Raw genomic sequence first — 71,019 nt, 5'->3', positions numbered from 1 at the left:
ATGTTATATCCGTTGGTATGAGTCTATACCTACAAAGCTTTCTTAGAGCGGTAAAATAAGTATTGGAATAGCTATTTTTACTGTCGGTATAAGGTTTTGGGACCTTTACCAACGGATTTTTGACTTTTACCAACGGAGTTTACACCGTCACTATATGGCAATTTATTTGTAGTGCGATCACTTTCTTCATCTACAGCTTTTCACTTTCCTTAACAACTTCTTCTCTTTGGTCGGGTGAAGCCAGTCAACAACGGGAGGAACCGAAGCTATACATAGCAAGCATAGCTTGAATTAGACGTCATATTCCTAGATCAGGTAGGCTCTTGCACCCGTATGACTATGTATTTCCCGTATATAAGCATTTATTTTAAATATTGGGAAATTTACTTATTCATGTATTTCTATTTTTATTCTGTTGGCATTTCTATGTTTAATCTGTGAATACCATTTATTTATATTAATTATTTATGTTGAAAAATTGATTTTTCTATATTTCATTGTCTATACTTCGTATTTTCTACAGTTTTTAGTGTTAGGTGGAAAAGATTAACCAATTTTCATTACAAAAACCTACAATTGTACAAGGTATATATAGATACACAGCTATATAAATATGGTAGCTATACAAATATAGATATCTGATTGTATACGACTATATTCCCTAACACCCCAAACTCACGGGGATCAAACATCGAAAGTTTGGACAAGAAAATCATGTTGTGCCATATGTGGGATTTAGTAGCAGTCCGCAGAGTTAACGCTACGAGAAGGAACAAAGCGGGGAGCAAAGCCTCTCTTTGTCTTGATCACGCAAAGAAAAGCATCAACACCAATATACTTGGAGAGGAATGTTTGACAGGATTCAAAGTGATCTGAATGGCACCAGTGTTGTCACAATGTAGAGGGAAAATCATGCAAAAGCCAACGCAACCAAACAATCTCCGTGACGGTGGTAGCATAGCCGCGAAGCTACCGCGATGCTAGGCCGAGAAAACGCCGATTTGCTTCTTGGACTTCAAGCAATGAGAAGAGCCCAAACAGCGGAAGCCCGATAGGAATGGCGGTCGGACGGATCACTAGCCCAAACATCCCGAATAAGAATGAAGCTCTGCTGTCTTTGAGAGAAGAGCCTCAGACGGGTCACAGAAGATAAGTAAAAGCCTCAAAAGATGGGCATAGTGAGCAGTAGGTGCACCAACTAACGTGACTCAAAACATGCACAACATAAGCAATGGGACGAAGGTGAGGGTAAGATAGACCGGACTCCCAACCAAGTGGCGATGCATGTCGGACCAGGATAAAGGAGTCCACCGTGACATGGCAGAGAGATGTAGCTCCATAGGGTGGTCGCGATTACAAAGAGTGGGAGAGGCGTGAGTGGGGATATCAAATGTGTATTTCTTGGGACAAGCTGAAACCAGTAGAAGTAAGTGACCTGATCAATGCCTAAAAAATAGCTGTCGACCAAGATGGGTCATTAGAAATGTTCTAGAAGGTGATGTGACAAAATCCCATAAGTAGGATCATCACCAGATTGATGTCTCATCCCATAAAGCAAAAGTCCGAACAACGAGGAGGAAAGTGCACAAACAGCCGGGATCATGGGGCTGGGGTGAAAACACGGCAACAACCACAGCAGGAACTAAAGCGCTCAACAAGGCAGGAGCATGTTTGAGACCATAGAAAACCAGCGGCGGACCAACCCGGAAGGAGAAAGAAAACAAGGGAGGAAGCATGCAAAGCCTCATCTACGAGGATCCCACGAGTGAGAAAGAAAACATTCTTCATATCAAAGTCGAAAGATGGACCGTCGATCGAGCAGCCCGGTACTGTAGCAATGAGAGCTTGAGATGTTGCTCAAATGAGCTACGTGAGCACGAAAAGTCTCATCATAATCTAAGTCCTCGCTCCTGCTTTGGCACCACGAGCTACAAGGGCGGGCCTTGCACCACTCTCTGGAGAATCGTCGGGAGGCGGAGTCTTGACTTTGACTATAGACCCACTTGCGGAGTAATGGAAAACGCACACTGCAGGAGGAAGGGAACAAGTCCCATGTAAGAGGTGCGATCGGTGCCTCGAGCTCACGGAGCATAGCGGCTTTGCCACTCGGGTATTTTGATAGTCTCGGTCATTGAAGATGGCTACTGGAGGGTTAGTGAAGAGAAATAGGTGAGGTCGAGGCGACCGAGATTAAAGGCGATCGGAGGGGATGACGATCACGAAAGGATAGTGACATGCGGAGGGATCATCACTTAAGGAACACGATTAGAAGTGCGTGGCGGCCAGTGGCCCTTAGGAAAGAGGACGGGCGCACTAGAAACTTGGGCGGGAGGTCGGTGAGACGGTGAAACAGATGGAGAGGAGAGGATGGGCGGAGATCACCGTGCCGAGAGAGACGAGCCGGAGGTGGGTGGGGACACAATGAGAAGCAGACGCCGAGCGATGTGATGCAAGTGGGAGTGAGAAGAAGAGGAAGGAAGGGACAAAGAAAGGGCGATCCTCAACAAAGGAGACATCCACCTTGAGATCACGGAGGCAACATGTAGCAAGGATCCTGCAAACAACGATAGCCTTTAGTAGCCCAAGACTATAACCAAGGAAGACACACGAGCAGTGACAGCCAGAAAGTTTAGTCGCATCTCGAGGCGTAAGGAGAGACGTAACACAAACAACCAAACACACAAAGAGTAAGGAATAGCAGAGTGAAATTTGGAGAGCATTCCACTGGACTACAACCACAGAAGAAAGGAAGAGGGTTGAGGGCCAGTGAATGGCAGGTAAAGAAACGTGATGAGAGGCAAACCCATTAAAGGTGAAGAGGAACATGGGAGGCGATAAGAAGAATGCAAGCGGTTTCAAGGAGCTATGACGATGTTTCCTTTCAGTGGAATCATAATTCCCCGAGCGCATAGCACACTTGAGACGAGAGGCGAGGAAGAGTCTTGGTGGGAGGCGAGACCTCCGCAGAAACTCATGAGAAGATACTCACACACACATCCGAGGCGGAAAGCCACGAATGGTGGGCGAAGGTGGGTGCACACCATATTAGAAATCAATATAAACCTTTAAAAATCGGAGCGAGCGCATAAAATAAATCCAGAGTGTATGCAGAGAAATCATCGACAAAAATAACATAATAACTTGATGTCCACCTTTGGAAACAAGCGCGGGACCCCAAACATCGAATGAACTAATTGAAGCGGAGACCCAGACCTAGACCCAGACTACGAGAAGGATACGGGGGTTGTACATTTCGCCAAGCTTACAACTCGAACAAGAATGAAATTATCGAAGCTGAAACACGACCTAAAACACCACAGATGAATAAGAAAAAGAGCGAGCCGAGAACCACTAGGATGACCAAAGTGATGATGCCGCATGGAAATGAATAGTAGAAAAACAATAAATAGGGGCCGCTAGTGGCGTAGAGAGACGGGCAGACACAAAGATGATGCGATCCTACACCCCACTATGGCGATGGCAAGCTCGATGAGGGTCCACAGCCAAAGGCGATCCACACTTGCGTGACCAAACTCATCAAAAATAATCAAAGATAGCCAAAGAAGCGAGCTGGCTAAGCGGAAATAAGGTTTATGGGAGGCTGTGAGTGCAAAGGAACGGCGTCGGGAATATGAAAGAGTGAGGTGAGTGTGCAAGAGGAGGCCATGACTAGGGACAGAGTGATCGTGCAGTAGCGATAATGACAGCAGATCGGGAAGAAAAGAGAGTGAAGAAGAGTGAAGGTGGGTGGCGTCGCAGGTCGTATGAAAAGGCTCGAGGTCAAGTAACGAGAGGATGAAGGAAATACACCAATGAGGCGGGAGGTGGTGATGGGTGAGTGGGGCGTCGGAGCATCCTAGAGTGAGCTTGCCGAAGAAGGAGATGTCGACTTTTGGAGCCTCTTTAGAATAAGTTCTTGAAGCCCTTTCGGCCCGGAGACCAGCGGACCACCACGAGGTAGCTAAAGGGTGGGAATGGGGGATGTCTTAGTTTGTTGTCTTTGCATCATGTCTGAGCCTTGGGTTGTAGCTTGCGATACTACGGTCTGAATATGGCGGGAGCATGGCGGTGATGACACCGAGCCCGACCATGCGAGGAGTGCGCTCGAGGCACGTGTCGCGAGGCGGGCAGAGAGGATGCCGCAGCTAAGACCGAGAGGCGACTCCAGAAGAAGCAATGGTCAGCCACTTGGGTTTTCTTCGAGGCGGCAAGAGCAGATGTGAGGAAGCGGCGGGTGGTGGAACCGCATCTAAGGACCGAGGCCAGGTCTCCTCAGTAGCCACGCATATGCCAGTATCACTAAGCGGCCGGAGGGTGTAACACTGGTGCGATGGTGCGAGCCGAGCGGCCTCGGGCTTCGGGGCAAAGATGCGCCAAGGAAACTCGCCGACACGAAGATAATCACGATCCTAAGCATGGCACAAACGGCGTAGGTTGGAGAAAGAGGAGAGAGGTCGTCTCATCGCTGCTTGGCCGCCATAAATCACTTTGAACCACGACAAAATGCGGGCAGGATGTCCTCCATGCGATGAGATGTGAGAGTGCGTGAGAAAGGGAGTGGTGCAGCGCTGACTAAGAAGAAAAATGGAGTGGCGGCGAGATGATCCCAAATCGCGCCTTGGGTACGTAGAAGATCACGCTTGACCCGAGCAGATAGGAAGCTCACAGAGTTGACCAGGATGATAGCAGTGATGCTGAGGCGTCGTCAGCAAGTAAACCAAGAGCAAGTCGACGAGACATGGAAGGGCCACATGTTGGTAGTTGTGAGACGAAAGGAGCTAGAAAGGCGGCGCTAGAAGAAAGCGGGAGGCGGACCCGGGTGCCATCGACGCGCAGTCCCAAGATTAAGTTCGCGAAGGGAGCTACCGCGTCAAAGTGGGCTGACCATGCTTTCATAATTCTCTTGCCATTGAGGCATGGCGTCCGACGCTGAGAGAGATAGAAAACACTGAGCCGAGGCCATGAAAAGGAAACAACGCAGCTGCTAAGGATCTGCGTGGGGGCGAAACAAAGGGCAACAGCGTCGTGTGGTAGGGCGCCGGCAGCCTTGCGGCGTCTTTGGAGTGACGAAGGCGGCAGCCTTGGGGGCCGAGCGCAGGCTACATGAGCGCGCACACCGGGTGCATGGGCAGGCGCAAAAGCGTGCGACGGAGAAGCGTCTGACGTGGGTCACAGCAACGAGCGTGAGCGCGGCCCAGGCGTGCGTTGGGCAGCATCTGCAGTGCCGAGGCGGCGTAAAGGCGGCAGATCTTTGGCGAGGAGCTGCCGAAGGTGGCGCCTGCACGCCGGATCGAGAAGCGCGGCGAGGGATTAGGTTTAAGAAAAACCTCTACGATACCATGTTAGGTGGAAAAGATTAACCAGATTTTCATTACAAAAACCTACAATTGTACAAGGTATATATAGATACTGCGAGTTATATAAATATGGTAGCTATACAAATATAGAATATATAATTTGTATACACGGTATGTATTCTAACATTTAGAACATCTCCATTTTGGGTAATTCGCCAAGCTAGGATGAGTAAGTTCTAGTGCACACATGTCATCTATAATAGCGCTACCGAGCATGCATGTCTAAGTTTGTATGTGATCAGATCTAACCCAATGCTAATATTATGTTGTTCAGACTTCCGGTTAAAGATCGAGCCTTCGAGCTGTGATTATGTTTATTAGTCAGGGAGATGTACACTTCTGATTTTTGTGTGTTATCAGTATTCCGATTTTATTTTATCTGTTTATTTATTTTCTATATTTTTTCTTTTATTATACCTTATAGGCATATTATTTGTCTTATTTTTTTACTATATTATCTGCAAGTTCTAGCTATTTATATTTTCTTTTACTTTTGCAATCCTACTAAGCCCTTGTGGCTCATTTTACTCTGTGATTTTCTTTTTTCAGATGAAGAGTAAGCTTATGACTTGGGGGTTGTTCACGGGTCTTGTTTCTGTAGTTGTCATTTCTATTTTAAATAATTGAACTTTGAGGTTGTAGACCTTGTAGTGTGTTTTTCTATGTGAGCGAGATTTGTATTCTATTTGTATTCTTGTTTCAAACTGTTAAGTGTGGCATATTGTGTATTTGTAGGGTTGCTAAAGCCCATACTCAAATTATTTCTGTTTACTATTATTTGTCTGTATTTCTGTATTATTGCCTCCTTTCTTATCTTTTGCTTATAACTCTGACTAGATCTGAAATCTGAGGCCTTGCACTCGATGTGGCTCAGCCCTGTTGGATACGGCCAGTCTGTCAGCGAGCCCGGCTTTAGGGATGGTGCATAACAGTTTGACTCAATCTTAACTAGGAAGGTTGATGATATTGTGAAGTCATGTTGCAACCTAAATTGTGCCTTAACCATATGTAGCAAGTGTTTTTTGGGCAAAGGCATAACTCATGTTGTAGTATCGTTATGACACAAGATTTCGAGTTTATGATGAATAAAGACCGAAAGGGAAAATTCAAGAGAGGGATTGATGGGACAGACAATTATACAAGTCTCATCTCAAGAGTTTTGTTGGCTAGAAGCCAATGGGATCATGTAAGAATATTGATTGATCTCAAGAGAGACCTTATTGTCCACGGATATTGTGTTGAGATCAGGAAGAAAGGGTGTTGTGTCAATAATGGTCGAGTCCAACAAGAGGTTAATTAAGGTGAAGCTTATGGGATAAGATTTTATGTGTTAATCGTTGCAAATTTAAGAGGGATATTGTGATCTTCCTAATTTGTAAAACCACTATATTCACTCAAGACTCGGTCACATAAACATAGGTATGCGATGCCAAATTGCTTTACTAGATATATATATATATATATATATATATATAGAGAGAGAAAGAGAGAGATTTCTATTCCTTGTTTTAAGTATTCAATCCAATGCTTGAGGGAGAGATTTCTAGTCAATGTTATAAGATTTTCTTAAATTCTCTGTTCTACACCATCCTTGTGTTAAGTTTTCAACCCAATGCCTGTTTATGAAACCCAAATTTGATCTAACAACCAAAGATAAGTATTTTTGAAAATATTACTAAATATCTTTCTCTTAGTCTAAGTTGTTAATTAATGCCCAAATAGTCACACAACCTTCACTATATTATAGGTTGGCATATGAAATGTTACTTTACTATTCAAACATTGTTTAGAAATTTTAAATCTTTACAAATTTGTTTGTTGAATTTATTTTATTTTAACTTTTTATTTTTTTTATTTTTTGAAAAAACTGAACAAATCACTCAATTCAACCAATGTTGTGAAAGAGAATTGTCCATTTAACCTTTCCCTTCATAAAAAAAAAATTACTATATATCCTTTCTAATGCAAAGGTTGTTGAATTTATTTTTTAAATTTGATCTAATTGTAGCTAGTAACATAATTTATTTTATAAAATAAAGCAATTGTAGTAGACTCAATAATACTGAGTTTTTTTTTTTCTTTTTGTATTTTTTTAACAAATCTCATTCTTGAATATTTTGAATATCATGGTATCTCAATATGAACCTTTTTTTTTATTAATTAGAGTTTGATATTTGATTTATGAGAAAGATTCAAGCATTGTAAATAATTAAAATTGAACCTATTCTTTCAAACAATTATTGACAAATATATATAATATAATTTATCCTCATCACGTGATATCAACATCAAGCATTTGCTTCTATGTTTTTTGTCTTTTCCTCATAATGTCCCTTGAAATTTTTTTAAAACAACAGTAAACAACTGTTTTATTTTTCTTATCCTGCTTGAATGTATTGAGAATATGAAAAGTCTTTGAGGACAAAGAGGAGTTTTCTCAAAACTTTCTCAATCATCAGGTCCCAGCAAAACTTGAATTTTCTTCCCATCCTTCTTTTGATGGGTACAAAATATCTGCATCAAAGCACTAAAGACACAAACTTTTCTCTTTTTTTCTTTTTTTGTGACAAAGAACATTAAGTCCTTCTTGTCTTGTTATCTTAAGTTTTTCCCCATAAAAAAGTGAATAATTTCTTTTCATGTTGATTTTTCATTTTCGAGTTTTTCAGGTTTATATTTATGTATTTAAAAAGGGGTGGAGGATCTAAATACAAACACACATTAGGGAGTGCCATTAAATATCTATTTTAATATTACTTTTATTATTGTAAATATAAAAAAAATTAATAAGTGATGTTTAGTACACCGTTTATACTATAATATACATATCTAAATTTTCGACATTTCATAGCTAACTATAGAGATTACATATTTTTTTTAATATTTTAAGAATAATTATTTATATAATTAATGTATTTATTTATAGAGAGAATAAAAATTTTAAAGTATTTAAAAGAAGGGTTAAATGGTATTTTTGATAAAATGTTGATGATTTAATGGCTAGGAGTGCTACTTTGATTCTCTATCCCCTTGTATGGTTCAGAGGGGGAGAGGGGAAGGGGGAGTGAGGGGGAGTAAAGAAGGGAGGAGAATAGAGAGTTTGAAAAATTTTTATGTTTGGTTCAATGGAAGAGTGTGGAGAGGTATTTTAGTTGGAAGGAGGAGTGGGGATAGATGTAATGTGTATTTTACTAATTTGTCCTTTTATATAATACTGATAATAATAATTTTTTATACGTATCTAAGATTATTTTTTACAAACTTTGTTAATATTAATATTAATATTACTAATAATATTATTTATAAAAATAATATTATTTTTAAACTAATACTATAATTATTTAATTTTTTTTATATTTGTTTATTTTTTATATTATTATTATTATTCAAAAAAATATTATTATTAATCTTCAATTGACACATTAAAATATTAAGAAAAATAATAAAATAAAAAATTAAATTAAATTTTAAATAGATATTATGGTAATTTTCAAATTGATAAAGGGTAATTTGGTCTTTTCATAAAAGTTTAATAAGTGAAACATAGAGTTTTAAATAAATAAAAGATATAATGGGAATTTTGAAATAAGTGAAGGGCAATATTAGTATTTTATATCATTTAAAAAACAAAAAAATACAAATGCCCACTCCCCCAAAAGACCCCAATCTGAGTGAGTGGGTTACGAGGGGTGAGGAGGTGTAAGGCACCCCTCCTCACCCCCTCTCACCCCTTTCACTCCTCCAACCAAACACCCACTACACTCCCAAACACCCCTCACCCATCCTCACTCCCCCAAACCAAATATAGCCTATAAGTTGGAAAGAGCAAATTTTTATTTTTTTTCCCCATAGATTTTCTTCACGTAATTGTATTTATATTATTAAAAATATCAACCTTTGATTTTTTTTATATATTTTATTATTTATTTTTTCCCACCAATGCTAAAAATATTTTATCAAATGCTAAAGAATTAAATAGCATTTTAGTGGATTTTATATATAGCTAATTTTGATATGCAAATATTAGATGTGGTTGGTGGTATGCTTAGTCCAAAAAAATAGTATTAATTTTTTAATTAATAGTGTAATATATTGCAATTAAATACATGAAAAATGATTGTCAATATTGTTAACTCCTAACCATGGCCACATCCACACAACAATATCATGAACCATCAATCAATGAATATTATTAATAACAGGAAAGTACTACAAAAATCCATGTAAAGTTTGCACTTCACAATAAATCCTTCAAAGTTTGCATTTTCTTTAAAAGTCCCTTCTTTATTGGGCTATTCTCTTTTAATCCATATTTCTCAAACGGTGTTAAACATGGGGTTAAATAAGGCCAGAAATTATTTGATTACCCCTGAGTGAAGAAACACAAACCCAGGTGCATGAAATGATGCTATTGCCCTCCGAACAACAAAATACCTTTTTTTTCCAAAAAAACACCCTTAATTATTACTTTATTAATTTTCTTCATGTGTAGAATCCTTGCTTCTTGTGTAGAATTCTGGCTTCTTGTGTATAAAACGTAATTAATGTGTAGGGATTCATTTTTATGTGTATATAACTGTGTATGATATACTGACGATATTGTTTTTGTTGTGCATTTGCTTTGCAATTCTTTGAACTTGTGCCAGCTAGTGATAAATAGAATTGTTAACAAATCCGTTGGTTTTCAAGAAGCGTGTTGTTGTCAAGCTGCTTTTGGCGCTGCTATGTAAAAACTGCAATTCACTGCTGAGCAAGCATTATACATGATGGAGGATGTCATATACGGGATTGTCCCCAGTAAGATTCCAGAAGGGTTGACTGTCCGGTATTTTGCATGCGCTATGTAGAGTAACTTCTAAATGGTGAGGCATTGGGCATACCTTGGACTTCTCATTCCTACGGCCTCGTTACGTTACATGAATATTCATTGACGGTATGCGGAGAAAAATTATTCCCATTGCAGATGAGAATGACGTTGCCGAGGATGAGAATGCTGCAGTAAAGGAGGTCACTCCACCTGTACAAATGGCTCCTCAAGAAGAAGGCTCTACTGGGCGAGTGGGTGTTGACAATGAGGAGAGCAATGCTACAAAGGAAGATTACATCGTTGTCGAGGCGGGGGTCTGTGACGGATGACAAAATGGACTTAAACACCGCACCTACGTCTGACACCTAATGTATGGTCGTAGACAATAATATAAATGCTTTTATTTTTTTCCTGTTTATAAATGACAAGATTTGTATATGAATCCGAATGTTACACAAGAAAGTCATATAATGCACACTAACATGAAACACTAAATAATAAAAGGAAAATAATATGTAGGAAACGTAGATAATACACATAAAACATAGGTAATACACATGAAATATAGATACTACACATAAAACGTATATAATATACATGAATTGTAGATAATGCACAAGAAACGTAGATATTACACAGGAAACATATGTAATAAATATAAAATGTAAGTAATACACAACAACAATAACAAAACATACACAATTCAAGATAATATTACATAGAAATCTTTCGTTGTAAGACAAAAGTATAAAATAAACCCCACTTGCATTATGCATAGCTCACTCAGTCAGCTATGACTGCGTTACATGATTGATAATTATGTCTAGACTGATGGCACCGACTAGAATGTAAATCGTGGACATCAATACTGAGCGCCCCAAATACTGAGCGCCCCAGTAGGAGAATGTTGGGAGAGAAAAGTCTCGACATTAGCATTCATGCTGTCTAACAAAGACTCCCTGTGGGGCAATACATATCACAAAATACACAGGAACCATTAAACAATACACAGGAAAAACTAATAATACACATGAAGTGTTAATAATACACAGAAAAGATTAAAAATATGAAAAGAAAAAGAAAAGTCTCTGATAGAGAAAAAGAAAAAGTCTGACAATATTTAATGTGACATGATTTGCCGGGAAAAAACTCCACTAACTTTTTCACTCAAAAGTAATGGGCATTTCAGATTTTTGCATGTCATTAAACTAACGGACTTAAAAACAAGGACAATAAAGAATTTGGATGAAAAAAGAGGGATGTAATGGAATTTTGAAAAGTCAGAGGGATTGCAGTGAAAGTTTGAAACTTCCTAGAGACTTATATCATTTATCTACAAATAATTGACTTTTATAAATAGATACTCCATCACATCACTCACCACTTAATATTTGTTAATGAAAAGAACCACAAAGTAGCATGCAATAATTGACATATATTATATAAATGTTCAATCATGGCACTCATCTTCCTTGAATACATCCTTATTGACTTATTAATTTATGTTTTCTAAACTTAATTATAGATTTAAAATTACTATTTTACGGTTATGCCCTAATCATCCTACTTTTCCTATTTTTTATATCTCACCAATCGGCAAACTCAATAGGACTGTTGTTGACACAAGCTCTTTAGCTCACAAGATCATCCTATTCATCAGCATTAATTTTTTTATTACAAATGTGTGAAAATAATGTGTTAGAGCAGGCATATACGTAAAGCATAACAATAAATTCAAGAACATTTCATTCCACGGAGACTGAAGTTCAAACCAGTCTTCTCAATCAGATTTAAATACTTTATTTAAGAGACCCAATTTCAATAAATCAAATGGTCATTAATTAGTCTAATTTAACAAATTCACTAAATAAATAAATAAAAGAGTGAAAAAATAAAATAAAATCGCACCGTCAAGGATTTAATGGGTATATATTTGGAAAATGAGGGAAGTGTTGGGTAATGAGAAAGTCTTAAAAAACCTTGAGATTTTTCTAAAACTTAGAAGAATCTGTGAATCATTGTCCGTTTGCTACCCTTGAATCAATATTTTTTTGGAATTTTAGTCCCCTACGTATCATAGTGGTTATCATTACATATATCTATTGTGCAAGCAACTTGGCATTTTCTAATTAGTGACCAAAGATAAAATAAATAAATAATTAATTAATCAGATATAATAGAGAAAAAAACATTTTTTTACCTAATTACCCACTAAATAGTTCATTTCTTGAGCTATATATATATATATATATAGATCATTTACACAAGCCAATCCCTCAAGTTCTAGAGACAAAGAAATAGGAAGGCAGGAGAGATGAGCACTGGTAGTTCTTATCTATTCAAAACATATGGAGCTAAGGGAAGGACACTCTACAAACTTTATTCAAGCTTTATCCTTGTGTGTATCTGTCACGCCCCGAACCTGATGCGCTGACAAACGGCCGTAGACTCACAAGGCGGGGCCCAGTGAACCTGCAAGGCCTCAAAACCTAACACAGACTAGGAGTAGAAAATAAACTGACAGAATACCAAGTAAGAGTACAACTTAAGGTTTGCAACCAACTCGAATACAAGGTAAATGAAAATACAGCATGACCTACAAGGAGGTTCTTAAACAAAAATACAACTAATACAAAGACATAAGTCTTAAGGCATAAATCCAAAAGAAGACATCTACTGGAAGCCTTCTAAGATCCACGGGTCTCTCGCTCACGATCCGAAAAAGGATTTAAAAGTAAATCCATGAGCTCACTAGCCCGATGAAGTAATCCAAAACAAATTGAAAGCAAAAGTTCAGGTCTGAAATTTGCACACACACAAAAAATAATGCAATAGCACAAAATAGTGTAAACAAAATCAAAGGTAAAACAATAAATACAATATCCAAAAGTATGACTCCAAATTCACTGAAAGTGCTAAAGGTCATTTGTTTACCCTCGGTGACGGACCGAGCCGAAATAACTGGAATCATTTATTTACCCTCGGTGACCCGAGACTGAATAACAGGTGGCCGTTGATTATTTCACCGAACGGACACGGTGCGAAAGCTGCAGTCTCATTTTTTTCAAAATTACTTGTCGACAAGGTCGGGGTTTAACCCCTCAGCGAGTGGGTTGCATATTGTTCATTTGGAGACCAAAAAATTCGGGATACAATTCCAAGCCAAGAATACGGAATATTCACAAGTATTTTTCCAAAAAAATTCATCTAATAAAAATAAAGTAAATAATTAAATAAACAGATAAATAAATAATGTAAAAAGGAAATACTCACTTTTTCCAAGCCTAAGCCCTGGTTCTCACTTTGGAGAAATAATAACAACATTTCACAAATATTTTTCCCAAAAATTCAAGAAAATAAAAAGATTTACAAAAATAAAAATAAAATAAAAATAAAAATAACACAAATATAAATAATAGTGAAACCAATAAATAATTATTCGACCAATCTCAAGGGAAGAAATGCATTAATACAATAATATACTAAAAATTTGTAAAAAAATACAAGGTCTAATGTATCTCATCAATTGAAGAAAAAAATGGCCACCTAAAAACCAAAAATAGCTAGAAAAAAATAATTTCAAAGGAAATATTGTCAAAAACAAGGATGTTAAAAAAATTATAGGAAGGAGATAGGCAAGGACATAAAGGCAAGTGGATATTTAAGGGATAAATGTATAACCCAAATAATATATAGGTAATTCAAGTTGATGTTAGGTGGACCAAGGATTCTAGCACTTAATAAATCTCAAGTTTTTGCTATTGGGAATAAACAAGGTTACAAAAAGAATAATTACTTTGCCAAATATTTGGAAGTAACAAGGAAATAACATATATAAGTTTTTGGCAAATAATAGCACTATGGTTCCAACTAAGTATAGAAACTTCTCTTCCTCTAAAAAAACACAAGACATAAATAGATGGCATTCCCACAATAATTTTTTTAAAGAATAAATGCAAACAAAATTTCAGAAATTTTGCATGAAAATAAATCAAAACAACAAAATTTAAATACAAGAGTTTAAGGGATTACTTACTTGGTGATCCTAAATTCAAAAAGAGATCCAAGATGATGCTCAAGGTGGTCCTAAAAATCCAAGGAAAAACCAACCAAATATACATGAATATTTGGAAGAGTTCAAGCACAAAAAGTTCATGCTAAGCTAGTCTAAAAAAATACCCCATTAAAAACAACAACAATATGAAAGTATCTACAAGTAGATCTAACATAAAAACTAATACTAGTGGTAATAACAATGATGTGGGAAGGGAACATAGAATGATTAAGAGGAACAAGGACAATAGGTGAGAGAAACAAGGATGGAAATAAATCTCCTAGCACAAGTAGTAGATCAATGCATGCATGCATGCATGTATATATATATATATATATATATATATAATCACAAGGATGCAAAAATATATAAGGTCCAACACACATGCCAAAACTACAAAACTAAACATTCATTAGGCATGCAAAAACTTGGGTTTTTGGCTTGGGTTTCAAGCAAAATGGTATAAACATATAGATGGTTCCATGAATAAAACTTTATGTACCATGGAGACCAAGAACTAAAGATACTCAAGAGGCACAAGGGTGGGTTTCAACATGCATAAGGAGAGGGTTTTCATGCAAGGATAAGCACCAAGAAAAAAAATATCAACCAACAACTTCATGCAAACATAAGCAACAAGACAACCACCATCATGCATAAGAGAGAGATTAGCTTCCGGACAAGGTGAACACCCTTCAGCAAATACCTCTGAGTTGTTGACGAGTTGAAGAGCTCCTCCCCGGTTTGATCGCCGCCGCTACAGTGCTCCGGTGAGGTGTTTCACTCTTAAGGCTTCAATGGAGATGAGGAAGAGTTTAGAGGGTGTGAGGAAGCAAGGAAGGGTAGTGATAATGCAAGGGATGAGGAAATAATGCCAGGAGACAAAGATGGGACTGAAATCCTAGAATCCCTCCATGTTTTCCTCCTTTGCAAGATTTTCAAAACAACCAGCCAAAAAAAAAGATTAAGGGGAAAGTAAGTATGATTAGCAACTAAGACAAGCTTTAATTAAGGGCGGGGTCCACAGTATCTTATCTATATTGTTCTATAGACTCACTCACATCCCTTTAGAACATTATAGTGACATTTGCATGGATTTCATTGTTTGCATCCGAACTATGGTTTTCTTTCTATTGGATTCTAACTCAATCCGTTCGTTGGAATCCAATTTATCATCAAACCTTCAAAGAAAGACTCTTGCAAAGGTACATACACAATAAAATCTTTTTGTATTCTGTTTAGTTTTTCTTTTATCACAAAAAGAAAGTGTTTTACCAACTTTTCTTTTATGTAATGTATAGACATGGGAATGAACTTCCCATGGTTGATGTTTTCATTTGCACTGCCAATCCGGTTGCCGAGCCGCCGAGTTTAGTGATGTCAACAGTGTTATCAATGATGGCTTATGATTATCCAAAAGAAAAATTGAGTGTGTATCTTTCAGATGATGCTGGTTCAGAGCTTACATTTTATGCTCTATGTGAAGCATGCAAGTTTGCAAAGCATTGGATTCCATTTTGCAACAAGTTTGATGTTGAACCAAGGTCACCAATTGCATTTTTCGACAAGTCCTGTCATTCTTCTAACTTGTATGTCTCTGAGGAATCGTCTAAACTGAAGGTGATCTACTTCGGCATTTTGTTTATACTATATATATATATATTTATATGGTATATATAATTTATTAGAAATTGATATTAATTCAAATTATTTATCAAGGCAGGTGCTGATTTTAATTGGCTTAAATGGAAAATTAGCGTTATATATATATACAATACACCATCTCCAGACGTGCTCAAAACATCCCAAATATGAAAAAAACATAAGAGAGAGACAAGTGAAATTGAGGTTTTATTGAAAGATGACCCCAGAATCATACGTAGTACTTTTTGAGGTTTTATAATATTAATTTAAATATATTAGTACCAAAACCGATATTATTAAAATATTTGGCATGCTGATAACATTTAAGGTAGATAAAAATCTCAAAATATTAGTGCCGGTTCCTTTTCTCAATAGAAAGTAGTATGAGGAGTAAAATGGACAGTTTGCTTCTATATACTTGCACATATTTACATACATACAAACACATATATATAACAAGAGATATATATACATAAACATATTCTATAAAACTAACCCAAAAAAAAGACTGACAAATGTAAGTTGGATTAATGAGAAAACTACAATTGAGTTATATTAGGAAATTTATGCATTGTTTCTTTATATACATGTTATCAAATTAACTCAAGAAATTTTTTTTTGATTATATATAGGGCATGTATGAAAAGATGATCAATAGGATTGATTTTGTCGTTACAAAAGGCAATGTTCCTCGAGAACTCAAGAAACATCAAGGATTTTACAAATGGACTTCAAACATGACTCATGATGCCATAATTCAGGTATTTTTTTTTTAATTTCTTATATACCATAATTTTTTTATCAGACATCATACATGAATCAAAATTTTTGTAGTGCTTGCTATTTCTATTTAATTTTATCTTTTTACAGATTTTAGTTGATGGAAATGATGAAAATTCAGTTGATATTGAGAAAAATTTGTTGCCAAGGGTAATTTACATGGCAAGGGAGAAGAGACCTCAACATCATCGTAACTTCAAAGCAGGCTCTATGAATGCTTTGGTAATTTTTTTTTTAGATTTTTTTATTTAACTAAACAAAACTTTGGATAATTTTTTTATTTAATTAATATTATTGAATAAGTGACTAATTTTGTATTTTTTTTTACCATATTTATGGCTAATTTATTAGCACTATCACCTTTTTTTTTTTCTTAATGTCATTCAATCTCTATAATATCGGCATCATTGTTATTGCCTTTGCATTCTTATGACTACACTTTCCTTACTCCATATTTCATTTCTATTACATCTCCATCATTGAGGGGTTGTTTCTTAGGATTAAGATTTTATATTATTTTGGTAATTATCTACTCATTCATTTGTTATTTATCTTCGAGGAGGATTGTTATATAAAAAGTGTCAAATATAAATTATAAAAATATTTTTGTTATGTAATTGTTTTATTCTTTATCAATTTTAATATTTTACACATATTTTAATTTTTAATATAATTTTTTATGAGTTATGGAAACGTCGAAGTAATTTTTTATGTATTAATTCTTTCAATTCCTATTTTGATTTATAGTTAAGGGTGTCATCAAAGATAGGCAATGGCCCAATAATACTGAATGTGGATTGTGACATGTACTCAAACAATTCACAATCAATTAAAGATGCATTGTGTTTTTTTTCTTGATGAAGAGAAGGGACATGAAACTGGATTTGTCCAATATCCTCAATATTTTGACAACATCAATAAGAATGATTTGTATGATAACTCCCTCAATGTCATCAACAAGGTGAGGGTGTTTCTATTAGCATTTAATTAACATGAATATAATCAAAAGTCCCAATTAATATTGTACATGTTCCTGCACCCTCTTGTGTTTTGTAATTAGATTGATCTTCTTGGATTACACTACAAGAAAAACATGAATTTGGCACGGCAATTTTGGCACGGAATTAAGCCAAAAAACCGTGACAAATTGATTTTGGCACGGATTTTGACACCGAATAGTAACCGTGCCTATAGCATGCGTGACAAATATAATTTGTCACAGAATAGTAAAACCGTGACAAATTTGTCACGGTTATAGGCACGGTTTTTGTCACGGTTATTTTGTCACGGTTTTAGGCACAGTTTTTATTTCTCACGGTTTTAGACACGGTTTTTTTGTCACAGTTTTTGGCACGGTGTTTTTGTCACGGTTTTTAGCACGGTTAACATTGTCACAGTTTTTGGCACAGTTGATTTTGGCTCGGTTTTTGGCACTGTTGATTTTGCCACGGTTTTGGCACGGTTGATTTGTCACGGTTTTTGGCACTGTTGATTTTGTCACGATTTTTGGCACGGTTATTTTGTCATAAAAATAATTTTTGGCACATATTTTGTCACGGTAACATGATTGTTAATACTTTTTTGGCACCTTTTTTTGGCACGGTTTTGAATTTAGTGATGATAATGACATGATTTTTTGTCATTGAAATTGACACAATTCTATTTGAAAAAATAAAATAAATTACAAATAGATTTATTTAATATTAGAAAGGAATTTAATTTCATCAAAATATAGATTACAATATTTGTAAAGCATACAAAATGTTATTACAACGATAGCATTATTACAACAATAAGGTCCAATCTATCATCAAACCTACACATCATCATAAACCTTATACATCATCCTACGACAGAAATACGAGCTCTCTTCAGCATTGGAGTGTGCTTATTGGCATGTACTTGTAACTCTCCTGCTGGTGTTCAAAGGGCATGTGGCATGCGAGCAAAAACTTGGCTAAGAAGAAATTGATACTAGGCTACTAAGACCAAGCAAGCAGCTCATCTGGAAGTCAGGAAGAAATAGAGAAAGATGGATTTGGTAATGAATTTAGATGGAAGTAACAACAATGAATTCTACCTAGTGTAATGCCAGATGCCAATTATTAAATCAAAAGACAAATTGTGAATTGAGAACTCAGGAAGCAAATCATATGAAAATGTAACATATCTGCAAAAATGGAAAGGGAAAATTTAACTAAAATTAAAAAAAGTAAATAATTAAATTAGAGAAAGTTCTATATCTAAAATTTGTTTGATAACACAAAACATGTAATAATAAACAGAACAACAAGATGTTTTATATACTGCAAAACATATTGATTAACACAAACCAAATCAGCAAAAGACAGAATCAGTTTCCCATGTTAAAATAAAAACACTGTGGCACACACAAAGAACTAGCATGAACCAAAAGTTCTGAACCATTACAGACATTACAAGCATTATATGAAATAATTAATTGTAACATATATTCATGGAAATGGAGACTCTTCGTCACTGCACAGTGAATAGAAGATTTAACAGCTCCTAAATTATTGCATATGACATTACTCAAATATAAACAAAGTGAGACCATGTTCATTTGTTTTTTTCTTCCAATATATGTCATGCTTTTTAATCGAATATCACGGATATAAATTCCAACAAAGAATACTCAGCAAAAGTTATGCATATTGCATAATATGGAGCCTTATAGGACATATTTGAAGCCCAAAAAGAATTAAAAAAAAAAAGTTCCTACATTTATGAAAACACATGCCAAATCACAACAAGAAACAACTCACAATTACTTGTTAATCAAGAAGTTGCCATTTTCATCAAGGAGAAGATTTTTAAAAGATGCATGAGTAGGTGTTTTTTTTTTGTGCAGACATAAAACATTTACCTTCATGTTCATATACCTTCAAGTAACTTTATGATATAACTTTCAAATAAAGTGAAATGGGAGGAACATAGTGTCAAGGGCTCTAAGAACCAGATAGAATATGCAAACCTAAACAAAAAAAATAAATAAAAAGGAAAACACTTAAAATTCTTCTAACCAATCATTGAAAAATTAGTTTCTTACCAAGAACTGATCATTATTACTAATAGAAAAGGAGCAAATGATGGTCAAATACTGCAAATAAAACACCAAAATTTATATCCACACCAAAAAAAAAAAAGGAAATACATCTCCACAAATCCTCACACCCCCGTTAGATCCACACCCAAGCAATCATTACAAACAAAAAAAGAAAAAAAGAAAAAAATCGGATCCAAATGCAAGGAAATCAAAGGGAGAGCAAGGAAGGAGTTGATATACAGTATTGCCGAGCTTGTGGCCGAGTTGCTGGATAACGAGTGCAAAGCTACGTGATACCTTCTGTAGCATGGTGTAGGCAAAGGCCTAGTGCTCCCCCGGCCGGATTTTCCTGGTGATCTTCACCGTTGCCGCCTTGAGCATCACCATCCAAGGAGTAGAAGAGGGATGGAGATCTGGAAGACGAGGAGGACGTAGGGTCTCCGGGAGATGAGGGGCTTCAGCTTGCTCTTGAGTTGGTCGACAAGCGAGGACAAGGTTGCTGAAGAAGATGAGAAATGTGGGATTTGGCGGGCAATAAAGATATTGGGAAATTTTGAGCGGGCTGGGAAAACTAGATTTAGGGTTTTTCACTTTTTCCAATAACCAAGTTTATTATTATTATTATTATTATTATTATTATTATTATTATTATAGAGTGGGTGTTTATTCCTTAATAGTTAATTTTTAAAAGAAATCCGAAAGCATTATAACTCTTTAATTTATTAATTAATTTACTTATTATAATTTTAACATATAAATATTATCATAATTATATAAAAAAATTAATATCAAAATTTAAACCGTTCTTTGATGATACTAAGCTAAACATTTTAGTTTTTTCAAAAATAAATATAAAACTTAGTTTATAGAAAATAAAAAAACACACGTTAAATTTGGCTACCTAATATCTCACTAATAATGCAATCAATCTCTTGATAAAAGCTCAAATTTAACACCAACAAACTAAATAGTACAATGTATGAAATTATTTGATTTTATGATTATTTGTAAAAAAATGGATACCTTTTCTTTTTATTTTCATTTAAAAACCTAAATTATTTTAATGAGGTAAATACCTCAAAATTTTTATGCCTTGACTTTTAGATGCATAATTGTAATAATTATAATAATATTTTAATAAAATTTTATAAATATATTATAATAAACAAAATTGTTAATAACTACAATTATTGTTTTATTGCCGTCTGGATGTCATGGCTCTCCAAGTGGTTGGTGATGGTCATGTAGTCAACATATCTTTGGCTCTGGCTCAATTTAAAAGCGAGCCTAAACAGTAAAGGTCATGTAGTCAACAACTTCCTTCCGTGAGTAGGTAGTTAGAGCGTTAGTCAGGTCACTTCGCAGTACTAAGCTTCCATGCTATGAACACCTGGGAACACATTCTTAACTTTTGAAATGCAAGTAATTAACTCTAGATTTTGTATAGTCACACAAAACCCGTAGACCAAAACATTGGGCACCCTTTGTCCTAACTAGAAACAAGGCGGCATTTTGGGAGAATGCTCTAGGGATTTTGTCACGTTTTTTTGTACAATCTTAGCCACACCGTGTCAAATAGCATGACAAATATCATATCAAATAAAGGCATTCCTTGTTTATTTGAAAATTTTTAAAGAATCTATTTTAATTATATTAGTTAATTTATACTTATCTAATTTTAAAGTATAATATAAAAAACTATTATAAATATTGAATATCATATATATGCATAATTAAATTATGCAAGAAAATTCTCATATATTTTTGTGAAGCATAGTAGAGAGTTTCTAAGAAAATATTATGCAAGAAAAAATATAAGTTTTTTTTATTATGGGTAAGTAATTATTATAAATATAGTGTAATTATTATGTAATTATTATAAATACAGTATAATTATAATAAATATAGTATAATTATTATAAATATAGAATATCATATGTATGTATAATTAAATTATGGAAAAAAAATTCTCATATACTTTTGTGAAGCATGGTAAAGAGTTTCTAAGAAAATATTATGAAGAAAAAAAATAATTTTTTTTATTGTGGGTACGTAATTATAACAAAAAAAAAGTATAATTATTATGAAATTATTATAAATATAGAATATTATGTGTATGCGTAATTAAATTATGTAAGAAAAATTTATATACTTATCTAATTTTGGTACGGTCAAGCCTAAACCATGCCAAAAATAGTGTCAAATGTCATGGACTCCATTGACCGTGACAAAATCCGTGACAAAGAAAAAGATGATGTGTTTGTCACAGTTTTTGGCACTGTCAACCTTAAACCGTGTCAAATACCATCGACTCCATTGTCACAATTTTTGGCACGGTTTAAAGTTGATCGTGCCAAAAACCATGACAAAGAAAGAGATGATGTGTTTGTCACGAATTTTGGCACGGTTTAAAGTTGACCGTGCCAAATACCATAGATTCCATTGTCACGGTTTTTGGCACGGTTTAAGCTTGACTGTGCCAAAATCTGTGACAAAGAAAGGTATGATGTGTTTGTCACGGTTTTTGGCACGGTTAACCTTAAACCGTGCCAAAAACCGTGCCAAATACCATGGACTCCATTGTCATAGTTTTTGGCACGGTTTAAACTTGACTGTGCCAAAAACTGTGACAAATAAATGTATGATGTGTTTGTCACGGTTTTTGGCACGGTCAATCTTAAACCGTGCCAAAAACCGTGCCAAATACCATGGACTCTATTGTCACAGTTTTTGCCACGGTTTAATCTTGACTGTGACAAATAAATGTATGATGTATTTGTCACGGTTTTTGGCACGGTCAATCTTAAACCGTGCCAAAAACCGTGCCAAAAACCATGGACTCTATTGTCACAGTTTTTGCCACGGTTTAATCTTGAGCGTGCTAAAAGCGCGTGACAAATAAATGTATGATGTGTTTTTCGCGGTTTTTGCACGGTCGATCTTAAACGCGCTAAAAACCGTGCCAAAATACTCATGGATTCTATTGTCAGCGCTTTTTGCCGCGGTTTAATCTTGGTCGTGCTAAAAAGCGTGACAAATAAATGTATGATGTGTTTGTCGCGGTTTTTGCACGGTTACCCTTAAACCGTGCCAAAAACTGTACCAAATACCATGGATTCTATTGTCACAGTTTTTGGCACGGTTTAGGGTTGATCATGCCAAAAATCGTGACAAATAAAGGCATTATATGTTTGTCACAGTTTTTGGCACGGTTTAGGGTTGACCGTGCCAAAAACCGTGCCAAAACCCATGGACTCCATTGTTTATGGTTTTGGGACTGTTTAGGATTGTTCGTGCCAAAAATCGTGACAAATGTGTTTGTCACGGTTTTTGGCACTGTTTTTTGTCTAAATTTTAGACGAAAACATAAATGGTGCTAAATACTGTGACAAAATTGTCACGATTTAGTAACCGTGCCAAATACCGTGACAACATTGTCACTAAATTTTATTTCGTGCCAATTTCCGTGACAAATTTGGCTCGGAATCAAAACCGTGCCAAATAGATCGTGCCAAATTTCTGTTTTTCTTGTAGTGTTAGAAGGTTGGGGAGGGACACCATATATTGGAACAGTGTGTTTCCACAGAAGAGAAGCTCTTCAAGGGAGGAAATATAACAAAGATTACATTGAAGATTGGAAGAAAGGAATTGATATAACAAGTGTGGAAAATGCTAGGGTTTTGGAAGAGAAATTAAAATATCTTGCTAGTTGCACCTTTGAGCACAACACTCTGTGGGGCAAAGAGGTATCCCTTATCATCCCTATTCTATTCTAATACTATTATATTATGTTCCCTTCTAATATTATTCTCAAATTTGAAGTGTATTTTTGGTATATGAGTCAATTTGAATTAATTTTAAAATAACTAAAAATATAGTTAATTGTGCTTAACATAAATTCCAATAGCTTCCCTTAAACCAAGCTCATCATATGTTGATACCCTAGCTGCATCCATTCTCTTTGAGAATACTTTAATATCATCAAGTGCTCTGATCTCTGTTGCTTTAATTTCTTCATATTGAACTACATCTTCCTCTTTGCTTTAACTATTTTTCACTTTGAAGTTTCTATTTTGCAATATCACGTACCTTTCAGTGAGCTAAAATATATTTGGTTCTTGTACATGGTACTCAGAAGCTTAAAGTGAACCCATATGCTCCTCAATATTCAATCATTTCAATATATTTTGACTTTTTAATTGTAGCCATTATAAGATTAAATTTTTAAGTTAGAGGGCAAAAGAATCTTATCAATAATTTATGAAACTTGGATTTCTCTGATTTGCTTTATTTGATTTGTTATTGAAGTGATTCTCCCAAAATAATTTTCCATAGACTCCATATTATTTATAGGCATATTTTCAAATTTTGCTCTCAGGATTTGCAAGGATGCCCTTGTAACTTCTTTATCTCCCATGTAGATTTTTTCAAGGATTTCCCATGCAAATTTGGATTTTTTTAATAAATAAGTTTAATTTATATAGATGCATCAACACCATGGATAATTTTTAGATGTGCTTTATTATATTTTTTTTAATGCTTCAACACCTCATATAGCTAGCGCTGTATCATCTATGTAGACTTTTGTGAACAAGATCAGACAAATCTTGAGAACACAATGACAATTTCATCTCCACCCTCCAAAAATTATAGTTTATGATTTTCAATATAAGAATCTTTGGTTGGATTATGCTATTCATGATGATATTTATGCAACTCTTATTAATCAAATTAATAACTCTATACCATTCGTTAGAAGCAACTCTTATTAATCAAATTAATAACTCTATACCATTCGTTAGAAGCAAAAAGCGATAGGAAGTAAAACTAAATTTTGATTAAGCACATATTAAAATATTAATAAAATTTCAATTAATTAGTGGAACAAACGACCTATATTTAGATGAGTTGGTGAATACACCATCAGACACTCACACTAGACACCAGATTACCATAATTTATCACGCTCAAGGTTTGGCAACTTACACCATCTTAACATCTCACAAGATGCTTCAAAAATTAATATTGATATAAAATATTTTGCATTTAGTAGCTTATATTGCCATATGTTCTAGTCTTAAGTTTCACTTCAATTTACAAAAATACAAAATCAATAATATATTTCATGTGGAATGTGTAAAAAAAACTTGTAAAAACAAAAATTAACCTAAAAAAACTACAAAGACCATGTTAAATATTTTGAAATTATAATTAGCAAAGTGACAAAGTACAAAAACGAATGATATAAAATAAATCTCCTGACATGCAGATTGGTTTAAAATATGGGTGTGCAATAGAGGATATGCTAACAGGGTTGGCCATGCTCTACAATGGGTGGAAATCCAAACACATGAACCCTAAAAGACCGGCCTTTCTTGGATTAGGTCCCCCAACATTGGAGCAAACTCTAGTGCAATACAAGAGATGGGGTGAAGGCAACTTACAGATTATCCTGTCAAAGGACATCCCTCTTTTGTTTGGCCATCAAAAGATCAATTTTGGTGCTTGAATGGGCTACTCCATCTTCAACCTTTGGCCTACTAACTCATTCCCTACTCTTAACTACCAAACTGTCAGAGATTATGTACAGATCTGGAAAATTTTCAGAGAATTCGAGGATGATATAAAGTGTTATATATATATATATATATATAAAAGGAATGAAAAGATTCAAAAGAAAGCACTCAAAAAAAAAATTTATATCAGCAAAAATTATAACCTATTTAAATAAATAAATAAATAACTTGACACACGCCACCAACCAGTCCCTCCATAGTAGCGGGTATATTGCATGAGGTTTCTGTTTCAGGACAGTGAAATAGTAACTAAAACATTATTGCTAGGTTGAAGATCTGACAATTAATATATTTTATGATGGATCAATGCAAAAGCCCTGCACTGCATTTTGGGAAGGCAACCAGTCCAGTTATGCAGAAAAGGTAAAGCAATTCCCCAGGAAATTTGAAAGGCACATGACACTCACTTACTGCATGTCCTGCCAAAGGAGTTGGTATACTGGGGCTTGTATTTCATGATCCCAGTGAAATTAATAACTAAAACAAAGACTGAGATATTGTAGAAAAATGAGTAACATTTAATACTTTCCTTCACTCTCTTGTCTTGATCATTTAATGTGACTTTGAGCCAAGTATATATTATGTATTATTAATGAAAGTTCTTTTCCATTGAATCATAAAACTTATATATATTCTTAAATCCAATCTATCTAATTCATGAACCTGATTTAACTGAATCTGAACCCATTCTCAGGATGCTCGCTGCTTCATATGAACATTTGATTTAACCATTAAATTAATTACCAGGTTATCAACAATCAATGAAAGATTGTGCTTTTTTTTTACACCTTCTGGAAACTATATCCGCCAACTACCAATCACAAAAATAAGAAATGATCACGAAAAGACAAATTCCAACACCCCTCACAAATCAAAACCCCGAAATAAACCCTAAACCCCGCATTCACATCCATTTCAACCAAAAAAAACAACAATAAAAATCCAAATAGTTCAATCCTACCCTCAAACCCTAATCCAAAGTTCAGACATTAAAAGAAACCATCAAGAAAATAAAACAACAAACAAACAGTAGAAAACCTCACCTCTAAGACTCCCAAAGAAACCCTAGCTTCTCCCAAATCCACCTCCAAAAGTCCACAAAAAACTTTTTCGCTTCCAATTGCACAGGAGAAAGAGAGAGAGAAATCACAAAGCTTTTCTTGAGCCGCAGATCATGAAATGAGTTTGTCGCCGCGCACCGGAGAGAGGAGATGTTGTAGATGACGGAGCAGACCCGATCGACGAGATGTTAAGGTGGATTAAAACCCTAAACCTAGATCCAAGGAAAAAGGAAAGCACGGACACTAAGAGATAGAGAGAGGGAAGAAGGAAAAAGGAGAGGGAACTGGGCTTTCTCCTTTTTCCTTTATTTATTTATTTATTTATTTTATATCATAATGAATTGAACTTTGTAAAAAGCTTTTATTGTAATAAACCCAGCATGAATTTTTTTTTTAAGTTTGGACACTTCAATAAATCCAAGCTTTTAAGCTTTTATTTATTTATTTATTCTTTTGTATCTTTATTATATAATAATGTGCATATAGTGTTTCCTGATTGCTTTAATTGTAGTTAATAATTAAAATATATAGTATGTTTTTTATTAACAAAATAATTACATAAATTATTAATATATTTTTTAATAATGAAATTTTAAGATAAAATCTGTTTAGAATTAAATTCGCATTGTGTGTATAAATATTTGTGGTATGATGATTATGTTATGGTATATGAGTTAGACTGATTAAATAGATCGAATTAAATTAGATTTATAATAAATAAAAATTAAATATAAACCAACTCAAAATTAAAGGTTTAAAGGTTTTTTTTTTAAAATAACAAATTGTGGTTAAGATTCCATGTTTTCTATATTCTAATTAGGAACAAAATATATTGCATTTTTTTAATAATTTAATTTTTATTTTAAAAGGTGGTAAGCTACAAACTCTTTGATTATATATGTACACATTAAAAAGGTTCAATTATATATTTTTGAATGCATTATGAATTATTTTTAATTTTTTTATTAAAAACAACAACAACAACAATAATAATAATAATAATAATAAAAACTTAGATTGGATCCGGATCCATGATTGAGAGTTGGGCATATGAGATGCACATGGTGTTGCTTCCTTGGTAGTGCTATGGTCCAAGGATAAAGAGCCATGCATGCAATAAACAAGGGAGGCAAACAGGTTCATTAGTGCCTTTCATTACAATTGGATGTGCATGTCTCTTTAAATTTGTTTTCTTGGGAGACACCAAACTTCAAAATTTAATCAATTATTTAATTAAGTGGGCTATTAATTAGTTACAAATTAAGAATAAAGAATTAGTTAGTGGGTCATGTGACCTAATAAAAAATCAAATTGATTTAATTAGAATATATAAATTATAAATATTAATAAATAATATTTTATTTTTTTAAGTTTGGGTTTCAAATAATATTTAATTTAAGACTTAAGTTTGTTTTTAATATTTTAATTTATATATAAATTAATTTATAAAATTGAAAAATCAAATATTTTTATAAAGTGAAAATGTATAAATAAAAATTATAAATCTCAAATATTAATAAATAATATTTTATTTATTTTTAAAAATTTTGGAATAGCAACGGACTTATTCCATTGCTATGTTCGGTTGCTATTCATGTAAATTCCGTTGTTATATTTTACATTTCTGTCGCTAATGTAATAAAAATAAGTTGATTTATGATGTTTTATTCCGTCGGTAATTCAAAACTGAATCCGTCGCCAATGTTTGCCAATACCGACGGAACGGATCCGTAGCAATTTGTTAGCAACAAAACTTCGCGGGAAAATTAAGGCGCGTAAGCTCTCACAAAGGAATAGCAACGGAATAAATCCGTTGCTATATTTCCGTTGTTATTAATCAACATTCCGTTGCTATATTATACAATTCCGTTGGAAATGTAATAAAAACAAGTTAAACTTCTGAAGATTCATTCCGTTGGTAGTCCGACGCTAATTCCGTCGCCAATGTAAAAAAATAGCAACGGAACGAATCCATAGCAATATTTCCGTTGCCTTTTCCTGTATTTCTTGTAGTGCCAAAGGTATATCTCTATATAAGCAATATATTCTAGCTTCCAAATATATATGATCATCAATGACTAACTTGTTCTTAAAATGTATTATAATTTAGGTATCATCTCCATGGTTCATACCATTTGTTCTTGTGTTCATTGCCAAACATGCATACAGCCTAATTGAGTCACTATACTCTGATAATACCATAAAAGGGTGGTGGAATGCACAAAGGATGTGGGTATTGAGAAGAATAACTTCATTTCTCTTTGCCTTAATTGACAACATCTTGAAGGTCTTTGGTGAATCTAAGTTAGCATTCACCATCACGGCCAAGGTCAGTGATGAAGATGCCTCAAAATTGTATGAACAAGAGGTCATGGACTTTGGTTCAGTCTCATCAATGTTTGTGATCATCAGCACTATTGCATTGATAAACCTTGTTTGCTTGTTTGGTGGAGTTAAGAGATTGATGCTGAATAATGAAGGTAATATTGATGATGCATTTTTTGTTCAAGTGGTGCTTTGTGGATTAGTAGTGGCAATCAACTTACCAATTTATGAAGGGCTCTTCTTGCGTAAAGATAAGGGTCGCATGCCATACTCTGTCACCTTTGTTTCATTAGGAATTGCAATGCTTGTTTGCATGCCAAGCATGATTGGTTTAAGTTTCGCATAATTAGAAGTTAGTTAGTATAGTGTGTTATCTAGCTATTTATTTCTCCAAAGTTTGTATGTTGTCATTGTATAAAATTTGAAGATTGCAAAATTAATGGCCACATAAATAAAGTCGTTTATGAGATTTCATTAACTCTTCATTGTATGTTAGTTTTCTTATGTTCATATATAAATATGTTTTGATTGGTGCACTACAACCTCACCCCATCTTAAAGGCTAGAAGTATATAGAAATTAATCTCAATGAATCAAAGAACTTAAAAAGCAGTTGGGATAACTTCACAATGATAACAAGATATATGTCTAAAGATCCAAAACAAAAGGATCGCATATTCAGACAAATGCACTATGCAAGAGAGAATTATGAGGAGAAAGAACTACACTAACAAGAATAGAAAACATGAGCCATCTCTATAAGTAGTTTTAGCCGATTCTAATCAAGGCTTGAACATACCAGAAAAAACAAACCTTCTTCAAGCTCCAAATCCTTTGTAGAAGAGAGTAAAAAAGTTGTTGTGTTTTATCTTCAACAAAGAAAATGATCTTAGAATGAAGCTCTAATTATATGAAGAAAAAAAAAACCTCCCCTTTTTCTTATTTCTCCATGTTGAGTGTGCTCTTTTATTTCCTATTTTGTGTTCACATCCTCATAATATTCTTTCTATTATAAGGTAAAAATATAGTATTTCTTTTATTGTACTTTTAAAGTTAGCATTATTTGTTACACAATTAAGTTACTAGAATTGATATTAGAGTGAGGTGATTTTTCTATTATCGTATTTGTAACTAATTTAGTTGATGGGAGCTAAATTTGGAGATTTCTACATTGACTAATTGATTAGAGAGCTAGGAATCTATTTATGGATATTGTCAAAATGAGTTGATTAATTGAAAATTATATTTGATTGTTTTAAATATATATTTGGTTGAGTACTAAAGATCATATTCTTGACTGATTGGAATCTATATATTTTGGGCTAACTGAAGAAGTGCTACATGTTGGTGTATTTGGTGAGTTGTAGTTATTTCCAAGTTTGGTTGAAATTATTGTGAGATTTGGCTATGTTTGTGTAAAGACAATTCTTTTCTTTGACTGCTCTGACTGGAAAAGTTTTGGAACTGCAAAAGCTTCACATGCATCTGGTTGGAAAGTTTTTGGAAGCTGAACCCCCACATGATTGTCAATTACACCTAGAGATTTTGGATATAGTCGGCTACATTACCGAGCTACATAATTAACCTTTGTTCTAAGTTTCTTTAAGTATGTGTTTGGTAGGTGAGAAAGCAGTTACTTTCCTGAGAATTTTTATCGAGAAAAATTTTTCCTGTGTTTGGTTGGCTTTTTTCACTGGAAAGTTACATTTCTATGGAAATATTATTTCTCAAATCAATGGAATGTAATTCCTTCAAGTTATTGAAAACCAGTTTCCCATGGAAAAGGAATATGATTTGATAGTTTAATGACAGGAATAACTTTGACATTAGTCAAAATTTAGCTTGTAGAGAGGATTGAAACAACAACAACAACAACAACAATGACAACAACAATGAGTAATGCTAGACACCTTGAAGCGGAAAGGGAAGAGAAAAGAGTTCTTAAGAAAAGAGAGAGTGTGCTTACTTGAAGAGACTTGAAGAGCTTCCTGAGAATTTTAAACCTAATCCTTTTGTAATCAGAGTAAAAGAAGGCCAAGGATCAAACTCAGGGATTTCTTCTATTACTTGAAATGATGGTTCCGAGATATCAGAACTACATCCCATGGTCTCCTTATATAGATGGAGAGTCATAACACATTTACAAACTTTACCCCTGCCAGCTATCTAAAGCAAGGCATCCTTAGTCCTTAAGGAGCAAAAAGTAAATTACAACAAACTACCCTTTCTAGATAAGAATAAGGGAAATTAAGTATTTTTACAACATTCTTCTAGATAATAAACCTAATCTCTTTCCATAGTTTCTAATATAGATGCTGAGTCCTCATCCATTTCTCCAGAAATATCTGCTGGTTGGATTTGTTTTCAGAATCCTTCAGGTCTTCTGCCTGGTATAGGTCCAACACTCCTACTTCTGATAGCTACACCATTCTTTGCCATTATATCTTGTGAGTTCAGATATGATATGAGCTTCAAAGCCATGGCCTCTTGCAAAGCTTGATATCAGGTTTTGTAATTTTGAGCCAAAAAAGGAGGGTACTTCTTCTTCATTGGGGATGGATAACAAGAGTAACATCCCATTAAAAAAAATAATTCCCCTACCATTTCCTTGATGGCAAATTGCTCCCAATCTATTTTGGCAAGTAGTATTGGGGTGGTGGTGGGGGGGGGCATAATTTTTTTGTAGTGACAGTCCACTATACTTATCTACTTCCAGCCCTAGTGTTGAACTTTCATTGAGATCTCCAATTAGTTCCTGAAGCACTGAGAGATCAAAATATAAATCTTGTTTTATCTTGTTTGAAATAATCAACTGCACTTCAGTGGGTAAGTTGGAAAGCCATTGTTGTCTAAAAGATAATTTCATGTTCATTAATATCGAAAATTTGTGAAAGTTTTGTCCTGACCTTTCTTGTATAATATTGCTTCTTGGGGGCTGTAAAATCTTGCTCCCTTCAGATTCAATATATTGTCTGAATGCTTTTTCAGTAGCATGTTGGGTATAGAACCCTCTCCATCCTTGCGAAGTATTTCTTTTGCCTACAGCTTTTTGTAGGTTTCCCCAAGTATGATATATTCTTGCCTTTTTTCCATCAAAGATTATGAAGTACTCGTAATCTTGTTTTGTTTCTTTTACAAAATAATGGCATAGTGCATTTATGGCACTAATCTTTGTTGTGGCTATTGAAGTTCCATAGAGCATTTGTGTTGGACATCAAGCTCTAGTCCATAAGGAAACCTAAAGTTACCTTTGGCTCCTTCTATAAACTATGGTAATTTCTTACTTTTGATGTCTTTCTTCGGTGGTAATTCTTTTTTACCTTTTTTCGCCATTTACCTGTAAGGACTTGTTGAGATTATTCTGGATAGCCGGTCTGCTCCTAAGTTCTCCTTTCCTCTGATATGTTCTATATAAACAACAAGACCAATTCTAGTTAATTGATCCACAAAATTAATCCATCTATTAATAGATAACTTTTTATTATTAATTTTATTATAGAAGTTAACTATATCTATACAGTCTGTTCTAAGTGTAAATTTACTTTTATCATACAGAAATATTTTAAAGTTTTGCAAAGTATATACAAGCCATTATTTCAGTATCTACAATAGTAATAATGGTTTTATAAACTCCACTATAATATCTAGCAATCTTCTCTTGTGAAGGAGATGATTTTTTAGAAGGTTTCCATTTAAGGATTCCTCCCCATCCTTCTAGACATCCATCTATCTCTAAAATTATATAACTGTCTGGAGTTGGTAAAATTAGAGGTAATTTTTCAATTATCCCTTTAATTTGTTTTACCATTTTCCAATCTTGAGCATTAAATTTTCTTTCTCCTTTAAGAGAGCATTTATTATAAAACACCCTAGTATACTTACTCAAGTTTGGAATATAATTCCTTGCATAATTTAATATTCCTAAAAATCGTTGTAAACCTTTGATGGTTTCTAGTTGTTGCTCTGGATATTCTATTATGCTTTTGATTATATGTGGCTGTAACTTGATCTCTTCTTTTCCTATTTTGAGTCCTAGGAATTCAATCCTTGTTAATCCTATCTTCATCTTAGTTTTAGAGAGGATCAGTCCTTCTTGCTCACATATTTCAAAGAACTTTAACAGATGTTGGACGTGCTGAGTAATGTTATCAGAAAATAGTAAGATATCATCAATATAAACACATATGAAATCTGAATATGTGTTAGAGATGGTGTCCATTTTCCTTTGAAATACTATAGGTGCATTAAAAAGCCCGAAGGGCATTACCAACCATTCATAATGACCATGAGGACATATGAATGCCGTCCATTCTATGCTGTTTGGGCTCATCATGATTTGATGGAATCTTGATTTTAAGTCAAACTTACTGTAGATATTTTTTTTTTGTCTTTTATCTTTAGTAGGAGATAATCTATTCTTGGTAGGGTATATTGGTCTTTGTATGCATTGCCATTTAGTCTTTTGTAAATGTAGACCATGCGGCTTTTGCCTCTTATTTGTTCTGAATGTTTGTTGACAATAAAAGCTGTTGTTCTGTCTCGACTTGAAGATGGTCGTATAACTCCTAATGTCATTAATTCAGTAATGTGTTTTTTATATTCTTCAGCCATTTCTGGTGAAGGTATAATTGGTTTGTCTTGTATTGTTATGTCTGGATTGATAAGGTCTAGATGACATAAGACCTTGTTCTTTTTCCAGTGTTCTAATGGATTGTTGCCTATGTAATGCAACTGTTCTAATCTACTTAATATAGGAATTATTTGTGATTCAAAGTCGGTTAAATTCCTTATATTGTAGAAAAGATTATCTTGTATCTGCTGAATATCTTTATAGGAAATCTTCTTCTTCTAGGAGCATTGGTATTTCTTCTTTTTCTGGTGATGATATAGACCCAATTACTCTCTTTACTACTAGGGAAGTTTGAATGATATCTATCTTCCTATAAAATGTGATCACTCCTTGACAAATATTAATTCCTCCTTTAAAGGAATGAATTAAATTCATCCCTAAAACAAACTGGAGATTGTCAGTTATTATGGGTGTAACATAAGTCAAGGGAAGAGGATATTTTTCTTTATTTAATACTACTGTTGTTGGTTTTAGTTTCAATGTTGAAGTCTTGCTACTCTTTAAGCCTAGAAGGGTTACTGGTTTATCTATATCTTCATAGCAAGATTCTGGTAAGGCATTACTAGCAATACAACATTTTCGTAGTTCCTATATCTAGAATAGTTCTAACAGGATAAGATTTTTCACCAATTTCTATGATTGCTGTAAAATTCAACAAGTTGTTTACTACGGCTGCTAAAGAGAACAAAGATGCATCATCAGTTTCTGGAATGGAAGCCATACATACCTGTTCTCGTGAGCAATCTTGTCTTTGTAAATTCAAGTTGGCGAAATCTTCTGCTAAATTTTTGGCCTTTATTATCATAAGCTGTTGCGAAAGGTTTCTTACTTCATCACCTAGTTCGACAATTCTCATGGCCTGCTCATGTATAAGAGCTTTGTAGTCTACTTTTGTTACTGGTAGGAGCAAAGAATCATTTGGTACCTCTACTTGTAACTTAAGGTTTTCACATAAAGAACATAACAGAATTTGGCAATTCTTGCATGTTGTTCTCATGCCTTTGACAGGCTTTATGTTGCAGAAAAAAACAAATGTTGTTGATATAATCAACATATGGATGATGGTTCCATTCATGCAGACATTGTTGTTGAGCTTGTGTTAATATTTTAGTAGCTCTTACTAAATTCCAATCATAGTGTTTGATTCAGAATCATAAGAAGTAAGTCAGGGTTAGGAAACTAACTTCTTTTTATTTGGTCTGGTTCATTATCAGAATAAGAACATCTATCTGAGTTATTTGGATCCTTTCCATTATCCAGACTAACTATGTCCCAATCCTGTTCAAGATCTAAGTCTTGATATATATGAAGCCTTGCTTTGTTGACGGTTTTACTGTTGCATTCTCTAGCGTAATGGCCAATTTCTCCGCAGATATAGAATTTGCATTTTGCTGGACTAGCACTCTTTTTGTAAGATTTAAATTTTCTTACTTGATTATTGTTGGCCTTTTGTCCTTGATACTTTCTTGACCTATGTAACATTTTTCTTGGATTTTGGCTTTTTTGATACTAGCCCGGAACTTCAATACTTTTCCAAAAAGAAAAGTCTTTGGCCTGCCTATTTCATTCATTGGTTTGGCAGAGATCTTGTAATACCTTATAAGTAAAGGCTATTCTTGGTGCTACTCCAACAAGCATATTTGAGAATTTTTGGTCCCATAATTCTTGTAATCTTGTGTTGAAGGGAGGAGGTAGTTTTCTAAAAAATTTTGCACTAAGCTCTGGACTTAAGAATGCAGCACCAGTTTTCCATGCTAAAGCTAAAAAGGTCATTGAGTATTGTTCTATGTCTTTCATGTTAGATATCATGAGTCTATCTAGGTCGAAGAGAGCTTGTCTTTGCATTTTTTCTTGACCTCAATATTGGTCATATCCTAAAATAATTTGTCTGATCTGTGAGGTTATATTGGATATGTCTTCTGCACCATTAACAAGTGCCTGAAATTCTTGTGGGAATTGAAGGCTGTTCTCCAATTTCGGAAATAAAGCTTGACAGTTTCTCCTAACAAATTCTCAATATACATTAACTTATCAATATTGTCTGCAAAAGTTTTGTCGCTACATGAGTTATAGTATTGCTTTCCCATCTTTTAATAGTTTCCTCCCAGGTAGAAAATCTACGAAGTGTTAACACTGATCCTGTTTGGGCATTTGATGCAGGTAATGTAGGAAGATTATCATAGAGGTAAGGTCTTGCTGTTGGTACCCTTTGTGGTTGGCTAAAAGATATTTGAGTTATTGGTTGTGGAGTTACTACTGGTGGTCCGAATGTTGGTACTCCACTAACTCTAACTTGTGAAAATGTTATAGGAGCATTGCTACTTTCAACATCATTCATAAAGACTGTCTATCCTTAAGGTTGGATAATTTGAATTAATATCAAAATCATTTCTCCATTGCATTTGCATATATGCAAATAATTCCTCATTACTCATTTAAGTTTCTTCTAGCAGAGGAGTAAAGGAATCACTCAGGGCTTCAGTTTTTAAAGATCTTGATGTAGTATTTGCCTGGAAATTGATGGGTTTCCATAACTCATCGATATCAATACTATTATCAAAATCTTCTTTTGTCCAAATATGGGGTGTCTTGGGCAATGACAACATTAATCATTTCTGTATCACCTTTTGATTTAATGTCTTGGGTGGATGTAGGTGCTTTGTGTTCTAAGAATCTGAAGGATATAGTATGCTTTCCTTTTGTTGAAGGCCAATATTGAATGGCTGTAGGTTGTTGAGGTTCTAAGGAAATAGACCATTCATCATCTGCTTCTAGAGATATTGGTTTTCCTTCAATAGCCTTTCTAAATGGACTAGTACATTATCAATTTTCAACTTATAGGCTGTTGAAGAATTATAACCAAGTCTTCCAAAAGTTTACTTACTGTTATCAATAAATTAGAAACAAAGGATTCTAATTTATTGATTTTTTCTTCTAAGTTTTTAATTAGGAGGGAATGTTCTTGTTTCTCTCTTGAAAGATGGTTTGTGAGAATTTGTTGGATATTTTGGATATCCTCCTTATTATTTCTTTGCTTTGAGTCTTTTAAAAACTCGAGTTTTTGCTCAACTTCTTTCAGTTTTTTAGAATTTTTCTTGCTAAGATCTAAACCTTTATCAGCAATATAAAAATATTTTTCTGACTTTTTTGGCAGAATTATATATCAAAGTAAAAGATGCATCACACAGGAAATTCAGCTGATGATCTTCAGAGTGGAACCTGTGTTTATGATTTCCTTCAGCAAAACAATAAAAAGAAACTTTATCTAGACTAATTAAAAAGAAATAGTAGGGGAATTATTTTTTAATCGGATGTTACTCTTGTTATCCATCCCCAATGAAGAAGAAGTAACCTCTTTTTTTGGCCCAAAATTACAAAACTTGATATCATGCTATGCAAGAGGCGATGGCTTTAAAGCTCATATCATATTTGAACTCCCAAGATATAATGGCAAAGAATTCTTCCCAGCAACACACAATATTTTACTAAGCCGTCATAAACCTCGATGGCTGAAGTATACAAATGGACCTTTTAATCACTTACAATTAGGAGAAAGCATAACTTATAGTGACTATTTTGTAAATTTCAAAGGTCCAACTGATGACTGGGAATTATTGGGAGAAGCATTAACAGCAAGTGTTTGGGTTTTGAATGGTGTAGCCATCAGAAACAGGAGTGTTGGACCCATACCAGGCTAAAGACCTGAAGGATTCGGAAAACAAATCTAATTAACAAGATATTTCTAGAGAAATGGATGAGGACTCAGCATCTATTTTAGAAGCTATGGAAAAAGACTAGGTCTATTCTCTATAAGAATGTTGTAAAAATACTTAATTACCCTTATTATTATTATTATTATTATTATTATTATTATTATTATTATTATCTAGAAAGGGTAGTATGTTGTAATTTACTTTTTGTTCCTTAAGGACTAAGGATGCCCTTGCTTTAGACAGCTGGCAGGGGTAAAGTTTGTAAATGTGTCATGGCTCTCCATCTATGTAAGGAGACCATGGGATGTAGTTCTGATATCTCGGAACCTTCTTTTCAAGTAATAGAAGAAATCCCTGAGTTTGATCCTTGGCCTTCTTTTACTCTAAGTACAGAAGGATTAGGTTTAAAATTCTCAGGAAGCTATTCAAGTAAGCACTCTTTTTTCTTAAAGAACTCTTTTCTCTTCAACCCCACCTACAGGGGATAGCTAACCACACCTACGAGTTTAGCAACCTTTACAATAATTTATAATAAAAATGTATTATTTAATTATTTTAGTAATTCTAATATAATAATTTATTATTATTCATATATTTTTATTATTTTAAATATTTATTTAGAAATGTAATTTTTAATTTTTATTAATTATATTTAGTATTTTATTAAATAAATATGTTTTAATGAAATATGTTATTATTATTTTAATAACTTCATTTATTATTTTAATATCGAAAACATATTATTATTTATTATTAAATAAATTTTTGTATTTAAATATTTAATATTAAATATATTTTATACATTTAAAACCATATTACTATTTTAATATTAAAAATTGATTAAGAAGTTGTGAATAAGTAAAATAACATAAGGGTATTTCTGTCATTATGCCAATAGATTCTAAAGAATATCTTCCAATACCAAACACAAAAATATTACTTTCTCATCAATTTAATTAAACTTTCCAATGCATACCAAACAAAAAAAATGTTATTTTCCCAATAATTACTTTAAATGTCATATTTCTGGATCAGGTAGGCTCTCGCACTCGTATGACTATGTATTTCCCGTATATAAATATTATTTTAAATATTGGGAAATTTACTTATTCATCTATTCTATTTTTATTTTGTTGGTATTTCAATGTTTATTCTGTGAATACTATTTATTTATATTAATTATTTATGTTAGAAAATTGATTTATTCTATATTTCATTGTCTATACTGCATATTTTCTGTAGTTTTTAGTACATCTCCATTCCTGGCAATTTGCACTAGGAGGAGTAAGTCCTAGTCATGCGCACATATTATCTGTAATAGCGCTACCTGCCATGCATGTCTGGTCCGATTGTGATCAAAGATATTCCAGCTTCAGCTGTTGATATTCTGTCTGTTCCGACTACACAGTCGAAGATCCGGCCTTGAGCTGTTGATTATGTTTATTAGTCAGGGAGATGTACACTTCTGGTTTTCTGTCTGTTATCAGTATTCTGATTTTATTTTATTTGTTTATTTATTTTCTGTATTTTTGTATGTTATTATACCTTTACAAGCATATTAGTCGAAGATTCGGGTTTTGTTTCTGTAGTTGTCATTTTTATTTTAAATAATTGAACTTTAAGGTTGTAGACCTTGTAGTGTGTTTTTCTGTGTGAGCGAGACTTGTATTCTATTTGTGTTTTTGTTTCAGACTGTTAAGTGTGGCATATTGCGTATTTGTAGGGTTGTTAAAGCCCATGCTCAAATTATTTATGTTTACTATTATTTGTCTGTTTTTCTGTATTATTGTTTCCTTTCTTGTTTGTTGGTTATAACTCTAACTGGATATAAAATATGAGGCCTTGCACCCAGTAGGCTAAGCCTTGTTGCATGTGGTCGGTCTATCAGAGGGCCTGGCTTTGGGCTGGGGCGTAACTGAAAGAATTTGATATGTTGTGAAGAACAACGTGAGAATTTACTCTAATGTCTTTTTCTATATCTTCAATTGTACAAGAGCATACATTTATACATGTATTCTATCTAGCTATCACAATCCACAATTCTAGATACTAGCCACAATTCTAGCTATGATCCCCAATTTTAGGATTATAAATAGAAATAAAGATAATTACATGATGGCATATCAATATAGGATCATTTCAGTTATGAGGCTCTTGATTGTGCTGATTTCTCTCCTTAATCTCCTCCTCAAGTTGGTGTATATTTTGATTAAACCCAATTTGCTCAAGAATAAAGTGAACTGCTTGGAAATCAAGGGTTTGATAAACAAATTAGCAAGTTGTTCATGTGTTCAAATGTGGAAGGTTTTGATAATGCCCTTTTGTACCTTCTCATAGACAACATGGCAATCAATCTCAATGTGCTTTGTACGTTCGTGAAAAATTGGACTGGAAGCAATGTGAATGGGCACTTGATTGTCACAAAATAAGGGATAACAACTTTATAATCAACGTTCAAATCTTTCAAAACATTGAGTAACCATGTAATCTCACAACAAGTTGTAGCCATTGATCGATACTTAGCCTCAGCACTCTATCGAGGATGGTGGTCTGTTTCTTAGTCTTCCAAGATATCAATAAATGCCTAGAAAGATACAAGAACCTATTGTAGAACGTCTCGTATCTTTACACCTTGCCTAGTCTACATCACAGTAGGCTTTGAGTTGCATCGAACTAGCAGAAGATAGAAAAATACCTTGCCCTGGTGAAGATTTGAAGTAGAGTAAAACTTTGTGAGCTACATCCAAATGTGGTTGATGTGGTTTGTCCATGTATTGATTTAGAATGTGTGCTGCATAAACAAGGTCCGGTCTTGTGATCGTGAGGTAGATGAGCCTCCCAACCAACCTTCTATACTATGAAGCTCCTACAATATTGCACCATCATCTTGCGTTAATGACAAGTTCTATTCAACAGGAAATTTGAAGATTTTTAACCAAGAAAGCCGCTGTCTTCTAGCACTTCCAAGGTGTATTTTCTTTGGCACAACACTATGCCTTCCTTCGATCTTGCTACTTCAATCCCCAAAAAAATATTTTAACTTTCCCATGTCTTTGAGTTTGTATTACTTGGCAAGAGATTGCTTCATCTCTTTAATGTCTTCAATGTTATTTCCTGCTAATATAACATAATCAGCATATACTAGGAGGGCCAGAAATTTGCCTTGTGATACCCATACAAAAAGATTGTACTTTGACCAAGATTGTCAAAATCTAAAAGCTAGGAGTGCAGTGGTGAGCTTCAAAAACCAATACCTTGAAGCTTGCTTCAAGCCGTATAGCGATTTATGTAATTAGCATACTCTATGCTCCCCCTTGTATCCAAATCCAGGTGCTAACTACATGTACACATCTTCATAAAGATCACCATTTAAAAATGCATTATTGACATCCAATTGATGGAGATGACATCCTTGTATTGAAGCAATACTAAGAAGCACGTGGACTATTGTGAGCTTGGCTACTAGTGCAAAAGTTTCTTTGTAATCATTACCTTCGACTTGACTGTATCCCTTAGCCACTAAAAGAGCTTTATATCATTTAACACTGTCATCCAGTTTATATCTCATCTTATAAACCCATTTGCATCCAACTGGCTTTTTGTGAAAGGGAGGTGGCACCAAACTCCATGTATTATTATTTTGCAAGGCTGTGATCTCACTCATTGCTCTTCTCCATTTGGGATCCAAGAAGGCCTATGAAAAATTTCTAGGTTCTTTTTCAATAGAAATTTTGGCTTTGAAGGCTTTGTGGTTAGGAGAAAGATGATTATAAGACAATACATTTGAAATAGGGTGAGTCGTAGTACCTACTTGTTCAACCTCAGTTGAGAAAGCCGACGGACTGGGACATAAGGGAAGTACCACCTCAATGTGAGTGAACATCAGCGGAAGGGGTTGAGGTTGAAAAAGGTTGACTTAGTGAAGATATGGCTTAAGGGGTGTGATCTAAATTAACGAGAGGATTTTGTGGAGGTATGTCATCATCAATGAGAGGTGTTTGAGTTGGAGAAAGGAACAAGAGGATTGGAGGTAGAGAATCATGTGAATGGAAAGGTAAAGAGTGATGGGTATCATGTTTATATGGAAACTCATCCTCATGAAAAATCATGTCCCTAGAAACTAGGATCTTTTGATCATGCAAACTAAAGACTTTATATCCTTTCTGTCCATATGGATAGAAGAGAAACATGCATTTTTTTGCTCTTGGATAAAATTTTGTGGGTCTGAGTGGATATGTAGATGTGAAGCACTTGCATCCAAAAACTTTGAGATGAGAATAATTTGTCACTTTATTGAAAAGTATCAGAAATGGTGTTTTATCTTGAAGAAGAGGAGTGGGGGTCTGATTGATGAGATATGTTGTTGTAAGAATGGATTCACCCTAGAATTCTTTAGGTAAATGTGCCTAAAAAAGTAAGGCTCGGGCAACATTCAACAAATGTTTGTGTTTGCTCTCAACAACTCCATTTTGTTGTGGGGTATTGATGCAACTGGTTTGGTGGAGAATACCTTTAGAGGAATAAAATTCTAAATATTTGAACTTAGGACCATTATCACTCCTAACTGTTTTAACTCTCTTGTGGAATTGGTTTCAGTTAAATTTATGAATTGGATGAGAAGGCCTCTTGCTTCTGATTTGTGTTTCATGAGATAGACCCAGGTGGCTCGGGAATGGTCATCGACAATAATGAGCAAGAATTTTGCCCCAGAGAATGTAGGAACATGATACTCCTCCCCTCCCCAAATATGTCCCCATGAATTAACTCAAAACAAGAAGGATTGATTGTATTGCTTAAAGGAAAACTTTGTCTAGTAAGCTTAGCTAAAGGACAAATTGAACGAGTGCTTGCATTGTAAGATTTATTTGCTGGAAAAGAAAATAAAGATGATACTTTCCTTGACAGGTGCCTGAGCCTTTGGTGCCATAGGTCACCATAGGTCAGGTGATGGGGAGTTCACTACATTGCATGTTCCTTCCTTGGAAAATTTGAGGTAGTAGAGTCCTTTATCCTCAATTCCGGTCCCAATCGTCTTCCCCGATTGTAGGTCCTGAACAAAACATATTTGTCTTTGAAAGATGGTGATATAAAATGAATCAAATGTAAGTTTATTGATTGAGATGAGATTGAGATAAAAAATCGGGGACACATAGCACATTATGGAGAATGAATTCAGAAGTGAATGTGACCATTCCAATGTGGAAGACTTTTAGTTTGGTTTCATTAGGCAATTTAACAAAATGATTGTGTGTGGGCTTGGATGTGGTGAGAAAGAAAAAATCACAGACTATGTGGTTACTGGCACCACTATCAAGGATCCATATGGATGTTCCTTTATTTTGATAAATAGTATGTACTTTACTTGAGATTTTCTCATAGTTAGGAATGTTACCAACCACATTGGCCGTAGATTCCTTGCCTGTGCCTAGCATCTCAAGCAACTGATCTCCATTTGAGGTCCTTGCTCCATTCTTTATTTTACTCAAAACCCCCAACATTTGTTGGCACTCAGTCCTTGACAAAGGAAAGCACTCACCATTGCTTGAAGAACTTGTTTGGTTGGCTTTAACATTCCTCTTTTTCTGACAAATCTCTTGTTTGTGGCCCTTCCCATTTTAGTGAGTGCACTTAAGGTGTGCACGACAGTACTCTTGAGAATGACCTTGTCTATTGCAAATGGTACATTTGAGATGCGCACGATAATTCTTAGTGCTATGATTTGTGTAATTACAAATTTCACATCTTAATTCTCCTTCTAACCTTGTGGTGCCTTTACTGAATTTCTTGGCAACAAATGCAGTAGCTTCCACCGGCACTACAACCTTGCTATTTGATACCTCTGCTTGCTTCTCATGGCGCAAGGCTGTGGAGTATGCCTTGTTAAGTTTAGGCAAGGGATCCAAGCTGATAGCATTGCTTCAAATTAAAGAAAAATGATCGTTCAGCCCCATCAAAAACTGCATAGTCTTTTGTGCCTCCATGTACTTCCTTATCTCTGTAGCTGCCTCACATGTGCAAGCAGGAAATGCATAAACAGAATCCTTTTGATCCCATAGCGCCTTTAGCTTTGTGAAGAATGTGGTGACAGAGGGGGTGCTTTGCCCACAATCATGAATGGCTTTTTTGAGTTGGAATAATTGAACTGTGTTGGTATGAGAAAATCTCTTCTTTAATTCGAGCCACATAGCTCTTGCAGTGCCGCAATGCCGGACACTCTTTGATATCTCCTTCGACATGGATGCAAGCAGTCATGCTTTGACAAGCATGTCCACTCTATCCCATTGTTGTTGCTTTGCCTCATTGTGGGAGGGTCTCTTGATCGATCCATCAACAAGTCCTTTCTTGTTCTTAATTGTTAGGGCCATTGTCATCGATTGTGGGACTATAATAGCTTCAGCTTGATTTGTGTAGTGTATTTAGAGAGAATGTCTTGACTTCTCCCATGGTTCTGAGGTATGTGAAATTGCAGACTCTTTCTTGTCGGCCTCCAATTTCAGAATGTCTTCCTCGACCATGAGGTAATGTCTTGATGCTTGGTTTGGATTCTTTAGGTCTCAAGAACGATTTGCTCTGGTACCATGAAAGAATTTGATATGTTTGTCAAGAACAACATGAGAATTTACTCTAATGTCTTTTTCTATATCTTCAATTGTACAAGAGCATACATTTATACATGTATTCCATCTAACTATCACGATCCACATTTCTAGCTACAATCCATGATTTTAGGATTATAAGTAGAAATAAAGATAATTACATGATGGCATATCAATCTAGAATCATTTCAATTATGAGGCTCTTGATTGTTCTGATTTCTCTCCTTAACAATAACAGTTTGACTCAATCTTAACTAGGAAGGTTGATGATATTGTGAAGTCATGTTGCAACCTAAATTGTGCCTCAACCATATGTAGCAAGTGTTTTTAGGCAAAGGCATAACTCATGTTGTAAAATCGCCATGACACAAGATTTCAAGTTTATGAAGAATAAAGACCGAAAGGAAAAATTCAAGAGAGGGATTGTGGGACAGACAGCTATACAAGTCTTTTCTCAAGAGTTTTGTTGGCTAGAAGCCAATGGGATCTCCTAAGAATATTGATTGATCTCGAAAGAGAGACTTTATTATCCATGAATATTGTGTTGAGATCTAGAAGAAAGGATGTTGTGTCAATAATGGTTGAATCCAACAGGAGGTTAATTAAGGTGATGCTTATGGGATAAGATTTTATGTGTTAATCACTGACATCATTGGAGACTTGGTTGCAAATTTAAGAGGGATATTCTGATCTTCCTAAATTTATAAAACCACTGTATTCTTATTTTATCTCTTCTATTAGTAGTTTGATATTCAAGACTTTGTCATATAAACATAGGTATGTGATGCGAAATTGCTTTACTAGATATATGTATATATATATAGAGAGAGAGAGATATTTCTATTCCTTGTGCCAAGTATTCAACCCAATGCATGAGAGAGAGATTTCTTTTGAATGTTATAAGTAAATTCTAAGTTCTACACCATCCTTGTGTTAAGTATTCAACCCAATGCCTGTTTATGAAACCTAAATTTGATCTAACAGCCAAAGATAAGTATTTTTGAAAATATTACTAAATATCTTTCTCTTAGCATATGTTGGTAATTAATGCCCAAATGGTCACACAACCTTGATCACTATTCTATAGGTTGACACATGAAATGTTATTTTACTATTCAAGCATTATTTAGAAATTTTAAATCTTTACAAGTTTGTTTGTTGAATTTATTTATTTATTTATTTTTTGAAAAAACTAAATAAATTATAAATCACTCACTCCAACCAATATTGTGAGAGAGAGAGAATTGTTCATCCAGCCTTTCACTTGGCAAAAAAAAAAAATACTATTCACCCTTTCCAATGTGGAGGTGATTGAATTTATTTTCTATATTTGGTCTAATTATACCTAATAATGATTTCTCCTAATTTATTTTATAAAATAAACCAATTGTAGTAGACTCAATAATACTGAGTTTTTTTTTTCTTTTGAATTTTTTAACAAATCTCATTCTTGAATATTTTGAATATCATGGTATCTCAATATGAACCTTTTTTTTATTAATTAGAGTTTGATATATGATTTATGAGAAAGATTCAAGCATTGTAAATAATAAAAATTGAACCTATCCTTTCAAACAATTATTGACAAAAATATATAATATTATTTATCCTCATCATGTGATTTCATCATCAAACATTCGCTTCTTTGTTTTTTTTGTCTTTTCCTCATAATGTCCCCTGAAATTTTTCAAAAACAAACAATAAGCAACTGCTTTACTTTTCTTATCCTGCTTGAATATATTTTGAATATGAAAAGTCTTTGAGGAGTTTTCTCAAAACTTTTTCAATCATCAGGTCAAAGCAAAACTGGAATTTTCTTCCCATCCTTCTTATGGGTACAAAATATCTGCATCAAAGCACTGAAGACACAAACTTTTTTTTTCTTTTATTTTTTCTTTTGTGACAAAAAACATTAATTCCTTCTTGTCTTGTTATCTTAAAATTTTTTCCCAATAAAAAATTGAATAATTTCTTTTCATATTGATTTTTCATTTTCGAGTTTTTCAGGTATATATTTTTGTACTTAAAAAAAAATTTAAATACAAACACACACTAGGGAGTGCCATTAAATATCTGTTTTAATATTACTTTTATTATTGTAAATATAAAAAAAATTAATAAGTGATATTTAGTACACCGTTTATACTATAATATACATATTTAAATATTTGACATTTCATAGCTAACTATAGAGATTATATTTTTTAAAAAAATATTTTAAGAATAGTTATTTATAATTAATGCATTTATTTATAGCTAGAGAGAATAAAAATTTTAAAGTATTTAAAAGAATGGATAAATGGTATTTTTGATAAAATGTTGATGATTAATTTAATGACTAGGAGAGCTACTTTGATTCTCTATAAGCTGGACAGAGTAAATTTTTTTTTTTCCAATACATTTTCTTCACGTAATTGTATTTATATTATTAAAAATATCAACCTTTGATTTTTTTTTAATATTTTATTATTTATTTTTTCCAGCAATGCTAAAAATATTTTATCAAATGCCAAATAATCAAATAGCATATAAGTGGATTTTATATAACTAATTTTGTTATGCAAATATTAGATGTGGTTGGTAGTATGTTTAGTCCAAAAAAATTATGAGAAATGATTGTCAATATTGTTAACTCCTAATCATGGCCACATCCACACAGTATCATGAACCATCAATCAATGAATATTATTAATAATAATGTATAAATCATTTATTTGCAAATAATTGACGTTTATAAATACATACTCAATCATCACTCACCACTTAATATTTGTTACTAAAAAGAAAGTTAGACTTGACCCTAGTTCAGTTCGAAACATAGAATCAAACCATAATCGACACTATTGGAACTGAACCGAAACTATGAAAACAGTTTCAGTTCCAAACCAAAATTTTGAATCAAAACTTTAAGATTCCAGTTAAAGTTCTTATGAGTTAAAAACCGGAACCCAAACCGGACCGAACCGCTGGTTCCAATTCCAATTTTATTTTTTAAATAAAAATATATATAATATAATTTTTTATATTTTTTAATTAATCATAACTAAATCATTTAGAACCGAACCGAATCCAGAATCGTATTGGAATCGAATTTAAAAGTGGAACCTTAAGACTACAGTTCGGTTTTGGTTCTATAATTTATAAAATCAAAACCGACAGTTTGGATCTGAAACCAAACCCAAATTAAACCGTAGTCGGGTCTACACAAAGTAGCATACAATAATTGACATATATTATATTAATATTCAGTCATGTCACTCATCTCCCTTGAATACATCCTTATTGTTTTCTTAATTCATGTTTTCTAAACTTAATCATAGATTTAAAATTACTATTTTACCCTTATGCCCCAATCATCCTACTTTTCCTATTTTTTTTTTTTTTACCAATTGGCAAGCTCACTAGGGATGCTGTTGACACAATTCTGCTCTTTAGCTCACAATATCTAGGCAAGGTCATTCTATTCATCAGCATTAATTTTTTTTCATACAAATGTGTGAAAATAATGTGTTAGAGCAGGCATATGAGTAAAGCATAACAACAAACTCAAAAACATTTAATTCTGCGAAGCCTAAAGTTCAAACTTGTCTTCTCAATGAGATTTAAATATTTTATTTAAGAAATTCTATACTAATAGATCACATGGTCATTAATTAATCTAATTTAACAAATTCATTTAATTAATAAATAAAAGAGTGAAAAAATAAAATAAAGTCTCACCATCAAGAATTTAATGGACATATACTTGGAAAATGAAGGAAGTTTTGGGTAATACGAAAGTCTTAAAAACCCTTGAGATTTTTCTAAAACTTAGAAGAATCTGCGAATCATTGTCCGTTTGCTATCCTTGAATCATTATTTCTTTGGTCCCCTATGTATCAGAGTGGTTATCATGACATATATTTATTGTGCAAGCAACTTGACATTTTCTAATTAGTGACCAAAGATAAAATAAATAAATAATTAATTAATCAGAAATAATAAAGAAAAAAATAACTTGTTTTTTACCTATTTACCCACTAAATAGTTCATTTCTTGAGCTATATATATCTATATATCTAGATCATTTACACAAGCCAATCCCTCAAGTTCTAGAGATAAAGAAATAGAAAGGCAGGAGAGATGAGCACCAGTATTTCTTCTCTATTCAAAACATATGGAGCTAAGGGAAGATCACTCTACAAACTTTATGCTAGCTTTATATCTTATCTATATTGTTCTATAGACTCACTCACATCCCTTTAGAACATTATAGTTTGACTTTTGCATGGATTTCATTGTTTGCATCCGAGCTATGGTTTTCATTCTATTGGATTATAACTCAATCCGTTCGTTGGAATCCAATTTATCATCAAACCTTCAAAGAAAGACTCTTGCAAAGGTACATACACAATAAAAACCTGTATTCTTTCTTTTTTTTCTTTTTTTTTTGTGTTTTTTTCTTTAATCATAAAAAAGAAAGTGCATGTTTTACCAACTTTTCTTTAATGTAATGTATAGACATGGGAACGAACTTCCCATGGTTGATGTTTTCATTTGCACTGCCGATCCGGTTGCCGAGCCGCCGAGTTTAGTGATGTCAACAGTGTTATCAATGATGAGCTTTATGATTCGCCAACGACCGCAGGGCTCTATTGATGACAGCGGGTCAGCCGATAGAGCTCCCATCGAGTGGTGAGAGTTCGATTCTACCTGAGCGGCATTTCGGGAGTTGTGAATAGTGGTTGTGTACGGGCTGGTTCAGGCCGCGTGAGTCATGGCCCTGCTCCCCACTGCTCCACCGAGCGTCATGACGTCCCGCCCGGCTCTCAGTGGGTTCGTCCCGCTCCTCTTTCCCCAAAAAAATGATGGCTTATGATTATCCAAAAGAGAAATTGAGTGTGTATCTTTCAGATGATGCTGGTTCAGAACTTACTTTTTATGCTCTATATGAAGCATGCAAGTTTGCAAAACATTGGATTCCATTTTGCAACAAGTTTGATGTTGAGCCAAGGTCACCAAATGCATTTTTCGTCAAGGCTTATCATTCCTCTTCTTCCAGCTTGTCTATCTCTAAGGAGTGGTCCCAAATGAAGGTGATATATTTTGGCTTTTTCTTTATTAAAATATTTGTTTGTGATGGTGATATTTGGCTTTTTTTTTATTAAAATATTTGTTTGTGAAAGGGGTGTATTTGAGCCGAGCCGTTCGTGAGTAACTCGGTGTTCGGCTCGATAAGGGCTCGTTCGTGGTCAGCCCATATTGTAAACGAGTCAAGCTTGAACATCATTTTCAAGCTCGATTAATAAACGAGCCAAGCTTGAGCAGCCGAAAGCTCGGCTCGTTTTGGCTCGGGAACACAGCTCGTAAACAAGCTTGTGACCAAGCTCATGAACAAACTTGTTTATAAGCTCGATTGTGAGTTCGTTTATATATATATATATGTGTGTGTGTGTGTGTGTGTGTGTGTGTGTGTGTGTGTATTAAGGTGTATATGTGGCCATGTCATTGTTGTCAATTTGAGTTACACATATAGGCCTATAAACTACTATTCGAAGGCTCAGCTCATTAAAAACTCGGGTCAGCTAGTTTATTAAGTTAAATGAGCTCATAAGATAAATGAGCCAAGCTTGAATACCACCAAACTCGGCTCATTAAATCTTGTGAACAACTCATTTATTGTATTAAAAGCTCTTTTATAGTATCATTTACAATTTTATTTGTAGTAATCATTAATATAATCAAACTCAAATCGAGTTGAGTCACACTTGATAATGATTCATTAAATAAGTTTATTAAATCAAAAAATAGAATATAAAAAAATAGTCAAACCTTAATCAAGCTAACGAGCTAAGTCTAAGCTTCGAATTTTCTTAACAAGTTGAGCTCGAGCATGAAGCTCGAAATAAGCTCGATTAGAGCTCGAGCTAGGTTAAAATAGTAATGAGCCAAGCTTGAACATATAAAATGAAGCTCAAAGAAAGCTTGGCTCGAGTTCAAGTTCGATTAAATAGTAACGAGCCAAGCATGAACAAGGCAAAGCTCGGCTAGGCTCAGCTCGTTTACAGCTTGTGATTATGATATTTGGCTTTTTTTTTCTTTATTAAAATATGTTATTAAAATATTTGTTTGTGATGGTGATATTTGGCTTTTTTTTCTTTATTAAAATATGTTATTAATATATATATATATATATATAGATAAAATGTTTTAGTCACAATTCTCTCTCATGTAGGTTGCAGCTCTGTTTGCAAATTAAAGTATGTGAAGCTTTTTACCGCAAAAAAAAAAATCTGAAACTCTATGTTAGTGGTGGTTGGTAAATAGGAAGAAGCACGAGGAGTGAAATGAAAAAAATAAAATTGTAGATGGGTAGTTTGCTTGTATTAGTTGTGTATGATACACATAGTATAGTAAACAGTAATACTGTTTATCAATGTCAGCTATTGGATCTTAATCCAACGGCTGGTAACGTCTATATGAGGATTATATACGCACACATCTTATGAAACTATCAAATGTAAATTGGATTAATTAGAAAATTATAAATGAATTATGGTAGACAATTTCTACATTAATGTTATTTTATATACATGTCATTTTAATATTTTATTGATTTGAGAAGAATTTTTTGATTGTATGTAGGACATGTATGAAGCAATGATCAACAGGATTGATTTTGTTGTTACACAAGGAAAGGTTCCTCAAGAACTCAAACAACATCAAGGATTTTCCAAATGGATTTCAAACATGACTTCAAGAAACCATGATACCATAATTCAAGTAATTTTTTTATTAGATATTGTTCATAAATTAAATTTTTTAAAAAGTCTGCTATTTTTATTTTATTTTATTTTATTTTACTTTTATACAGATTTTAATTGATGGAAATGATGAAAAATCAATCGATGTTGAGGGATATTTATTACCTAGAGTAATTTATATTGCAAGGGAGAAAAGACCTCAACATCATCACAACTTCAAGGCAGGCTCCATGAATGTTTTGGTAACCATTTTTTATTTTTTATTTTTGTTTTATCTAATTAAGTAAAATATTTTTGATAATTTTTCATTTAAGTAATATTAGTGTATGAGTGATAATTAACTAATCATTTGGTATATTGCTCTTATATGTTTACCATAGTTCATATTATGTTTGATTTATTATTATCATCACCATTTAATTTGTCCCTATGTCATTACTGCTACATTTTCTTTAGTCCACCATTTATATATATATATATATATATATATATATATTACATCTCCAAATTAGACATTACGTACATGCTCCAACTTGATCAATGTTAGATATTATAATATGAGCAGAATTATATATTATTTTGATTATCTAATCTTTTGTTTGTTATTTATATAGAAGGATTGTAATGTTAAAAAAAAGTGGAAATTGCCAGAAAAACCCTTTAAGTTTGTAAAATTGCCAAAAACACTCCGTTAGTTTTGCAATCCCCAAAATCCCCCTCCTTTTAAACTCTATGTTTTTCAAACCCCCAAACCCTGTAACGGATGTGAACGGAGTGAGTTTCAAATTTTTGATCTAAAATGCCCTTTGCATGACGAGTCGCGTACGCATGCACCATCCTCGGCGATTCGAGAGGAAGTCATGGCTTTTCCGTGAGGTAATCCCGAGAGCGAATTTATCAGCTGCCTTTTACTGCTTTTTCTCAACTCACGCCTTCAGCCTTTCCATTCTCGGTCGCTCCGGGTTATCTCTCACCGCTGCCTCCTAGAATTGGCATTTCACGACCTTTTCCCTTTCCACCCAGTATCTCGAAGCGAGAAGTCCCCCACGCGAACTAGTCGGCATTTCATCGACTTGCAATCTAAGTGATCGAGTATGGTTTTATGTTAACCTGCTGCTACATAAAGAAAGATTTTTCGGTTTTTGCTTTCATGCTCTGCTTTTTGTTGGAAGATATCAAGTTCGCGATGGGATTTCTACTGGGGTTTTGTTTTGTTTTTCGATTGTAGTATACACCATCGAAATAGCTTTTTCGATCATATGATTTGCGTAATATTTATAATGTACATTTCGCTTCGTGATATGGCTGCAGCTTTTGACAAAGCGAGGTCTGACGCTTAAGAAACGAGATGTTATAGCTTTAAAATTTGTTGTCTCGCTTAAGTATTCTCGCCTCGCTTTAAAAAATGGGTCTCGCTTAACATGTTATATCTCTGCTTAATAATCGAGAGTTTACCGCTTAAAACCTTATATTTCCGCTAAACTTTCGTCAATACCGCACGCTGAATGTGTTGTTATCTGTCAGCAGGCTCATGATTACGGCAGGGCCAACCCTAGTAAACGGGCGATGCTATTCGACACCTATGCATGAGACCTTAATCAATCTGAAAAGATAACACGACTCCCCGACTATCGAGATTATTCGAAGGACACCGTCATAGCTGCTCACCCGAAATGAAGCTATATACCAAGAGAGAGTGCCCTTCTCGATTCTCTTTTCAGTAAAGCGTACGAATGGCTCGCACCAATAAATTCAGGATCGGGAAAGCCCTCGCCGAGTTTCGGGACCTCAAGACGTGGCCCTCGTTTTCGTGCCTCATGGCTACTGACGACGATACGGTCTTTCGTAAGAAGAAAACAGCTGCTCAGGGCAGTAGATCTATCAAAGACCCACGAGACACGTAGACTCCATCAAGAGCACTCCAGCGCAACTCTGCTCGGCTGCGAGTAAGAAGATAATTTTGTCAAACTCACGATGCTGCACTCTCGATGATACGCCTCTTCCCAAATACATCACGCCTCGCTCGAACTGGATCGCTGATTACGGCCGATGATCTACCAGGCCACGGGCGACACGCACGGGCGCAGCGACGGCAGTGGCTTATGAGGATATTCCATAGCGTACCACCGAGCGCAAGATAGACGCGACGGAAGTCACTCAATATGTGGTACATTAAGGGCTGCTCTAGCCGCTGCTTAACGTCTCGGTTTTACGAAATGACCGAATCGGGGAAGAAAAGTCCTGCTTCGACAAGATCCCAAGGATGTCGTGCTACTGTGAAAGTACTTACCTAAGCAAGCTGATTGTAGAGAACGAGCTTGTCATCGTCAATGGAAAAGAGGTAATAAATCATGGACAATGTTTAACATAAGTCTTTAATGTTTAAACATTTTATTTAGCGCTTAACTTTAGTATTTACCGCTTAAAAACTTATTCATAATCGGTTTAAATATTTTTGCTTCTCCGCTTAATTATATTCTATAACATTTAAATATATAAACACTATATTTAAATATAGTTTTTATAGTTTAAAAATGAACGATTTCGTCGACATTGTTTGGGTTTACATATGTTAGTTTCCCGAAATGGTTCCTGCGAACGTCAAGAAGAAATATTTGTCGGGGCCAACCGACTGGATGGACGCTCATCGCTCCCGAACCACTGCCGAGGCGTGACGAGAGAGCACTCATCGCTGCGCTACCGGACGCCTGCTCTCCTACTTCCAAAACCCCACCACGCCAAGACGCATTCCTCGACACCGCGAGAGTCCCCTCCCCACCCCTGATGAGATCAGCAACAACCCCTACCACGACAACGACATGCCCCCGATCGTGGCAGTATCTCGACCATGGCAGACCCCTCCGACCGTAAGATTTCACCGCTGACATTAGGCGCAAGATGTCACCGCAACTCTTATGCGGTACGCCAGATATCGACGACCGAGTTTCCTCGGCTCGCCGCGGTCGAGGCGTACTGGAAGGACGTTTCACAACCGTACCGCGCCATCCCTCGTAAGAATCAAGCACACCGGATCGAACGAGGCGGCCGGAATTGACGACGCACGTACATCATCGGAAGGTCATTCCAAAGCGCCACATTCAAGAGATTTACAAAAAGAGGAGAACAATACGCCTGGGTCTCCACCGCCGATCGACGATGAACAATAGCAACACCATCGGCGATCACGTGCTGCCAGAAGGGCATCGAGATGATGTGCGCTGGCTACCGCTGCTGAGAAGGTCGCCGATCTTCTCGATGAAATCCTCGACCCGTGGAACCTGGCCGCGAGATCAAGCGATCAAAGATGGACACAATCCCTCAAGATCAAGAACAAGTTAGGCGCGTGTCTCCAAACGATGCCGTTGTCACGGCCACGGGCTTGAGAAGATCGTCGAATCAGCTGCCACGTCGCCGCCGCGGCCGACAAGATCAGCAGCCTAAGCAGACACAATCCCACCACAACAAGAACCATGTAAGGATGTGGTTCGCTCGATGGGCTACGCTGCCGCTGCCGTCTCAAGATCGGGCGCTACATAATCCCACAACAAGAACAACCATGTAAGGACGTGGGTCTAGAGCCGATGTCGCCGCCATCGCCCCCGTGATCACGGGAAGATGCCAAGACCCCGACCGAGCAACGAGAGAGATGATCAAGGCCAATCAAAAATTGGACTGCATTTTACGAAAGCTTTTTATTCAAGAAGAAGAAACGGGTCGGGTCTCGAGTCGTTTTAATACAACACGAAAGGCGAGTCGACGAGGATCTTCCTCAATCGCTCTATGGATCGGTAAGTGTAAAGTTTTTTTATGATATTGTTTAAAGGTTTTATTATAGTGTTTAACTATTACCTATATAGTGTTTAATAATCCTTTATGTTATCATTTAATTTGGTTTCACTTAACGCTTAATTTATATATAATATCACGTAACAATCGATAATATATCATTTAAATATTTACACTACGGTCTTATTATATCCGCAAGTATCATTTAACCCGTCAAGACCGTCAGTAGTGGAAGAACGACAACACAAGACCACACGACGACAAATTATACATCAGCATTGAGCGGAAGCCGAGACGGTCATTGATGACGCTGACTGGACAGCCAGACAGCATGCATACAAAAGTCGCCGCAAAAGAGCCATATCCTTGATAAGAAGCGCCAGCCCATCACCTCGTGACCGGGCCATACTGCTTTATGTCAAAGCGAGATTTGACGCACATAACACAGGTACGGCCAGTGGACGGGATGCAGACAAGAAATCGCGTATGCAGTTCAAATTGCCATCCTCGAGCAATCGCGAACGCACACTTCCATGTCGCCGCCCCGACAACGATAAACAAGAATATTAGGTATTATTCTTCACGTCCGGCACGATGACACGCCATCGCCACGGAAGAAGTTCTCTAATTCGCGTCCTGGTCAATATCCGCTTGCATTTAACCGGTATTTTAATCTCGACTGTGACATCTCGACAATGGATCTTGCTATCTCAGAGATCTGCCGAGCATGGAGTCTCTACGAGGCCAGCACCACCAAGAAAGCACACCCGCCAAGACGACATGTAAACCCCACGCCCACAAGCACACGCTTTCTCTAACGTCATGCGCCTACCGCCACGGCCATCGAAGCACCACTTGCGAGAAGTTACTTACCACCGCAGACATGTGACCGCCTCACCCCCGTATTAAGCACGCTGACTCCGTGACACTTAAGGAGTGGCGGGCACTTATGAGCTACGCATACACGCAAAGCTGCCACAAGCGGTTAAACTTTTGCTCAAGAACACGTCCTCCGAGTATCCGAATCGCCAATTTTGTTTCTCGAACGTAATCGATGACATTAATTCAATCTTATCGAGGTTCTAAAGCATGACTTGTATATCTTAATGTAAATTTTAGTTTGTTTCTCAATCAGAAGCAGTTAAATTCCATCTCGCCATTTCATCGTTTAATTTACGCTCGAATTGTGCACATTTTCACTTTCTCACAAGCTTAAATATACCATATATATCGCTTTTAAACATCATTGACAATGTTTCAAATTGCAGGTGCATCTCGCTTAAACAACATACGCCTCCGCTTTAAAATACATTTAATTTGCATGAAAGTGAAAGTAAGAGTTTAAAGACAGTAAAGTCAGCCCATCAATACGCGGGCTATTTCGCCATCGCTTGGGCTTATTTACTAATGGCTCTAGTCGGCCGCATACGCTACTGGCAAGTAAAGATCTCACGAATCGCGACTCGATCCAATGTGCGTACGTACCGGCAATATAACTCTCATGGACATCAAACGCTCATGCACCGATCCTCTCGCTCCAAAGCCGCCCCAAGCCGCCTTCTCGCCACACAGCGTCGAGAACGAAGCCTCACCACTCCGCCCTCCCCGCGCGCGCACATCGTCGTCGTACGGGGAATATAGCTTCCTCAGCACGCCGCATGTAATCGCTCTACGCCAAGTACCCGCTTACAAATCGACGCACGCTGCGTCCGCTCATACTATGTGCACCGCGCAAGCAAGCACGTTTCGTAAGGGATACCATAGCAACCTCGCTACCTCTCGAGCACTGAACAAGTTCCATGGCGAGATCTCATGCAGTTATCAGCAGACCGGTCGATCGACTTCAGAATGATCGATCGACACAACGACTCAACACGAAGATTTCTACTGCCCTCAACAACGATCTCTACTCTTGAATGTACATGTCTGGGCATAAGTAGGTTCTCCCATTTGTTCGCTTGCCACGGCTACATATACAAGACGCCATCAACTCCGCAAATAAGGTTAAAAGACATGATGGTTAAATAATTCGTGAACATGTTTCGAACATTATCAGAATATTTAAACTGAAAGGATTAATATTTAAAAGTCGAGCTATGTAAATTAAAACAAAGATTGAGAATGTTTTAGAAGGTAACACTACAAACATGTAAAGTCCAACATTCATATCACGAGCTGTCCACCATTTTCGCCACCGTAAACGACGCAGCCTCGATCCAAGCATCGAATCGACCGCAACGCTTGAATACATCTCACCCCAACGATCACCTCCCGAATGCATACATTCACCAATGCGCCACTATCCGATTTATTAATCAACCGACTGATGAGCTTCGTGATGTGGCCCCGCAGCTCATTCACTCGGATCATCGAAATCTTTAGCCGTGGACGCCCACTGCAATGCCGGAAGCTATTATAGATCAAAGACTCCTCTAACGCCTCCCAAGTCCGACTATCGCTTTTATAAAATCGGGCTCCAAACATCAAGACAAGATGTGCATGTACGCGCATTAGGGAAGACTCTCAATGACATCGCTACCATAGGCCCTCGACTCGTCCGGCACAAACGTAATTATCTCACGAGCAATCTCCATCCTCGTGATAAGGCATCGCCCAACTTAGATACGAATCCAAGTCCAACCGGCATCTGGCCCTACATGCCGACTATACCGAAGGCGTACGTGGAAAACCATCGCTTTCCATCTTCCCGCACGCAAAGAGTATACCCCGATATTTTCTAGTGAGCGCTGGTACCATCGAGAACAATGCGAGCCGCCCGCAAGCCCCTCGAATCCCACAACGCACGCTCACCGAAGAAAAAGAGAACGCACGCTTAAAACGCATCACCGCCTCTTTCCACGATCGCAACGCCGCCGGATTCGTCTCCGCTACCTTTATCCATACCAAAGCAACAACTGAGCCGGAGACGCCACGCGGCCGAGCATCACCCCGCATGTCTTTTCCCAAACCAAGCCTCGCTTTGTATGGTACTGGACACCACGCCGCCGCAACATGCCCTTCCGAACGTCATGGCTCGCATAAGGGACTCGGGTCCTCGAGCTTCTCAATCACCCGTCGGCGCTAACCCATTTTTCGACGCTTTCGACGCTGATCAACCTACGCCACCACCGTAAAGGTGCTGGGACGGGTCGATTGTCTTCGATTCGAAAAGTATTTTTGTTATACTTTTGACGACAAAGGCGCTAAACGACTACCACTCCAGTAGCAAGATTCCACGACACTCGATGTTTTTCGCTTTTACGAATTTGAAGTCAAAATTCCTTTGATCTGCATGATTTCGAGCACATCCTCGAAAATGTTCGACACTGGCCAAAAACGCTGTCCACATCCAACGAAAAGCACTTCGTAACGATCCGACGAGGAAGCGTAAGACATCCCACGCCCGCCGCTGTGGTCACTATGGGATGAACCTGAGCACCGCGTAATCGAATTCCTCGCCAATACTTCACCAAATGAAAAAGATCAATATGTTAAGCGGAGAATATAATGTTTAAGCTGATAATCGACAATATTTAAACGTTAAAATTAAATACTCAAGCAGCTAACTAATAACGTAAACGACTAGTGACAAGATTTTTAACTAGCTACTCTGGACATATTTAAACACTAAATGACCCCGCATAACCGGAACAATTAAAAAGAGAAGGAACTTACAACGAGTAAAACTTCGCTTTCATTAGGATTCTAAGTAATCAGACATTTTCTCGCCCCGACGACAAGATCAACTACAAGACATTTCGAAACGGATGGAGCGCACGCGACACATCCTACCGAAGTCAACATCGCTTTCTATGGGCAAACCGCTTTATATCCATATGGTGTGACGAATCCTTAACCCCGACAATAGAAACTTCGAGACCCCATCGCATCACAAATCCTGCACTAACACCAACTCCCAAGAAGTCTCGAAAGCAGGAACATTAAAGTACTCTTCCCTCCCTGCTGAATCTAGCAGAATACCACAAAAACTCTCCATAATATATCTGCCCAAAAACCAAATCAGATAAACCAAAATGAAACGTAAGAACAAAATAAGCCAGGGAAGAAGAAGAAGTTAAGAAGAAGAAGATGTAAACAACAAACAAAGTGAGTCGACAGGCAAAACAAAAAGTGCATATATATATTATCGTCAGACGAAGACAAAAAGCGCAGACAGAGGTTGATCTAGACGTGATGTGATCGACAGATTTTCTCCCTCCATCCCAAGGGCAAAAAGTAAAATATATGTCACCGCTGCACATGAAGACATATATGTCATCGCCGACATGAGTATCTGCTTAAACGCATAAAGATTTTATGCTTAAACGGATAGATATAGTGTTTAATATAACGATTAACCGCTTTAAATAAAGTCTATATCATGTAACAATACGTGAAACCGCTTAAATAAAGTTATTTAATCTGCTTAAAATATATCGTTATCGTTTAAATCAACGCTTTCACTAACATCGCTGGAAGATGCACTTCCCGTCACCGCTTAAACATCTTTACGTATTTTCTTAAACATCGTCGCTACTGCTTTTAAAGAGTGAACTAGAGTATTGTTTAACTTTTCTATCATGCATTACACCGCTGTCACTGCTTAAAGAGTAACTTTTTCTTAAAACACCGCTGTCACCTGCTTAAAACATATTTACATATTTTCTATCATATTACAAACGACGCTCTTTTCGTTTCCACATCGCTTTTTTACTAGGTCTCGCTTAAATTTCAAAAAGTCTCACATTCAAATAAGTTTCTGTTTCTGCTTTTTATTTATAAAAGATTTACAACATCCTCCCTGACTTGATCACTCTCACGACTGACCTCATGATAACGAAACAAGTGTCATTCCAGACATTCAATGCTCACAACGGCCATGTGACAACACGCGATCAACTCGAACCTCGCACAACGACAACATTAGGTTAAAACAAACACATTCATGAAAACGACTATTAATCAACGTGTCATGCGTCTGACTTAAGCCGAAGATCCCGATAGCTAAAACACGTAATCTAATAGTCAGTACACCCGACGTAATGTTCTTGGGTAAACCAGAATGTAAAAGTCTCAAGTGATAAATATCAACCCTCAGTCTTTAAAAAGACAAGCCTTCCCGATCTCCTCCTCTAGAGATCCTCCGCAATCACGAAATATGAAAATCCCTTCTTAGTCAAGTCGAAAATGCTCGCTTACTCGCTCGCTCACATCCACCGACAAGAACCTCCAGATTCAGCAATTACTGAGAGCATTTCGACTCAGCAGAAAAGATAGTTTAACTCGTCAGCGATCATGCTAAATGATCGACAAGATAAGGAAGAAGGTTCACGAAAACATCCTTTCTGAGAGAGAGTGGTTATCCACGGGAAGAGTGAGGACGAGGAGGAGTGGAGTGAGGAGGATTTATGAGGACGACGAGGCCATGGTCCACGGGAGTGGTTCTCTCCCCGGGTTATTTACGGTGAATTCCACACAGCGTATCGACTCTTCATATCCGAGAAAAGTTAAAACGCACAGCGCCGACATCGATCGATAGGATAACGAACTGCGTGTTCGTGAGTGAGTTACACGCGATAAGAATTAAATACACGATTAATTCACCATGCACTGGATACTCACAACCTCGCACCGCCCACGCCACCGCCAACACTCAGATCAAACGAAAAGATCTCGCTTTACGCAGTAGACTTTGATAATTTACATCGCTAATATTAATAGTTATACATGTAAAGATAATGTTAAACTGAGATGGCAAAGTATTAAATCTGGATATTTACAATTATTAAAACATATTAGTAATATATTTAAACCTGATAATAGCAAGCAGCTTAAACATTATTTAAAACAATAGTTCTTCTCCGTCGAATACAACTTTACAACCATAAAATCTAGAGCATATACGATTGATACGCCGTACGCTTCGACAATAAAATCGACCACTAGCCCATTTTCAAGCACGGATACGCGACATCGACTAATCCGATGGAAATCAATTTCATTTTCGCTTGAGAAACCGATTTATATATTTCGTATGATAGCAATGAGGAGAACAACAAGATGTAATGCAACCCTTGGCATTGTTCTATCGAAAACCAAGCTAGAAGTTCTTCAAAAGCGTCAATACGACGTTCACTCTTCTCCTTCCCACCATTTTCGCGCCACGGGATTTCGCCAACACGGACCCATTCAGAGTGAACGTAGGGGGTAAGGGAAGCTAAACACCAACTGCACGGTCCGAGTCTGTTGCAAAGAGGAGTGGTTTTGTAAGTTTTTGAAAATTACTATAAGTGAATGTAATTTTCCCTATATAAATATGAAATATGATATACTAATTTATGTTATGGAATTGTTTTTATTTTTATCTATTTTAATATTTTATATGTATTTTAAATTTTAACATAATTCTCAATTTATGGGTTTGGAAACATATATGTTTCCTTTTTGTGCAAAAATTAATTATTTTAATATTTATTTAATTTGTAGTTAAGAGTATCATCACAGATAAGCAATGGCCCAATAATACTGAATGTGGATTGTGACATGTACTCAAACAACTTACAATCAATCAAAGATGCATTGTGCTTCTTTTTTGATGAAGAGAAGGGACATGAAACTGGCTTTGTGCAATACCCTCAAAATTATGACAACATCACCAAGAATGATTTATATGATAATTCCCTCAAAGTTATCAACAAGGTGATCAAGATGTTTTTAATTAGCATTTAATTAACATACATATAATTAAACACTCTCAATTAATTTTATGCTTTTTGTGTTTGTTTTTCATTAGGGAGAACATCCTGGATTGGATAGTTGGGAAGGAACACTCATATATTGGGACAGGGTGTTTCCATAGAAGAGAAGCTCTTCAAGGGAGGAAATACAGCAAAGGTTACATTGAAGATTGGAAAAAGAGGAGTTGATAGAAAAGTGTGGATAGTGCTAGTGTTTTTGGAAGAAAAAGTAAAAACATCTTGACTAGTTGTACTCTATGAGTTCAACACTTTAGTGGGGCAAAGAGGTATCTCCTCATCACCCCTCTTCTATTATGTTCTAAGGGTTGAAGTCTATTTTTGGTGTTTAGAATTTGTCATATTATGTGTTTAATTTAATTTTTATTTTTGGTGAGAAGTAGATAATTAAGGATAGAAACTAATGGTTATGTTAATCACACACATTAGTTATATAATGATGTAAAATAAATCTCATGGCATGCAGATTGGTTTGAGGTATGGGTGTGCAGTGGAGGATATTTTAACAGGGTTGGCCATGCACTACAATGGATGGAAGTCCAAATTCTTAGACCCTGAAAGAAAGGCCTTTTAGAGTAGGTCCACAACAATGGAACAAACTCTAATCCAATTCAAGAGATGGAGTGAAGGCAACTTTCAGATACTCCTGTCAAAGAACAGTCCTCTTTTATTTGGTTACCAAAAAATCAAGTTTGGTGCTTGCATGGGCTAGCTCCATCTATGGCCTTTGGGCTGTTAACTCATTCCCAACTCTCATATACCTTCTCATACCTCCTCTTTCCTTCTCAATTGCATCTCCTTATTCCCAAAGGTATGTCTCTATATTAATAATCAATATAATCTAGCTTGCAAATATATATGATCACTTCAGTGTCTAACTTGTTCTTAAAATGTATCATAATTTAGGTATCATCTCCATGGTTCATACCATTTGTTCTTGTGTTCATTACTAAGCATGTATACAGCCTAATTGAGTCACTATACCTGGTAATAGCTTTCAAAGGGTGGTGGAATGCACAAAGGATGTGGGTCATAGAAAAAGAATAACATCATTCCTCTATGCCTTAATTGACAACATCTTTGAAGCTCTTGGTGCATCTAAATTAGCATTCACCATCACAGCCAAGGTCAGTGATGAAGATTCCTCGAAACGGTATCATAATTTAGGTATCATCGGCACTATTGCATTGATCAATGGTTTCGCTTCTTTGGTGTAGTCTGAGAATGATACTGACTGAAGGTTATGTTGATGGTGCATTGTTGGATTCAAGTGGTGCCTGTGGATTAGTAGTGGCAATCAATGTGCCAATCTATGAAGGACTTTTTCTTACGTAAAGATAAGGGTCGCATGCCATACTCTGTCACCTTTGTTTCACTTGAAATTTCAATGTTTGTTTGCATGCTTAGACATGCATGGTTTAAGTCTGGCATGAATATGTAAAGCAAAAGTAGTTCGCGTGGAATTGTTCGTGGTTTTTAGATGTCTCTCGCCAAAAGCTGCCGCTAAGATTAAACTCTTTCTGTCGTGATTAACTCTATCAACCCTGATTCCACTTCCTTTTTGGGGACCCTTGGTGTTTCGAAATCCTCTTGCATTTAAGCCCACGTTTATTAATACGGATGTGGATGTTGATCTTTTCTGTATGTCTGATGTTGTTAATGGTGATAGTTGGAATGTTCCTGGTTTGCCTATGTGTTTGGTCCAAATTTTAATCCCCATGACCTGAGTTCCACCACTATTGACCATAACTCCAACAACCACTGGATCTGGAATCCCCTACCAAGCTCCAAAAATTTCCTACTGTGTATTGGCAGCTTAACCATAGTCATTATCTGCTGGAGGTCTGGCCTGGTTGGCAGCTGATTTGGAAGCTCACTATTGCCCCGCGATCTCAACATTTTTGTGGACATTATTCCATGGTCGTCTGTCCACCAAAAACTTCTTGTTCCACTTGAATTTAGGGCCTGATGAGCTTGTGTGGTCTCTCTCCTGAATCCATTGATCACCTTTTCAATCACTATTCTATTGCTAAATAGGTTTGGTCTCACCTCAGCTTGAGGCTTAACATGCATATATACTTCACTAATGGCTTTTGCATCTGGTACTTGGCTCATTGCAGATATTTATTCCAATTATATTAAATCAGCCAATTGCTGCAACTGCATGGTTGCTTTGGAAATCCTGGTGTGATCACATTTTTCTGCAGTATTTGTATCAACCTTCCTACTGTTATGTGCAGAGCATTAGCCCATGTGCAGGAGTTTACTGATTGCAGGAGAAGTCTACTAGGCCGCAGGCTCCTATTGAACAACCTTTCTAGCTCTGGACGACTTCGTCCTATTCTCTTGCGTCATCTACAACCCGGCCACCAAGGTACGTTCTGTAGGATTTTTCATCACCAGCTCTAATTATGTTATCTTCATTGCAGGTTACTGTTTGATCTCATCCCATGGATGATGCGTCGTTGGATGACCTCTTCGCCTCGGCGTCAGCTCGACCTCCAAGCTGCTTCAGATCATCGCCTTGGCATCAAGCACATCTTTGTCCAATCTCCCCCAACTTCGGCAACAATCACTAATCCAGATCCTGTCGTTTCTTGGCGCTTTCAACACTCAGCCTCTAATATCAAACGCTTATTGATTGATATGATCACGATGCTCCTGCTGTCCATTGATTCCTTCTCACTGGATGCTGCTGGCTATACACCTTGCCACCTTGAACATACAATTTCTCAGCCCTCAACCTTTTTCTCTTCGGGCGCGACCTCCCATATTGATCATGAATACATTTAAACAGTTCAGTTTCAAATTGTAGAAATGCCTCCTTTGTTGGAACCATTTGTGTCCGGTTCCTTCTATTTCTTGTTTTGTTCATTCTTTTGTTTCTCTTCTTAGTTTTTCCAATAAATAGCCCCTGAGGTTCTTTTTCATAGAGTGCGATAAAACTGCATCATGTTAACGATATCATGCTGATTACTCTGTGAGCACGTGTAGTTTTTATATGTGTATATATATATATATATATATATATATATATATATATAATATGGATCTTGAATTCACCCATGCATTTATCGATATACGCGCCTTTTAATGAGAAAATTATTATATGATTAGTGAGGCGGGTTCAAGTCTCACAGTCAGCAATAATCGTATTTATTTATTAAAACCACAGGTTCCATGCAATCACTGTGATCAACCCGGGATTTATTTATGAAGCTACAACCTGATTTTCTTTTATAATAAATGTAAAAACATACAAATTAACCCTAATTTTAGACAGATTTATTAATTCTCACCTTCTTGCTTGAGGTAACTCTAATGATAATGTGACATGTACCAAACACATTAATTGCCAAGATATACAACTTAAAAGTAAAACAAAATAAACTAAATTTGTCAAATTTATGTGTTAAAATGAATATATGGCTTTGAACCATAAATTTTTGAGGTAACTGGTAAATTACAGAATTAACAGCAAATGAATTCATTGGTGTAATTCATAACTTCATCCTTCTTAAGTTACACCTCTGATTAAATAGATAATCCAAATTTCCATCTGAAGTCCTTTTGTCTTCTATTTTCTCATTCAATTAGAATTATATAGCTAAGATTATTTTCTTATTTTGTTTATACAGATGGAGAGTTCTTTAAGATTTGCATCTTTCTTAATGTTTTCAGTAATTTCTTGTCTAAACTTAGCATTTGCAATAAGGTTTGTTCTAGAGAAAGAAGAGTGCCTTTTCTTATTCAGTTCCTGAAGAGATGTTTTGGGTTTTTGCTACATTTGTAACGTGTAAAACTGATTCTTCATGGAATAATAAAAAATACGCAATCGATCTCGTGGTTTGTTTCCATCATGATACTACTAATAGTTAGGTATTAATTTCGATATGTATATATAGTTTTCAGATCTTTAGTAGTGTTCACTCGAAATTTATCAGGTTAAGGATCCATCTGAGAGTGAGCAAATACTGTGAGCATTACGGGACCAAGGAAACAAGCGGAAAATCACTCTTTTCTAGCAGAGAAGAAGAGCTCTATAATTCTTGTTTCAACAGTCTCTACTTTGAAAGACGATCGATTTCAAAGGAACCTTATCAAGAGCTTATTCAGCTAGCATACATGCAGCAACATGCTAAGGATGGCAAGTGTTCTTCGACCCTGTTTTGATTTACTCCAGAAATTGTATTTCTAATTGCTGTATGCTGATCTTATCACAAGAAATGGAGAAATTAACAGAGAGCTCTTTCAGAATGTAAAGTATGAGCAGCAGTGGATTTGCCTCACAGCCAGACACTAATATTCAGTAAGACTCTTTAAGTATTTTATCTCGACGTGGATAAAACAGAAATAGCTAATGTGTACATGCAATGTTGCCTACGCGCCTGCCTCTTCGAGGAGAAAGCTTGCACTTCATGATGTTTTAGATGTCCGATCTCCAACACAATAAGAACGCAGTGTAATTTAGCATTTCATTTCTAAAGGAATAAGATCAAAAATCGATATTTCCAACATAAACCCTGCCAAACATATATAGTCTCCATGGTGACCGAAACAAAGATATTTTTCCTTACGTAACAATCTTTCCGCTCCAAACTATTTGAGTATCTTACAAAATACTAAGAACTAACGCAAATAATTTATAAGCTACTCCATACATTTCTCATGATACTGAATCTAGCTGCATAAAGAGTATCAATTATATCTCTCACAAGAAACATGAGTGAGAATAATGGGCAGTGTTTCTGCAGAGCTCCGACCTCTGGACTCTGAGAACTGAATAAAGTCTTTGACATCGATGCTCGCGGCTTCAGCCAGTCAGCCGAACAAGACCTTGGAATGCAGATGAACTGCAGAGAGTCTACTCAAAGTATCATAATCAACTGCAGCTACGTATTGTCACCCTTCTAATGGTCCATGACTGAGTGAGTGAAGCTGCAGATGTTGGATCATCCGGGTTTCTTTCCAATGTGTCACTGTCGCATCAAAATCATTCACAAATTCCTTCTTGCTGAACTAAGAATGAGGCGCTGCTGTGTGAGTCCAAGAAAAAGATTGAAGTGTTACTGAGCTCGCACTTTGCAAAAATTTTAGATTATGCAATCCTTCAAGTCTTTTAGGCTTGAACTCCTGGACGGGAAGCATGAGTAGGACAATGCTTTGAAAATAAAACCCGTAGGGTATTTTCGCTTGTGGTTTGACCTCTGGTTTCTCATTCTACCAGTAGGTCGATTACAGTCTCCACTGTTCCAGCTGGGGTAGAGAAGATTGATGCAGCCTTTAAGCTTCTCATTTGTTGCCAGATTTGTGTCATGGTGAACTTAGAGTCAAAGCTTTTATACCCCAAATGTGCACATTCTTGAGCAAACGAAGCATCCAGTCATGTAAAGCATCAAAACCGGCTCATGCTTTTGCACCTGAGGAGGTCCAGTTGGACGACCTGGGGCAGACAATCAGGAAACAGGTCCAGTATCTATAATGAATAAGATTAGCTAAATGCTAGCAGGCTAAGATTCAGTCAGGAAATTGATTTCAAACATTACAGCCCCATGGTGGGTAAGCTAATTGGAACAGAGGAACCAAAGAAATTTGACTTGTCTATCCTCGAAAAGAAAATGATTATTATACATTATCACAAGCTACTGAGGTGTATTGACAGGAATTAGCACTAAATAATTTTGCAAGTGGTTAATTCTGTCAAAAGTCATTAAGGATAGTAGAGATGGAAAACAGCTGGGTGGAGATACCAAAGACAAAGGGCAAAAGGTGCAGCTTAAACGCTTTCATCTTCATAACCCTCAAATTTCCTGCAAGAAGCATGTAGCACGGATTTCACTGAATAAGAGAGAGACTTTTGGAGCCCGGAGCAAAGAGAATGCGAGAGACACGACTTGCTGCTTTTCTTCATCAGAGCCTGGAGCACACGACTCTGAATCTAGAGATGCTTGGTATCCACGATGTTAGAGAGAGGTTCCCCAATAAACACGGATAATGCAAACTCCATTAAAGATGAAGGAAAGGAGGACCAAAAATTTGGTACTATATACATGTGCAATATCTGCATCAGAAATACAAATAAAGCGACTGAGGACAAAAATAATAGAAATGCAAGCTTAAGATTACTCACCAGAAATCAAATAGGTACCTAGAAAAACAATTGCTTGTCCAACAATCAATTTCTGTTCGGATACTAAGGCAATCAATAGCATGGCGCAAACCACAGCAGATCTGACTCTTGCTTCCTTGCTCATGAAGATCTTCCAGAACTTCCCTCTACAAGAGAATATGAGAGAAAGGAAAAATGCCTCAGTATTCACTCTACAGTGTGGGATTTAGTAAAAATATTCAGTAAAACCTTCCTACCCCTTGCAGAACTATTTATGAAGGACAGACAACAATGGAGACACCCACATATATATGCCTATGCTAGGTAAGTGGTTGAAAACTTGCAGGGACTCATCTCTAATTGAGAGCGATGAAAATTTACTAAAAGATGAACCATGAGAATTTTACATATCATTTTGATCATTCACTGTGAGGAGATCTTAAAATGACAGTGACAGAGTTATATTTCCCCAGTACTCCAAATAACATTCAACTCAAGATAGTCAGTCAATGTTAAAAGTGCTACCATTGGTGGTACATAGGTACAGATAGTAGGAAACCAATATGCTAGCGAAAAGATATATTCCTATATTCCAGCACAAGATCCAAGATACATTTGCTCATTTTAGAGTCCATGAAAGTTAGTAAAACACCAAGGCTGACTCAAACCTTAAGGTACAAAATTGCTAGAAAGAACAATCAAACTTATATAAAAGAAGAGGTAAGTAATGCCAATAAGTGAAGTACTAATATGATACAAAGTACTCTACTCCCATTGCATACCATAAGCAGTGCCTTGTCTTCCTCAGAATCCAGTATACGCTCACTTTCATTTCCGTCGAGCCTCTTCACCAGGTGTACGAATGAACACTGAGATTCTTTGAAGTGTTTCCTCAATACCTGGCACATCAACATTAAGTCAAAATCCAAACATTCAAGCACAAATTTAGGTTGTTTGCATAGAAAAGCAAAATAAAAGATGAGGTAGATGAAAGTATGTATAGGTTGGAACCAAAACATAGTCCCACATCAGATGTGATTAACAAAGTGTCATGTGCCTATAGAGATAAGGAATGGTGCAGAAGTCATTTGGGCCTTGAGGTTTTGACAAGTAACACATCTCTAAGTTCATAGATACACATGAACTACAAGTCAACATCTTCCAATGTAGGCCTACTCATACAAGTATAAAATCTAACAATGTAATTCTGAGAAATAGTCGCCAAAATTAATTTCATTTGATGTGTCTACAATGGCACAGCGAAGTGCATGCCAGAGTAGTCGATTCTTCTGTGATTAAATGTTTCAATTACTTTACTAGGGTTTGAGCGCCGCTAATAATGAAAAGGTTTTGGTGTGGTAGTGTGAAGTTAAACTCCCTCTTCCAGGGTGGGAGGATGAACTAGCTCCTACTTTGCCTTATGACCAAAATTTTAATTGGTAAGACGAGGTTTCCCATAGAGACCAGTGCTCCGTGAAATAAAGGCCTGTAATGTTAAATCAAGGTTTTACTGAACACAAAGCTTCCAAAAGATAAGCACATGAATGGCTCAAGTCTCACATCTCCTTTGCAATTACATGAAACTCCTACAACAGCACGCCTTAACTGAAAACAAAATAACTAATAAATAACAACAAGTGAATGCTCCAACCATCAGTAAGCAATTTAGCTTATACTCAACACTGGCTGCCTTTGAATAAAATTAACAATAATTTGAGAACAAAATTAGCCCAGGCTCTCCCTAGACCAGGAGAAATGGTGGTACCTTACACACCATCATCCACAAATAATACAAAACCCAGAAATCAAAACAATGTAATAGTTGGCAGTCAAAGTCAACATATAAAGATAGATTACCAATTGAGATCAACTTCATTTTGGGTGGAATTGAGAAACAATTTAATTCGCCGCTGGTCGCATCTTAAAGAAAAACTGTCTGAAACTGAGACATGCAGCACACCCTGGTTCTTCTCAACAGTTGATCTGTACAACTGTTTTCATATGGATTCCATTGCGCCATTCATGGAACCTGTTCTTTATCCTTTCTGTGCAGAGAAGAGTCTGCAGTACTCACTCACTAGGTATTTCCCTAAATTTTCTTGCCAAGGGTATCTGTAGGAATGAGTCAATTCATTCTCATATACTAAAGATAACTTGCTAAGGCCTCACCGCTACTTGTACTCTGGATAAATAAGATGTTCCTGAGATTAGCCGATGCAAATTCTCATTACAGAAGCATTGAAACACCTTGGAATAATGACTAACATATACTTTAGCAGACATAAAACATCAATATGTCAGACACAGAGATATCCCATATGCGAATGGACATCATTAGAAACAGCAAGTTTGAAATATACATAACAGCAAGAAAAATAGAGTTGGTGAGTTATGCCAATTGTGCTGGAAAAGCTTTTACCTCGAGAATCACTTTTGGAAGATAAGACTGGCTTCATGTTCTGAATTCTCCTTAAATTCCTTGCCTTCCTTGCTTACCCCATTGAAATCAAATTGGTATTTAGCTAGAAAGTTCACGTGTTGATGTCGTCTAGCGAAATTCCTTATACTGGACCATCAAGTGGTAAACTATTCTTCGAGAAATACAAAGAATTGTACCTACTAAATAATGAAGTTGAGAAATCAGTCTTACGGAAAAATTCAGAGACAACCCACAACCAGCTCTATAATTCTACTGATCCTCAGATTGTTTCAAGTCTAATCTTTTCTCTTTTTTGCATAGTATCTAGATTAGGAATCTCATGCCATTTGTTTAGGCTGCTGACACTTAGCCAAGACATCCGTAACAAACTATTCTCAAATGTCCCACCAGTTCGTAATCCACCTCTAGATTTTAGCTAATTGGCTGTATATGCAAGACTAGTGCTCTCTATAGGAGCCAAGACCCCTTAGGCCTGAAACAATCATAATGGTAAATCCTTAGTGTTCGCAAAAGCACAGAACTCCGTAAGCAAAAACTTCTACAGTCCATGATCCTATTTAAGTTTTGAGAAAGAAGGAAGAACAAAATAATACAGAAACTGGGAATGCTTTTATAAATAAATTGTATAATATACTTACACGAGACTCAACGGCATTATAAATGGGCAATATAGCAATAAAAGGGCAGTTAAAGCAGAAAATATTTGGAAAATATCGAACTATAAAAGACATGAAATCAGTAAGTTCAATAGCCATTTGGCTAAGACTAGAACTTTAGAAATTGACACCTTGAGAATCTTTGAATTATTCTCCAACGGAATCCATCAGAGCAGAAACCTGCCTCAGATCTGTCTAATTTTAAAACTTTTGCCAAGCAACAAAACTATTCCCTAAATTCCACAGTTTCAAGGCAAAGAGAAAGGCACATTCATTTTATCAAGATAGGCCAAACTTCAGTTTCCTAGCAAAGAAACTCAAGGAAGGTGCAGGACTCAACCTAGAAGATTAATACCCCATCATTTATCAAGGAAGCCGAGCTTGACTTTTAGAAGCCTAAGCCCCTAAATTATGGCTTGAGAAGTTAGGGCTTACGGATGGGCAAGAGGAACTGCAGGAAGTCAACAGGAAGGGGCAGGTTGCCAGACTGAACGACGCGAACTTCTCAGCAGGTCCCCTTCCAGCACCGAGGTACCGCACATCAGGAGCAGTCAGACTCAAAATTTCACGCCACGGGGCACTCATCCTCCAGTCATCTCAAATTCAGTCGCCACGAAGTCAGCCTCCCGAACCCGCGTTCATGAGTCCTCCTAGCATCGACTCAAGAGTTGACGCCCCGTCACCTTCTTCACGCCACACCCCGCCAGGCTGGAGGGGAATGGGGTGGCTCAGCTCGGGTTAGGAGTTTTCAGGAGGCGCACACAGCAGCCATTATTTTCTCATTTCAGCTTCATTCTTTTGAGCAGACATATTTCCTGCAATATATTACTAGCAACACTAAAACAATTTTGTACACCATTCCTAGACGTTTATATATTTTTGGCTTGTTTCACTTGTTTCTATGTATTTAAGTATTCTTTC

The 71,019-nt window shown here is 35.9% G+C and overlaps 1 protein-coding gene and 1 pseudogene across 1 annotated transcript; both read left to right on the top strand.

Moving 5' to 3' along the window:
- The first annotated feature begins 10,292 nt into the window (after positions 1–10,292).
- On the top strand, positions 10,293–29,017 carry LOC120255291 (cellulose synthase-like protein E6). The gene is given in 12 exon segments (XM_039263142.1): positions 10,293–10,478; positions 15,290–15,423; positions 15,520–15,838; positions 16,495–16,623; positions 16,733–16,864; positions 17,390–17,488; positions 17,490–17,611; positions 17,822–17,826; positions 23,244–23,455; positions 24,979–25,210; positions 28,360–28,367; positions 28,457–29,017. Coding segments are annotated over 12 exon segments (2,139 nt in total).
- Positions 29,018–47,698: 18,681 nt separating this feature from the next.
- On the top strand, positions 47,699–63,686 carry LOC120255290 (annotated as a pseudogene).
- Positions 63,687–71,019: the final 7,333 nt, after the last annotated feature.

The sequence above is a fragment of the Dioscorea cayenensis genome, unplaced genomic scaffold (assembly GCF_009730915.1).
Source record: "Dioscorea cayenensis subsp. rotundata cultivar TDr96_F1 unplaced genomic scaffold, TDr96_F1_v2_PseudoChromosome.rev07_lg8_w22 25.fasta BLBR01000928.1, whole genome shotgun sequence".
Classification (NCBI taxonomy): Eukaryota; Viridiplantae; Streptophyta; class Magnoliopsida; order Dioscoreales; family Dioscoreaceae; genus Dioscorea; species Dioscorea cayenensis.
The sequence above is the reverse complement of the archived record's forward strand: the minus strand, read 5'-3'. Positions and strand labels throughout refer to the sequence as shown.